A 72089-nucleotide genomic window follows, 5' to 3' on the forward strand; every position below is an offset into this window, starting at 1 on the left:
TATCCCCAGTCTCCAGCTCTGCCTGAGTTCTGTTGCTGACTTCGCCATCACCTACCCCTTCGTTAGCGACAGATTTTATGGCTCCAGTTCTCTTCTGAACTCTCTTCCAGTTACAAATAGATTGACCACAAACTTGTTCTTGTCTCTGCAGTTACTTCACAACAGGGACTCTTAAACAGAGTAATAATGTCACTGACTGTGTACTTCAGAGGCGCAAGTCATGACTTTAAAATCATTGTCTGAAATCCTACCACAGCCGATGACTAAAGTTAAATTCAAATATAAAAAATTGGAATGAAACCTAATTTCACTCATGGCAAGCATAAACCACTGGGATTTCTTTTCTTATTTTATTGATAACCTTTGGTAAAGAAGCCTAATATGTTTGCCCTGTCTGAACTAAGTGTCACCTCAGATCCACAACAATTTAGTTGCCTCCATATTGCCTTGACAAATGGCCGCGTGGTCAAGGGCAATTAGGATGGACAATAAATACTGCCCTTACCAGTGATGCTGGCATCCCGCGAAACAACAACATTAAAGGTGAAATAACCAAGGAAATGCGGATGCTGGCGATCTGAAATAAAATTGTCCACCGTCTGAAAGAATTTTGGAGAATCTCAGCAGGTATGGCAGTTGGTCGGAAAAAAAAAATCATGTTTCGAGTTCAGCGAACCTATCAAAACTGAATGCAGCTGAGAAATAATATTATTATATCAGGGATGGCAGGAAGGGTGAGCGGGAGGTTTGTGTTGAGTGAGTGATGTACTTCAAGAGAGAGAAAGTGAGAGAGAAAGAGAGAGAGATGGAGAGAGAGAGAGAGAGCGAGAGAAAGGAAAAGCAAGCAAAAGGATTGCTGATGAAGGACTGGAAGGAAAACAGAATGGGAAGTTACTCTACCATTTCCCCTTTTCACATATTCCTGAATATCATATTTATTATGGGATCTCCCTGCTTACCGTGAGTTATTTTCACTCTATCTCTCGTCTCTGAGTGTGGTGATCAACTCCATCAGCAATACTTATAGTCGCTGAGATATAGAGAAACGTAATGTTCCATGGTCAACTGTTTATTTGGAGACAGGAACTGTTACTGTGCGACTGTGTGGAGATGTAAGAGCTTTCTCAGCCAGGAAAAGAAACTGAGGAACTAAAAAATGTCTTGCTGGAAAAGCACAGCAGGTCAGGCAGCATCCAAAGATCAGGAGAATCGATGTTTCGGGCATGCCCTTCTTCAGGAATGAGGAAAGTGTGCCAAGCAGGCTAAGATAAAAGGTAGGGAGGAGGGACTTAGGGGAGGGGCGTTGGAAATGTGAGAGGTGGAAAGAGGTTAAAGTGAGGGTGATAGGCCGGAGTGGGAGTCAGGGCAGAGAGGTCAGGAAGAAAATTGCAGGTCAGGAAGATGGTGCTGGGTACGAGGATTGGCATTGAGACAAGGTGGGGGGAGTGGAAATGAGGAAGCTGGAGACATCTGAATTCATCCCTTGTGGTTGGAGGGTTCGTAGGCGGAAGATGAGGCGCTCTTCCTCCTCATTCCTGAAGAAGGGCTCATGCCCGAAACGTCGATTCTCCAGTTCTTTGGATGCTGCCTGACCTGCTGTGCTTTTCCAGCAATACATTTTTCAGCTCTGATCTCCAGTATCCTCGTTCCTCACTGTCTCCTAGAGAAAGTGAGGAGACCGAGGCATTTTCAGTAGTGAATGGATGCATTGTAGGTGTGGGGAATTCACTTGCTGCTGTCATCTGGAAAGTCAGTGGAGGGTCTGTGGATGGTGTTCTCAGGATAGTGATGTCAGCTACTGGGTTCATTCAGGGAGCCTCGGTGGTCTGGGAACCCCACTCTGGATACTGCATTTACAGTGTGTCTGGGTCCATAGTAAACAAATGAGGCTGAGACTACAAAGAAGGGAAGCTGTACAAACAGGGAGGAGTGAGGCATTATATTTTCCTCTCTGGGATTTCCAGGAAAATTTGTCTAAGCTGCAGCCATTCAGGTGTAAAGTGTAAAACCAGCTTGTCTCAAAATTGAGGTGATCACTGAGCTGTATCCCCTCCTTCAGTATAACCTGTGTTCTCACACCAGTAGCAGGACTGCGCTGACTCTCACGATGAATTAAACTGGATTGATTCTGGAACTTTTCAGGCAGCAGTGGGTAATATATCCACCATCTCTGAAGTGCACTCCGCCAGTGTATTCACGTGTTGACTGAAACCATCTGCCTGCTGAGAGGAATGCATTGGTTCCATCTCCACAGGGGACGGTACAGAAACTACTTTCCACGAATATTAGGGAACAGAGGGACTGGTAAAAATTGGAAACTGCAGGAAATCAGAATTAATGAAGTGTATGTTATTGAAAATCTAATTGAATTGAAGTTTCATAAGTTGCTGCATCTGATGAGTTACATCTCAGAGTGATTGAGGTGAGAACAAACTCGTGAAATAATTACTGATTATTCTTCAAAGCTATTTAGATTCTGGAAAGGATCCTGCAGACTGGACAGAAGCAATTGTCAACTTAAATATTTAAAACAGGATGGAGACAAGGTATAACAATTATTCAGATGTGAACAACAAATGTATATTTATATTTATTAAATAGTAGGGAGGTTGGCGAGTGCTTTTGTTGAAAAAGACCTGGATGTCCTTGGTCATAAGTCACTGACAGAATTCATACAGGGGCAGGAAGTAAATGATATGTGGTTCTTCATGCAAAATGATTGAAGTACCAAAGTTAGAATATCTTTCCCAATGATCGTGTTTTGTTGAGAAAGTATTTGGTGCTATGTGTAAAGGTTTGGTCTGCTTTATAATCAATGATCCCTTTGTCACTGAGAGAGTGCACGGGAGTTTGACCAGACGAAACACTGGCATGATGTTACCATGAGGAGAGAGTGCAGTAACGATGTGCTTAATCTGTAGCGCTGTGAGAGAATAAGAAGTTGAAGCTTGATGGGTATGGACAGCAACTCATTATGTCCCAAACAACTGAATGGGGTGACAATGTCATACTTTTCATTGAATGTTTAATTCACGACAGTTTACATGCATCTGCAGAACCCTCACGTCAATTGACAGCGAGGTACAGGCTCTGAATGAACTCTGAACACTTTAATGCACAGTTACTGTGTGACACTGCATTGAGTGTCATTTTGTACACAATCCTGTCAGCAGCCAAAGTACCATCATTCCCCCACCGGTTTCTGACTCCACGGAGACCATGGGACTGCCTTCTTGGAGATGGAAGATAACTTGGAGAATGGCTAAAAAATGTTGGCTTCATTCCGACTGCCAGAAACCCATGTTAAAGTAACACATATATACCATGAGTAATTAAGGCATGTGGATCAATTTGGAGCAGTCTGTCTGTGCAGCCCCTGCTCCATTTGTTTGTGATGTTGGAGCATCTCTGACACTTTCCTGTTCCTGCGTTAGTGTCTTGACAAGCTGAATACCTCTTCCTGATCCTTTGTAAGTGACTCCGGGTATGAAAGGGTTCTTTCTGATCCCATGTACGTGACATGTGGGAGAGAGCAGACTCGCACCTTGCTGTGCAACAGGCAGGTGGGACTGAAAGGGTTATCCTTCCTTTGCCCAGTAGTTTTGATGGGATGAATGGCCTCCCCACATTCTCGTGAAACCTGATTGAGCTGCTGAATGAACCTGTCCTTTTACTGTGGAAATGTACTGTGCTGTTACATAATGTTACCCAGACTTTAACAACACGCTCTTGAATGTTGTTCGAGTCTTGCTATAAATGGTCACAGATTGTTTCAAGAGCTGAAGAGGGACAACCTGTCCTGAAAACATTGTAGACTTCAGTGAATGCCCCCTCTTCTGCTGGCACGGTGACTCAGTAGCTAACACTGCTGCCTCACAGCACAGGGTCCCAGGTTCGATTCCAGCCTTGGGCAACTGTCTGTGTGGAGTTTGCACATTCCCCACTTGTCTGCATGAGTTTCCTTCGGGTGCTCCGGTTTCCTCTCACAGTCCGAATATGTGCACGCAGGGTGAATTGGCCATACTAAATTGTCCATCATGTTAGGTGCATTAGTCAGACGGAAATGTGTTTGGGTGGGTTACTCTTCGGAGGGTCGGTGTGGACTGGTTGGGCCAAAGTGCCTGTTTCCACACTGTAGGGAATCTAATCTGCTCCGTTTGGACTCAATGGGCTGAATAGACTCCTTCCACACTGTAGGGATTATATGATGACAAACTGGAGATGCCTGAGCTGAGGAAGCTACGTTGAGGATCTCCTGCAGATGTGCCCCACGGCTGAGATGATTGATGCCCACCAATGATAATCACGTTCCCTTGTGCCGTGAAAGACTTCAAGCAGTGTAGAGGTCATAATTAATTCTCAGTAAGTGTGATTTTGTTCAGGTTCCTTGATGTCATCCTCAGTCAAATACTGCCTTGAGTTCAGGGTCAGTCTCTCTTACCTGAGCCCCTGCGTTACCTCGTTTGTTCATATCAATAAGTCATGGTGCAGAAGCAGAGAAGGTTTTCTTCAAAAAGAGGGTAGTGAATGTCAGGAACTCTCTTACACAGAGAGTTGGGGCAGCTAGATCACTGAAAGGGACCAGTAGTGTCCCGCTCGGATCAGTTCAGTGACCTCTGCTCTCTGTTATTTTCAAAAATGACTTGGATGTGGGTGTTGAAGAGTTGGCTAGTAAGTTTGCCGATGACACAAAGGTGGTTGGAGTGGTACAGAATGTGTAGGGCTATTGTAGGTTGCAATGGGACATCGATAGGATGCAGAGCTGGGCTGAGAAGTGGCACATGGAGTTCAAACTGAAGTAATTCACTTTGCAATCTAGAATGTGAATGCAGAATACATGGTTAAAGGCAGGATTCTTGGCAGTGTGGAGAAACAGAGGGATCCTGGCGTCCGTGTCCACAGATCCCTCAAAGCTGCCACCCAAGTTGATCGGGTTGTTAAGAAGGCGTATGGTATGTTGGCTTTCAGTTGCAGGGGGTAGAGTTTAAGAGCCGCGAGGTTATGCTGCAGCTCGATAGAGCCCTGCTCAGACCGCACAGGGAATATTGTGTTCAGTTCTGGTCTCCTCATTATAGGAAGGATAGTGAAGCTTTTGAGAGTGTAAAGAGGAGATTTACCAGGATGCTGCCTGGACTAGAAGTCTTACGAAGAAAGCGCGAGGGAGCGAGGGCTTTTCTCATTGGAGGAAAAATAGATGAGAGGTGACTTGTTAGGGGTGTACAAGATGATGAGAGGCAGATAGAGAGTGAATAGCCAGAGACATTTTCCCATGGCAGAAATGTCTATCACTAGGTGGCATAATTTTAAGGTAATTGGAGGAAGTTTTAGGGGAGATATCAGAGGTAGATTCTTTACACAGAGAGTGGTGGGTGTATTGAATGCACTACCATCAGTGGTAGTAGAGTCAAATACGTGAGGGACACTGAAGAGACTCTTGGATAGGCACATGGAACAAAGTGAACAGAAGCATGTAGGTTAGAGTAGGACAAACAACACAACGTCGAGGACTGAATGTCCTAACTGCATGCATTCATGTAGAACCTTGAGCTGAAAATCTGCATGAATTCATGTAAAACTCCGTTATCTCACTTTTTAGCTTAGAATCAATCTAAACATCATGGCATAGTCAGAGAACACAGGGGGCCAACACCTTCAAAATTTTGTTTTGCTATCACCATTGTTCACAGCTCACCTGAGAATGCAACTTTTTTTAAAAAAAGGTTTTGTGATTTACACATGAAAGAAGTGAAACTATCATGGTATTCTAACAGATGAAAGGCTTAACAGAGAATCAATTTTTCCATGTATAATTTCAGTTACATCATACTGTAAATTTTTGCTATAAATTCTGTGTTATGATCGAGCCCTCCACTATCACCTGATGAAGGAGCGATGCTCCAAAAGCTAGTGTGCTTCCAATTAAACCTGTTGGACTATAACCTGGTGCTATGTGATTTCTAACTTTGTACACCCCAGTCGCACACCGACATCTCCAAATCATTACTATTCTTTGTTCTGTGTTCTATGGAAGTGCTCAATAATACTTGGACATTAAGTAGATTTGAGACTTGGAGCAGGTCAGCCTTGATCTTAGTGAAGGGCAAGGCAGGCTTGGGATGTGAATGACTTGCCCCTGTTCCTGATGCTCTCCCATTCTGTTATTGGAAAGTTAGTCGGTGTTATTTTCCTGGAAGGTCTTTTATGGAAAGTTGCAATCAGGGAGACCCGTGGACTTTGTGAGCCATCACTGGGTGAGATTTGGGGGCTGTATTCACAGTGAATCTGGGTCTACAACATGATCAACAAATGAAGCACAAGATACAGAGAGGGGAAGTTTTGTAAAGAGAAATGAGCAACCTCTTCCATATTCAGCCTGGGTCTTCCAAATACATTTTCCAAATCTCCCAAACCGAGTGCGACAGTCTCCAGGGACCGAACTGATTCCTCTATTTCTGTGCACCATGCTATAACAATAAGTGGACTCTAACTGCTCCTGTCTAGCAGGTTAGAGGGGTTGATTGGAACACAGAAACATGGGACTGAGGAGCAGGAGTGGGTCATTAGAGAATTTGAGTCTTCTCCACCAAACATTAAGATTGTGGCTGATCAGATTGTGGTCTCAACCTCATCGTCCTGTCTGTGTTCCATTATCTGTGACTTACTTCTCTGTCAAATCTTTAGCTAACTCAGCTGTGAATACTTGTAATCAGAGAGGCACCACAAACTTCCAGGGAAGAGAATTCCCATTCGAATGGCCCTTTTAGAATTCTTCCTCATCCCGCTGTGAGAATAAGAGAATCATACAGCGTGGAAAAAGATCCTTTTGTCCAATTTGTCCATGCCGATCAGGCATCTTCATCAGATCTCGTCCCACTTGCCAGCATTTGGCCCACATCACATGATCCATTCCCATTTATGTACCTCTCCAGTTACATTGTAAACATGTAATTGTACCCACTTTCACTACTTTCTCTGACAGTACACCCACCAGCCTCTGTATGAAAAGGTTTCCCGTCAGGTCCCTTCTAAGTCTTTGCCCTGTCACCTTCACACTATGCCGTCTAGTTCTGGACGCCCCTACACTGGGAAAAAGATCTTGTCCATTCAGACTATCCATCCCCCTCAGGACTTTATTAAACGTCTGTCATGTCACCATTCAGTCTCTGACAGTCCAGGGGAAAAAGCCTCATCCTGTTCATCAACTCCCTGTAGCTCAAACCCTCAGGTTCCAGAAAATCTTTGTAAATCTTTTCTGCACCCTTTCAAGCTTAACAACATCCATCCTTTAAAAGAGTCAACTGATATGTACGCAGTTTTCTTAAAGTGGCCTCACCTATGTCCTGGACAAGCCACTCACGCTACCCCTACTATTCTCAATGTTCTGACCGATTAAGGCAAGCATGTCAACCACGTTCCTCACTACTCTACCGACCGAAACTCCACTTTCAAGGAACTATGAATCTTCATCCGTAGTTCTCTTTGTTAAACAACATTTTCCAGGGCACTACTCCGCTTTAACTAACCAAAATGTAAAACCTCACAAATATCTAAACTAAACTCCATCTGCCAGTCCTTGGCTCATTGATGGTCAAGGATCCCGTTATATTCTGAGATAATCTTCTTCACTGTCCACTGAACCAATTTGGTGATGTTATCTGTAAACTTACTAACCATGCCTCCGATAATCACATCAAAGTTTTTTATATCCGTAATGAAAAGCAGTGAGCTTAGCACTGATCCTTTCAGAACACCGCTGGCCACAGGTCTTCAGTTTGGAAAACAATCCATTACCTTCAATCCAATTTTGTATCCAATTGGTTAGCTTTTCCTAGATTGCATATAACCTAATTGTAGTAATCTGTCTACGATGGGGAACCTTATTAAATGCCTTGCTGAAGTCTGTGTAAACAATTTATACAGCAGTGTCTTCTTCAATCTTCTTTGTCATCTCTTGATAATAATCAATCACATTAATTAGACAGGATTTCCATCACACAAATCCATATTGACTATCCCTAATCATTCCTTGTCTTTCTAAGTAAATGCAAATTTTATCCTTCAGAATCCCCTCCAAGGAACTCCTCGTCTCTGACGTTGGCTGATTGCGTCGATAATTCCCTGTGTTGTTTTGGCTCACTTCTCCCTTTCCTAGCCCCACTCCTCCACTGCCCACAAAAAATAATTGTAACTATGTTGGTGATATGGCCAATGATATAGTTCTCAGAGTGTGTCAGGGTCAGTGTTAGGAACAAGTCAGGCAGAATTCTTTAATCTATTAAAACAACATGTCTAAGACCAAAGCAAACTATGATGGAAAGAGGAATGCCGAGAGGATATTGCAAATATGTACAGTGATATTTCCCTTTGAAAAATACTGAGAAACACACACATAAATATACACACACACACACAGACACACAGACACACACGCACACACAGACAGACACACACACACACGCATGCGCACACACATACGTATTGTTGCTAACAAACTGAAAAGCAAAATTTCTGCAAAGTTAACTTGAAAGAACATTGTCCAAATATGATTCGAAATTATGACCTAAGGAAAAATGAGAGTTTGACCAAATGCTGTTCTATTTGTACAGTCATGAAGTCCTACAGCATGGAGAGAGGCAGAGAGGCCCTTTGGCCCACATTCGTCCATGCTGACCCAAATATCAAACCACACTAAACTCATTTCCCAGCACTTGGCCCATAGCATTCTTGACTTTCCTGTCCATGTAATTGCCCAAATGTCATTTAAATATCGTTAATATAAATGCTTCAACTCCTTCCGTTGGCAGCTCATTCCCTTTGTGTGCCACTCTCTGTGTAAAACAGTTTCCATCAGTTTCCCTTTTATTCTTTCCCCTCTCACCTTAAACTGATGCTCTCACCTCCTTGATTCCCCAACTCTAGGAAAAAGACGTTGGGTCCATTTACCCTATCCATGTAAACTTCTATAAGGCCCCTCTCCTGTGCTCTAAAGATAAAAGTCCTCGCTTGTCCAACCTCTCCCTATAATTCATACTGTCGGGTCCAGGCAACATTTTTGTAAATTCCGTCTGTCCACATACCAAATTAAAAACATCCTTCCGATCGCAACGTGACTAAAACTGAACACAGCACTACAAGTGCAGCCTCACCAACATCCTGTATAACTGCAACATAACTTCCGAACTGCTCTCCTCCATGTCCTGACCAATGCTTGCGAGTGTGGCAAAAGCCTTCTTCACTACCATGTCTAACTATGACCCCACTTTCAGAGAACGGTGGACCTAAACTCCATGGTCCCTCTGCTCAACTACACTCCTTAAGGTCCTACCAATCAACATGAAACTCTTACCTTGATCTAACGTTGCCAAAATATTCCTTGGTCCACTTCTCCAGTTTGAACAAGGTCCTGCTGCAATTTCCGATGTACTTCCTTACTGTCTGTGATACCACCTATTTTAGTGTCATCTTCAAGTTTCCTAACCATGCCTTGTACATTCTCAAGAATATCATTGATTTAGATAACAAACAGCAACGGGCCCAGCAGCGACCCCTGAGGCACTTCATGTGTCACAGGCCTCCAGTCCGAGAGCATCCTTCCAATATTACCGCCTGCTTACGACCAATTGTGTGTCCAATTGTGTGTCCAATTGGCAGCTCCCTCTGGATTCCATGCGATTCTAACCTTCCAGACAAGCCTATCAATGGCAACGTTGTCAAAGACCTTACTGATAACCACAAAGTCTGCCGCGCTACCCTCATCAACATTCCTGGTCAATTCATCAATGAACTCAAACAAATTTGAGAGGCATGATCTCCCACTCACAAAGCCATGCAATCTTTCCAGTCTAAAAACAACTATTAATGACAATTATTAAAATTAATAATATCAAACTAATAAAGTAATAATAAGATGACACTTTCAGTCGAGAATAAATCATCCATGGTATGTGATATTCGAATGTGTATCATAGGTGAAGGGCAGAATAGATTTTGTACCTGTGTCATTGAACTGTGTTGAAAAAAGCAAGGGTGGCATGGTGGTTCAGGGGCTAGTACTGCTGCCTCATAGTGCCCTGTATGCGGGTTTCGTTCAAGCTTCGGGTGACTCTCTGTGTGGAGTTTGCACATTCTCACTGTATTTGTCTGTGTTTCCTCTGTGTGCTCCATTTTTCTTCCACAATCCATAGATGTATTGGTCAGGTGAATTGGCCATGCTAAGTTACCCATAGTGTTATGTGCATTCGTCAGGGTTAAATATAGGGAAGGGGCATGGGACTGGGTGGGTTACTGTTTTAAGGGTCGGTGTGGTCTTGTTGTGCCAGACGGCCTGTTTCCATAATGTAGGGAATCTGTCAAAAAAACTATTTCTAAACAGACCTTATCTTTCCAAATGCATGCATATCTCATCCCTCAGATGTTCGGTTTCCTGGTCTATAGATCCCAGATTTTTCTTTGCTTCCCTTCTTGAATAATGGCACAACATTTGCTAATCTCCAATATTCTGGAACCTAACCTGTCGCTAACGATGGCGCAAAAATATCAACCAGCGTCCCCGTAGTTTCTTCCGTAGCCTCTTGCAGTGTTCTTGGAAGCATCTGTTTCGGACCAGGAGATTTATCCACCTTCATACATTCTAATGCATCCAACGCATCTTTCCTGTGATATTGACTCACCCCAAGATAACACTACGACTTTTGTTAATCTCCTAAATTTCATAAATTTCTCCACGGTAAAGGCAGAGGAGAGATATTCATTGAGAATCTCGCAAATCTCCTACGGTTCTAGTCACGCATGTCCATTTTGGACTTTGAGAGGTCATATTCTCATTTTGCTATTCTTTTTACTTTAATATACTTTATGAACCTCTTTGGATTCACCCGAATCTTCTCAGCCAAAGCTACCTTGAGCCCCCTTTTCACCCTCCTGATTTCCTTCAGTTAACTCCTGTATCCTCTGTATAACTCCAGGGATTCCCTCGATCCCAGCTGCCTGGACCTGAGCCACGCTTCCTTTTTTGCTGGTCAAAGCCTCAATATCTCCTGACATCCGAGGTTCCCTCTTCCTACCAACCTTGCTTTTAACCCTCACAGTAACATATAGATCTTGAACTGCAGACATTTCACTTTTAAAGTCCTCCCACTTGCAGGAGGTCCCTTCGCCTGCAAACAAACTCGTCCAACCAACCCCTTCAAGCTCCTTTCTCATTCCATCAAAATTCGCCTTGCCCCAAGTTAGAACTTGAACATGTGGACCAGTTTTGTCCTTCTCCATAACTATTTAAAAATTAATAGAACTATGTTCACTGGTCCCAGAGTGCTACCCCCCCCCCCCCCCCCCCGCGCCCCCACTTCACCTCAGTCACCTTCTCTGCCCTAGATCTTAGAGTAGGTCACGTTTTGTCCCTTCCAGAGTTGCACCCTCTACTTACCGCTTTAGAAAACTATTCTGAACACACTTAATAAATACACCTGATCTCAGTCCTTAATTCTCTGTCATTCCCAGCCTATGTTAGGAAAATTAAAATCTCCTACTAATGTAATCCTATTGGCCCTGCAAGTCTCCCCAGTCTGTCTACATATTTTTGTTCCCCTAATTCCTCGTTTATTATTTGGGGGCCTTTGTACAATCCAAATCCTATCACCATTCCCTTCTTATTTATTAGCTCCCCAGACAAATCCTCACTGGATGATCCGCCAGTTATTTTATCTCTGAGTACTGCTGTGTTACTCGCCTTAATCAAAAATGAAACTCCCCGTCCCCTCTTTCCACCATCTCTGTCCCGTATAAAACACCTGTACCCTGGTACATTAAGCTGCCGGTGCTGTCCCTCCCTTAGCCATGTTTCAGTAATGGCTATAATATCCCAGTCACATGCACCGATTCATGCCCTGAGTTCATCGGCCTTACCTGTCAGCCATCTTGTATTGAAACAGTTGCAATTTAATCCAACAGGCATTCCTTGCTCCCCGTCGTTGTCCAGCCTGACCTCTCTCTTCATTTTACTGTTTCTGATTACTGTATCTCCTTTCAGCCTCGCACTTGCCTCCCTGCTGTTGAGGATCCCACCACTCCCCAACCCCAGCCAATCTAGTTGAAACCCTCCCTTGCAGAAGTTGCAAATCTGCCTGCCAGGATCTTGGTCCCCTTCCAGCTCAGGTACAACGCGTCCTTCCTGAACACGTCATCTTGCCCCACAAAAGATCCCAGTGATCCAAAATTCTCTGCCCCCTGCACCAATTCTTTAGCCACCCCTTCATCTGCCATATACTCCGATTCTTACCCTCACTAGCACGGAGAACTGGAAGTAAAATGGATATTACCACTGTCTTTTATCCTTTTCCCTAGCTCTCTACAATCACTCTGCAAGATGTCGTCACTATTTCTATCTGTGTCACCCTGTCCTTTGTAGAAATGTGCACAATGACTTCTGGCTGCTTCCCGCCCACTCCCCCCCACCCCCACCCCCGTTGAGAACGTTCTGCAGCCGCTCTGAGACATCCTGGACCCTGGGCATGTGGGAGGCTACTCACCATTACGGATTCCCATTTGCAGCCACAAAATCTCCTGTCTGTCCCCCTCACTATCGAGTCGGATAATTACTTCTGTTGTTATTCTGCTTGCACAGCCTTCTGACAATCGGATTTCTTCATGAAACAGTTGAATTTGGCTGAATTGCTTTGCTTCAGGCAGTGGGGAGATTCCAATGAATCCTCATCAGGAATTCTGATGAGCGATAGGGAAACAGAAAGGGAGCAATAGAATGATTCTCCACAGATAGGCTTCATTTTCCAACTGTAAGTTAAATCAGTAACGTTATCAGTCCCACACTGGACCCTGTGAGCTCTTCTTGAACATTGTCCGAACTATATGACTCCATCACATTCTCGACTCCAGGTCAGTGCGTTATTGCAGAATCAATTCATTAACAATACATTTTCCTACTTGTTTTGAAGATGTGTTAATATGTGCTCGCATAATGTAAAAATAAGCGTTTCATGTCTTCACAATATCTGTGTTAAAATGAATATTCTTAAACATATTTCCCCAGTTTTATTCTCCCACACAAGAAGAAATATCCATCCGGTATTCACCAACTACACTCTTCTCAAGGTCTTATGTGGCCAATAAAACATCCCTCATTCTCAGGCCGAACTGTTAATTCTTCACAACGTAATGCCTTCATCCCAAGAATGCGTAAAGAGAAACATCTTTGAGACGTTTCGAAAGCAATTTTGTTTTTTTCTTCAGTTTAGGCAGTTAAAACTACACATAATACAACAGATGTAATCTCAGCAATGCCCTGCACTGATGCAAAAAACATCGCTAAGCTCATACCCAACACCCTTGCACGAAACAGGATCACGACATTTACCTTCCAAAAGACTTGCTACATCTTCTGGTTAATTTGATGTGATTCATGTACAAAGACACACAAATCCCTCTGAAACACTGAGATCTGCATTCTCCTTGCATTTAAATAAATATCTGCTGTTTCGCCTTTTCGCCAAAACAGAAAATTTCCATCACATATGTATTGTACTGTTTTTTTTCTGCTGAAGATTTGCTGACAGACATCCTCTGTCTCTATGCCATTGCTTGTTGCTGTGCCCTCCCCCAGTCTGTATCCCATTGCAAACGCTCTGCCCTCCTCCTGTTTGTATCCCATTGCAGACGATCTGACCTTCCCCGTCTGCATCCCATTACAGACGCACTGCCTTCAGCTGTCTTTATCGCATTGCAGAGGCTCTGCCCTTCCCCTGTCTGTATCCCATTGTCGATGCACTGCCATCGCTCTGCCCTCCGCTCTCTGTATCCCATTACAGACGCTTTGCCTTCCCCTGTCTGTGTCCCATTGCAGACGCTCTGCCCTCCCCTGTCTGTATCCCTTTGTAGATGCTTTGCCCTCCCCTGTCTGTATCCCATTGTAGACGCTCTGCCCTCCCCTGTCTGTATCCCACTGCAGACGCTCTGCCCTCACCCATCAGTATCCCATTGCAGACACTCTTCCCTCCCCCTGCCTGTATCCTGTTGCAGGCATGCATCCCTTCCCCAGTCTGTCTCCCTTTCAGACGCTCTGCTCTCCCCCTGTCTGTATCCCAGTGTAGACGCACTGCCTTCGCTCTGCCCTCCACTGTCTGTATCCCACTGCAGATGCTCTGCCCTCCCCCGTGCATATCCCATTGCAGACGTTCTGCATTCCTTCGTCTGTATCCCATTGCAGATGATCTGTCCTCTCCCTGTCTGCATCCCATTGCAGACCTTCTGCCTGCCCCCTGTCTGTCTCCTATTGCAGACGCTCTGCCCTCCCCCCGTCTGTATCACATTGCAGACGCTCTGTCTTCTCCCTGTCTGTATCCCATTGCAGATGCTCTGACCTCCTCCTGTCTGTATCACATTGTAGATGCTCCCCCCCCCATGTCTATCTCCCGTTGCAGACGCTCTGCCCTCCCCTTGTCTAAATCCCATTGCTGACGCTCTGCCCTCCTCCTGTCCCTATCCCATTGCAGACGCTATGTCCTCCCTCTGTCTGTATCCCATTGCAGACGCCCTGCCATCCCCATCTGTACCATTGCAGACGCTCTGCTCTCCCCTGCCTGATGAAGGGCTTTTGCCCGAAACGTCGATTTCGAAGCTACTTGGATGCAATCTGAACTGCTGTGCTCTTCCAGCACCACTAATCCAGAATCTGGTTTCCAGCATCCGCAGCCATTGTTTTTGCCTCCCCTGTCTGTATCCCACTGCAATCAGTCTTCCCTCCACTGTCTGTATCCCATTTCTGATGCTCTGCCCTCCCCCCTGTATGTATTCCATTCCAGACGTTCTACCCTTCCCCTGTCTGTATCCCATTGCAGATGCTCTTTCTCAATTTGACATCTTCTTGAATGACTATCCTGGTGTATGAGCAAACTGAGCTCCATCTCCTTCATCCGGTTCATTAAAATAGATTGTAATTTGTTGATGATCTCATACAGATCCCTGAAGATTTCCACTCGTTGCAACTTTCCAAACACAAAATGAGTAATGATCTCGACTCTGCATTTCCTGACAGCTACCAGGCTGTCCCTGCTTCAGCATAACAGCCTGGGATGGTTGTATGGCGTCCCCCTGTGCTGTGTAATTGACTGAATACTTCATTCTGTTTGGTGGGGTCTGATTGGTGCAGCCCATTTTGCCGTAGACCCATTTAGGCGCAGAACTATTTCAGCGCAGCTCATATTTATTCCTTTTCAGGCTTCGATAAAAGCATTAATCAAAGCAATAAAAATAAAAATAATGTTTATTCCCTTTAGTAAAAATATTAAAAGTACACTTGAGTAAGTGTAACATTGACTCAGAGTTTTGTTTCTGAGCTAAAATGATAATTGGCCTTGCATTTATTCAGATTGAAAACATTCATGAAGCGATTGAACATTTGACCGATGCGCTTCCAGATGAACTGCAACCGCTGCTGGACTGGTTCGAGGATAACTATGGAGGTAGAAGATTACGCAGAGGAAATGGTCGGCGTCCACCGCTTTTTCCAATTGGAATGTGGAATTTATATGAAAAGACTTTAAACAATGAGGACAAAACAAACAATAATGCAGAAGCTACCCACAGGAGATGACAATGCGAACATGATGTGGAATATCCAGTTATTTGGAAATTTATTGACAGTTTACGAAAAGTTCAGAGAGGAAGGGATATTTCCGATGAGCATCTGATAGCAGGGCACGATATTCCGTTGAAATTAAAGAAACAGACGCATGAATACAAACACTCGTAAGAAGTTTTGGTGAGAGAAATGATGTCGAGTATTTATGAGGGAATACCCACAATTTTGAATGAACGTCATGTTTTAGATTTTTCATAATGAACTTATTCCGTTTACTTTTTTTTATTTTTAACGTTTTTACTGAAGAGAATAAACATTATTTTTATTTTTAGTCTTTCATTAATGTTTTTAACTAAGCCTGAAAAGTGAAAGAGATGAGATTGGAACTGCCAGCTAGTTTAAATTGAGAATTGCTCTTTCCTGAACATTGCTGCTTACTTGGTTGGTGGGATGTTGATGTTTCACAATCTCCACACAAGGTGCCCTGGTCCTCTGTGGCTCTTTCCAGGATCCTCCCCACATGTCGAGAAGTGGGTGAGGGAACAGATATCCGTCATTCTAACACCCTTTATGTCCTATTCCAGGATGTTTCTCCTGGAATTGGTGAAGAGGAGGGATGGAGTGAGGGTGGGAGTGGGTACCCCTACTATTAGTGCTGGTGTAGTGGAAGGGGGAAGGGTGAGATGTCCGGAGGGAGTCTGACCACAGTGTTGTATCCATGAAGTGGTATTCGTGTGCGCGGCTATTGTGTCAGTGAGAGAAAACGTCGGGGAGGGAAGGTGCTGAATTCAACAGTGAGTGTGGTCGTGCTTGAGCCTTATTTGGAGATAGAGTGTGAGCCTTGTTCGGGGGCAGGTGTTATAACAGATATACAGTGAGTGTGAGGGAGCAGAAGAATATGGTGACACTTATCCTGGCAACGTTGGGGGAAAGAAAATTGATGCTTGTCCTGTATTGCTGACCAATTCTTCAGATCATCTCAGCATTGAGGTGAATCTCCCTGAACATCTTGTCCAAGTCTATCGCTAATAACGCCACAGACATTTTCCATCACATCCAAAAGAATCAGTTTGGGTAGATCTTACAAATAGCAAGGTGAAGCAAACATTGGTGCATTATATATCAAACCCAAATCTATCACGCAAATACTTTACATCATATGTTCTGGAAATTAGGTGTGTAAGTATATGCAAGGGAAAGCAATGACATAGTGATATTATCGCTGGGCTCTAAACCCAGAGACCAAGGTAATATTCTGGGGACATGAGTGCAAATCCTGCCATGGCAGATGGTGGAATTTGATTTCAATAAGTATCTGGAATCAAAAGTTTATGATGACCAGGAATCCATTGTCGATTGTTGTAAAATCTCATCTGGTTCACTGATGTTCTTGAGGGAAGGACACTGCTGTCCTTACTTGGTGTGGCCTGCATGTGACTCCAGACTCAAGACAACGCAGCTGACTCTGAACTGCCCTCTGCCATGGGCAATAAATGCTGGTTATCCAGCGATGCCCTCATCCTGTGAATGAGTAGCATATAATCATGGGTGCTGCAGTAATACTGGATTGTCTCAAGTTGCACCAAAACTGCATTAACCAAGTGACTACTAATACTGTGAAGAATAACTTCCGTAAGTGTGTATCAGGTCGGTTGAACAGTATGTTGTTAACCAAACTAGAGAGCAGGTTATTTCAGATTTGGTGTTGTGTGGTCAGGAGGACTAATTAATAACCTTTCTCTGAAGCAGCTTTGGAGGAATAGTGACATCAATATTTTGCATTTTTACACGGCGTCTGAATACAATATCGAATGTTCGAAAGTTCTGGTCACGCATCATGGAAGCCCGGCAGACGAGAGAGTTAATTACGCTCCAGTGAATTGGGGAAGTACAATACAACATTCAATGGGAGAAGCAATGATTGTGAGAGTCATACAGCCCGACAGCACGGAGACAGGCCCTTCAGACAAAACTGGTCCATTCCGAACGAAATGTTAACCCCATTTTCCTGCCCTTGCCCCATATCCTTCTTATTCTTTCCTATCCGTGTATTTGTCCAAATGCATTTTAAATTTTGTGAATGTACCCACCTCAACCACTTCTGCTGACAGCTCATTCCATCTGCATACCATTCTGTTTGTAAAAGAAATTGCCCCTCAGGTTTCCTTTTACTCTTTCCCCTCAGACCTTAAATTAATGCCCTCTGGTCCGTGGTTGCTCAACCCTGGGGAAAAAAGACAGAGTGCATTCACTCTATCCATGCTTCCCATGATCTTATCCACTTCTATTAGATCCCCCTCAGTCTCATACACTCTAAAGTAAAAACTCCCACCTTGCCCAACCTCTCACAATAACTCAGACCATTGAGTCCAGGCAACATCCTTGTAAGTTTCCTCTGCACTATTTCCAGTTTAATAACATCCTTCCAAAAGCAAAGTGAACAACACTGAACATAACACTACCAGTATTGCATCACCAGCAACCTCTATAACTGCAACATAACTCCCTAATTTCAATACTCATTGCTCTGACTGATGAAGGTCAGTCTGCCAAATGCCTTTTTCACTGCCCTATCTACCTATGACTCCACTTTCAGAGGACTTTGAACCTGAATTCCAAGGTCCCTTTGTTTCAATACACTCCTAAAGACCCTGCTCTTCACCATGAAACTCCTACCTTGCTCTGACTTTCTCAAATGCAAGAACTTACACTTATCTGTATTAAACTCCATTTGACATTTCTCGGCCCACTTCCTCAACTGATCAAGGCACTGCTGTAATTTCTGAAATTCCTGATTGTCTTCCTCACTGTCCACGACACCGTCTATTTTAGTGTCACCTTGAAACTTATAATTCATGCCTGTACATTCTCATCTAAATCATAGATGTGTAAATATATTAACAATAAACATGCATAAAACAAACAGTAATAGTCCCAGAATTGACCCCTGAGGCATTCCACTCATCACAGGCCTCGAGTCCGACAAGCTTACTTCCACTATTACACAATGTTTCCTACCATCAAGCAAATTTTGGATTTGATTTGCCAGCTCCCCCTCAATTCCATGTGATCTAAACTTCGAGAGCAGCGTACAATGTGGAACCTTACAGAAGGCCTTACTGAAATCTATATACACCAGGTATACCACCAAGTCACTTGTCATTTCACCAAAGCAATCTATCAAATTTTTAAGACATGATCCCCCATGCACAAAGCCATGCTGACTGCTCATAATCACACCCTGCCTTTCCAAATCCATGTATATCTTCTCTCTCAGATCCTTATCAAGAAACATACCTACTAGAGATGTCAGGTTTACTGGTCTATAGGTACCAGGTTTTTCTTTGTAGCTCTTCTTGAATAAGGGCACAACATTCGCTACACTCCAGTCATCCTGGACCTCACCCGTTGGCTACCGATGATGCAAAAGTACCAACCAAGGCCCCCGTTATTACTTCTTTGTCCTCCTGCAGTGTTCCTGAATATATCGGGTCAGGACCAGGAGGTTTATAGAAATACTGATATGTCTACTTATTTCAGGTGAAAACACCAAAGAATGAGAAAGTGACTTAATGATGATTAAATTAACAAATTAAAGAAGATATTAATCACAGGAAGTGACTTCAGAAGAATTCCAGACTTTGTGGAATCCTGAGAATTCTCAGAAAATTGCAATCCAGAAAAGGAGGGTCATGAAACTGATCAGGAAATCAAAAAACGAACATGCATGCAAACAAACAGGAACACAAAGACTGCAAAAATCTACGATCTATATTTCAAAGGAATGAAAAACATAGTCAAATGTGGACATTTCAATCGGGAGAGACGAGTTTATGGTTGATAACAGGGAAATTGCAAAGCAAATGACCAGTTACTTTCCATCTGTCTTAATGGAGTAAGATCCAGAAAATCACCCAGAAATACGGAGTGATCGTCTCGGACTTGTGGAAGTAAAGACATAAAGTCAATTCATATCAGTAACAAGGCAATATTAAACATGCAGCTGGATTGAGCATTGCTCAGCTTGACAAACCAGATGTACTTCATACCAAAATCTTCAGAAATAAATCACACATAGAAGTATCGATTGCATTGTCGATGACTGCGTTCTATTTTCCTGTACATTCTGCAGAGTCTGGAAGCTGGTGTAGATAAATGTACATTAGTAAACGTGATCCAAGCACGATAGATGAATGGTAGGGATCCAAGCATCTACAAAGGGAAGAAGAGATAGTGTGGAGAACTGCTGACAAATTAATTTTACATTTGTCGGGAAACTGTTGGAATCTATTATATAGGATTTGATATTGGATACTTAGACATTAACAGCAATATTGGAGAGACTCAGTATGCATTTCTGAAAGGGGCATTATCCTCGACAAACTTTGGAGTTGTTTGAAGTTGATTCTTACAGCATAGATAATGGGGATCCAGTAGAATTGGCATATTTTAGATTATCAGAAGGCTTTCTATAAGAACTCACACAGTGAGTTCGAAAATGCATTGATGTGAAGGGTATTTGGAGGAATATATGTAAATGGAAAATTAAAGTTTGGTTTGCCTTCCTTAAAGGGAGTCAGAATATAGATGTAAAGACATGTTGAAGCAGTTTCACAGAGTGTTGGTGAGACTGTACCTGGAATATTGAGAACAGTTTTGGTGACCAAATCTGAGAAAGAATATCCTGAGAACAGAGGAAGTGTAATGGACATTATCCAGATAAATCCCTCAGATAGGAGATTGCGTGATGAGGAAGCTCGGCCTATGTTCTCTTGAGTTTCAAAGAATGAGAGTTGGGTCACTGTCAACTTTATAAAACTCACAAAACATACGACAAGTTGGAAATTAACAGATGTTTATCAGGCTGTCTAATCCACATTCAAGGCAAATAATGGCAGGATAAGGACAGAACATTGAAGACTGAAATAAGGAGGAAATTCTACACGTGGACGGGACTGACTAACACAGGGGAAAGGCAGGGCAAGATTACGGAGAATCCCCAGACAATCTATAAGTGTGTCAAGTGTAACAGAATAACCAGTAAATAGGTAGGCCTCATTAGTGACTTGTCAAGTTGCATCTAAATCAACTTTAGTAGTAGGAGAAAGAGGGGAGTGTGGAAGGCTGTTTGTGTGACTGGGGGCCAGTGTACCACAGGCATCAGTGCTGGGTCCCTTATTATTTGTGATTCAGAGGTGTTAGTGTTGGGCTGGGGTGGACAAATGTAAAAATAGCATAACACCAGACTATAGTCTAACAGATCTATCCAGCAGCACAAGCTTTCGAAACACTGCTTCTTCATCAATGTGCACAACCACGTGATGTAACTGATGTTGAGAGATTTTTAACCTTATTAATTGTGGTATTCATAAATGATGTAGCTGTGAAAATGGATGAGGGGTGGGGTATGTAATAAATAAGTTTGTGTTTGATACAAAGATTGGCCGGGTGATTAGCAGTGAGGAGGATGGCCTTATGTTACAGGGTGATACAGATGGAATGGTCAGATGGGTGGATCAATGGCAGATGGAATGCAAATCTGATGACTATGAGATGATACACTTTGGGAGAAGGAACCAGACAGGGGAGTACTCAATGTATGGCAGTACACTAGGAAGCTCAGAAGGTGCTTCTCCACATATCGCTGAATGTGATTGAACAGGTTAATACACAGTTTGGGGAAGGATAGGGGAATATAAACATAGCCTTTATTCATCTAGGCATAGATGATAAGAACTATGCAGAACTTTGATGAGGGCAAGATGGAATTCTGTGTGTAGTTCTGGGAACAACATTACAGGAAGTATGTGCTTGTACTGGAGGGGGTACAGAGAATATTCACCAGGATGTTCCCTAGGATGGAGCATATCAGCTATGGAGAGAGGCTGGATAATCTCAGGTTGTTTAGTTTGGAGGAGAGAAGGCTGAGAGGTCTGTGATTCAGAAGAATAGGATTACAAGGTCCATGGACAGTGTGGATAGACACAGCTTTTAGTCTAGGGCCCCACTTTTAAAGTGAAGGGTTTGCGGTTCAGTGAAGATTTGAGAATTGTTTTTCAACCAGAGGGTGTTGGGGTCTGGAATGCACTTCTTGAGAGTACAGTTGTCATGGTAACCTCTACCCATTAGAAACGACACGGCTGTGCACTTCAAATACTTTAAGATTCACGGCTATGGTCATGTGTCGGAAAGTGGGCCGAATGTAGACTGTGCTGTATTTCTGGTCGTACAGAGACTTTGCTTCTGTGATTGTATGGCTGTGGAAGGTCAATCATTGAGTAGCTTAAGGTAGGAATTAATGGGTTTCTGAAGAATATCTTAACACAGTTGATAAGAGAGAACATGAAATATTTCCTGAAAATATGTCAAGGGCAAAATTAAGAGCAAAAAGGTGCAGATTTCTTACCGTCTGATACCAGATAATTGAGGACAGCGAAATAGCAGAACGATGGAGCAAATACTTCAGTTATGCCTTCACAGAAGAAAATAAAACAAAAAAGAAAACTTCCTAGTAATACGAGGAAACTTTATTCTGGTGAGAAAAAGGGATAGAATGAAATTAGCAGCTAAACAGTTTAGAGAAAGTATTCGACTGAAATTAATGGGCATAGACAAAGTCAACAGAGATTTATGAAATGGAAACCATATTTGAGAAAGTGGCTTTTAGTAGAATTATGTAGAAGGTATCAATGCCATACGAATGGAATCTCAAAAAGAGTTTTGATAAAGCCCAAGCCTATTCTGCAAATTCGAATCCTGTGGAACTCAGGCTAATATATGGTCATAGATTTAGAATGGGAGAGCTGACAGGAAACAGTGAGTAGGAATTAAACATTTTTTTTTAATGAAAGGCTGGGAGGATATAGAAAGGATCATGGATTGGGCTCCAGCTATTCCCAATACGCATCATATCTTGGGTGTGGAGCGCAACTGCAATATTCCCAAGTCTGCTGACAGCACTAAACGATGTCAGCCTTTGAGTGGATGAGGAGGATGTAAAAAAGTTCCAAGGTGATTGAGACAAGTGGAATAACTGGGCAAATACGTGGCAGATGGAGAGTAATGAAGGAGATGAAATGTTGTGTACTTTGATGGGAAAAATAGAATGGCAGCCTCTCATTTGAAAAAGGAGTGGTTGAGAAATGTTGCTCTATGAATGAACTTAAGCTGCATTTTTGTACATTTCTGTATAGCCCGCCGAGTCCATGTAGGGCAGTGAGTTCTGAAGCCAGAGGTCAATACTGGGAATGGCATTGGCACGCTGACCATTGTATGTAGGCCCAGCAAGTGGGGAACTGTAACTTTGAAAGGAATCTGGATCTCCCTGTAGACCAGTCACTGAAAGCAATATTGCAGGAGCAGAAAGTGGGTAGGAAGATAAATGCTGTATTCACTTTCATTTCAGGGGGATTTGAGTACAGGAGTAAGTGTATCTTATGCAGCTGCACAGGGCCTTGGTGAGACCCCATCTCGAACATTGTGCAGTATTGTGTGCAGTGTTGGTCTGTTTTCCTAACAGAGGACAAACCTGACATTGAGGGAGAGCAGCAAAGGATGACCAGACTGATCTCTGGGATGACAGACTTGTTGTGGGAGCAGAGTTTGCAGCGACTGGACCTGTATTCCATGGGGTTTAGGAAAATGAGTGGAAATCTCAGTGAAATATATAACACTCTGACAGGGCGAGACAGATTAAAAGCAGGGATGGTAATTCCCGTGGCTGGGACGTCTAAAACAAGGGGCCACAATATTAGGTACAGACAGGCCACTTTGCATTGAGATGAGAATAAATGCCTGCACTCAGAGACTGGCGAACCAGGGGTACTCTCTCCCAGATCAGGCTGTGGAAGTCAAGGGGCTGAATATAAATAAGGATTTCTGGAAACTAAAGGGATTGGGAGAGAGCAGGAGTATGGTGTGAAGATAGAAAATCAGCTATCATTCCAAGTTGTTCTCTAATAACGCAGTAAATGTGTTTCTTTGCAACACTGTGTTGTAGAAAATTGTGCAATATTGATAATGGGGTCTTTGGATAAAAGAGGATAAGTGCCGAATCAGTAAAAACCAAAAATTAAATTTGGTCTAACACACATTCGGACAGTCTAAATAAATCATTAAATTACATGTTGTAATGGAACAGTGCTGTAAATGTAACGCTTTCACACGACAGTCACTCACTGGTGCACTGTACCTTTCACCACAATCTTCACCAGAAAGCACGCGGAGGCTGAGTGACCATGTGATGCCGATGGGGAATTCCAGTTCTCCCCAAGATTCTCCCCACAGTTTGAAATAAAGTTGTTTCTAAATATAAACTACAATTCCCAGTTTCAGGCTCAGTTTCAAGGCCTGTAGAGCGGATTGCATTCCTGTTTTAGCTGAACACATTGATTGTACCTTTTGTAGACAGAGGGATCTTGAGGAAAGGTTTGCTGTTCAGCTGGTGTCTGGCAAGGAATCGCATCACAGTGAACACGAGTTCACTTTATAGAAAAAGGTTCATTAATTGCATTGCAGCCAAATTGTATTTAATCAACACGCGTTATCAGTGAACTGCCTGTACATAGAATGGAGGCACAAAACTGGTGGGCTGAATGGACTACAGCAGCTCTCATTTTATGGTTCACAACGTTTAAACATATTAAGGGATATATATATTGTATGGGGAAAACTGCATTGAGGAGATGTTCGGCCATTAACGAGAATAGTGAAAGCTCAATGAGTTGTATGACGTATTCCTTTCCTGATGCTTCTGTGCAGTGTGTGGGAAAGCTCTTTAAATATTGTCACAAGCTCTCAGCTGTTAGGAAGGAGGTCTCTGCAGGGTCAACAGGATTGTGTTTCCCGTTCCCTTTTCTGATAACGAGGCTGGTGCCGGGTGTTCTCTCTGAGTTTATCCTTTAAGACCTCGTAGCAGTTTGATACAATTGGGTGCCTTGCTTGGCCGTTTCAGAGACCATTGAAGAGTTTATAACATGTCTGTGTGTCTGGAGTCACTTTTAGGCCAGACCAGGAAAGCACGGGAGATTCACTTCCTGAACGTATACTGGGGAAGGAGATCATCGTCTATAATCGACATTGAACAAATGATCACTATTAATGACACGAGGTATTCGATCCAGATATTTTCTTAATTGTTTTTAACTAGCACCAGTTGTCAGAGAATTATCCTGGTCTGGATTAGCAATCCAATGACAATTCCACAGCAGCACCATCTCCACATGGGGGCCTAGCGGAAACCACACTGAACTAATTAACTGTTCAAAAAAGGGAATAGGGATAACCCCGGGAATTACAGGCCAGTTAGTCTTATTTCTGTGGTAGGCAAAGTAATGGAAAGGGTACTGAGGGATAGGATTTACGAGTATCTGGAAAGACACTGCTTGATTAGGGACAGCCAGCACGGATTTGTGAAGGGTAGGTCTTGCCTTACAAGTCTTATTGAATTCTTCGAGGAGGTGACCAAGCATGTGGATGAGGGTAGAGCAGTGGATGTAGTGTACATGGATTTTAGTAAGGCATTTGATAAGGTTCCCCATGGTAGGCGTATGTGGAAAGTCAGGAGGCATGGGATAGAGGGAAATTTGGCCAATTGGATAGAAAACTGGCTAAACGGTCGAAGGCAGAGAGTGGTGGTAGGTGTTAAATATTCAGCCTGGAGCCCAGTTACAAGTGGAGTTCCGCAGGGATCAGTTCTGGGTCCTCTGCTGTTTGTAATTTTTATTAATGACTTAGATGAGGGAGTCGAAGGGTGGGTCAGTAAATTTGCAGATGATACGAAGATAGGTGGAGTTGTGGACAGTGAGGAGGACTGTTGTCGGCTGCAGAGGGACTTAAATATGATGCAGAGCTGGGCTGAGGAGTGGCAGATGGAGTTCAACCCTGCCAAGTGTGAGGTTGTCCATTTTGGAAGAACAAATAAGAATGCGGAATACAGGGTTAATGGTAGGGTTCTTAGTCAGGTGGAGGAACAGAGGGATCTTGGGGTCTATGTACATAGATCTTTGAAGGTTGCCACTCAGGTGGATAGAGTTTGTAAGAAGGCCTATGGAGTATTATCGTTCATTAGCAGAGGGATTGAATTCAAGAGTCGTGAGGTGATGTTGCAGCTGTACAGGACTTTGGTTAGGCCACAGTTGGAGTACTGTGTGCAGTTCTGGTCGCCTCACTTTAGGAAAGATGTGGAAGCTTTGGAGAGGATGCACAGAAGATTTACCAGGATGTTGCCTGGAATGGAGAGGAGGTCGTACGAGGATAGACTGAGAGTTCTCGGCCTTTTCTCGTTGGAACGGCGAAGGATGAGGGGTGACTTGATCGAGGTTTATAAGATGATCAGAGGAATAGATAGAGTAGACAGTCAGAAACTTTTTCCCCGGGTACAACAGAGTGTTACAAGGGGACATAAATTTAAGGTGAAGGGTGGAAGGTATAGGGGAGATGTCTGGGGTGGGTTCTTTACCCAGAGAGTGGTGGGGGCATGGAATGCGCTGCCCGTGGGAGTGGTGGAGTCAGAATCATTGGCGACCTTTAAGCGGCATTTGGATAGGTACATGGATGGGTGCTTAATCTAGGTTAGAAGTTCGGCACAACATCGTGGGCCGAAGGGCCTGTTCTGTGCTGTATTGTTCTATGTTCTATGTTCTATGATTATTTTTTGGACTGTGTGACAGCTCTTTCAAAAATAACCCCAACCAATTTGACTATCGTGATGGGACTGAGGGCGTGGTAATTGATCTGATTGTAATTATTCCCTTCTTAGGGGATGGGGCATAGTTGACTAATTACCCACATTAGGAGAAAGTGAGGACTGCAGTTGCTAATTACCCACATTGCCATGGAGTTGTCAGAGTTGGAGCTGGAATGAAACAGCTTCCCCAGCGACACGGCTTGTTGTGTAGCAAAAGTCCTCAGTCCTATTGCAGGAATGGTGTCAGGGCCAAATGCCTTTGTCATATCTACAGTGTCCAGCTGTTGCTTCATGTCACGTGCAGTGAATTGAATTGATTAAGACGGGCATCTGTGATTCTGAGGGTATCATATTGAGGGTGAGGTGGGTAATCGACTCAACACTTCTGGCTGAGGATGGTGCAGATACTGCATCTTTTACATGGATGCACAGGGCTGTTCCATTATTTAGGATGGGGATATTTGTGGAGTCCTCTCCTCCAGTAAGTTGTTTAATGGTTCATCGACTTTTATCCATGGATTTGACAGGACGACAGAGCTTAGATCTGATTTGGTAGTCTTGGGCTCATCTCTCTGTCTGTATCAGATGTTAGTCCTGCTGTTTGTAGTGTAACCAGTCAAGTGCGGTAGCTTTAATGGATTGTCATCAGCTTTAGGTGCACGTGATTCCGACCCGACCATGTTCACCTGCACTCGTCACTGACCCATGAATCGGCTTGATGGAAATGGTAGACGGATGGACTATCCAGGGGAAAAAGTTACAGATTGTCATTGAAATCTACAGCATCAGATGATAACCCAGTTTTAGCTGCAATATCTACAATTCAATAATACTGACTGGCCCCAGTTCACACCGAGACCCATTCACCCATCAGCCCTGTATTCAGTGACCTACTCTGGTTTCTGATGCGGAAATACTTCCACTTTCATATTCTCATTCTGCTGGAAGTTTTTCCTTGTGTGATGCCTCCAATTTATTACATAAACTATATCCATTTAAGGTACTAATCTGAATCTTTTCCTTTCAGGAATGCAATCTTCTGTATTTAAAATGAATGTGTTTCCTTCTGTTTTTTTTCCCTTGACCATGAATCAGAGCTCTGCAGTATCAGTGATGCCAGCCTTATGCAGTTTCAGAGTCAAGGAACTTGTCACCATGTGTTGGTGTTCAGTTCCCAGTGAACGGCTCTCCATGATGGACAGGATGTTTGGGCATCTTTGACAATATGTCGTTGGAAATTGTTCAACAAACAAAAATTGCTGAAGAAATGGTTAAAAACGTTGCAGAATTTTCAGGAGTGAATGCAGAGCTAAACTTCCAGTTCCAGTGAACCTTCTATAAAGCTTTTTGTATTTTTATTTCCAGTATCCATAGTCATTTGTTTAATTGAAAAATTGTTCTGTGCCTATTCATTTCTGGAGAAACTCAGCAGGTCTGTCAACATCTGCAGAGAGAGAGTAACAGAGTTAGCGTTTCCAGTCCAGTGTGACAATTCTTCAAAACTGAATACAATTGCAAAATGGTATTTTAATCCCTTGTCAGAAGTGGAGCATGGGTGGCAGGAAAAAGAGGGTGTGGCAAAAGATAAATGGACTTTTAGCAGTGGGGAATGAGAAGATTCTGTATAACGGGTCGGAATTAAGGCTTACTGAGGGAAAGGGGTTCTCTTTATTGAATGCAAGATAAAGAAGACACAACCAGACAAAGTCTTACGGAGGCCAGGAGGGAGAATGTTGTCCAAATGGTAATATATAGATCTGGCCACAGATACGTTTTCACTGTCGTGATCATTACCCCCTTTAGACAAAGGAATTCAGGTGCTTGACTTCTTATTGGCACTAGCAAGCGTTTCATGCTGCCTTAGTATTGAAACATGGAGAAAAACAAATCACAGTATGACGTTTGGGCTGAGTGTTGGTTACCTGTCATTTTTAATATTGTTTAATTTTGCAGTGCTTCTCTTTAAACACTTGTTCTTGAAGTTAGTATCAGATGGAGTGGAGGATGTTGAGGGGTGACATTATAGAAACATATAAAACCATGAGAGGTATGGATAGGGTGAATAGCCAAGGTCTTTTCCAAAGGGTAGGGTATTCCAAACATAGAGGGAATAGGTTTAAGGTGAAAGAGGGTAGATTTAAAAGGGATGAAGGGTCAGCGTTTTTACACAGGGCGGTGTGGGTATGGAATACGCTTCCAGAGGAAGAGTGGGAGATGCAAGGACAGCTGCAACATTTAAAACGCATTTGGACAAACATATGAATGGGAAACATTAAGAGGCATATGGAGCAAATGAAAGCAGATGGGACTAGTATAGTTTGGAAGATCTGCCCATTTTGGACATTTAGAAAAGCTTCACGCAGAGTCAGGGTGGTTTTGTGAAAGGGAAATGATATTTTGCCTGTAAAATCATGCAAAGTATTTCTGGAGATGCCTGTAAATGTCACAAGCGGACTTGATAAAGGAGATCTGGTGGACACGAGGCCTTCCAGAGATTTTCCACAAGGTATTACAAAACAAAGGTTCTTACACTAAACAGAAGCTCTAGGACGTTGGATACTGTATTAACGTGGGATGATGATTGTTTAACACAGAAATCGGAGAGTCAGGATTAATGGATCTTTATGGTCAAGGTTTATCTGCTGGAGTACCACAAATATCAGTCTGATGGCATCAGTTATTTGCAATCTAAGCTGACAGCCTGAAGGAGGGAGCTGAGTACAATATACATCCGAGTTTGAGGATGACACTGAGAATCAAAAGGCAGGCTGTTACTTAATGGAGAGGACTTCCAGAAAAGGAACAGTAAAGGCATTGGAGTCTTCCTGTGTATGAAACATAAAGTCAGCTCGATGATGCAGCAAGGAACTCGGTTGGTACATTAGGGGGTTTCCTGGGAAGAAAGGGTTGTGTTATTGAGAATCTCTAAAATGGTGAGGCCATAATTCATTGGGGTTTAAATGAATGAGGAGTGATACTGCTGAAACATACAAGACACAGAATGGGTTGGAGAAGGTACTGTTGAGATGTTGTTTCCATTGTTGGGCAAAGTGTCGAACTCGAGGATATAGATAACGAATAAGGAACATCGATTTCAATCTGAGATGAAGAGTAATGTCTTCTCTCCGAAGGTAGTGATTGTCTGGAATTCCCTAACCCAGAGAGGTGTGGAGGGATACAAGGAGTCGCCAGGAGAATGGAGTTGAGCCCTGGAGTAGATCAGCCATGTTCTTATTCAATGACAGGGTTAGCTTGAGGGGCAGATTGACCGACTCCTGTTCCTATTTATTAATTTCACATGTTATGCTTTTGGAAAGGAACGGGTTATTTTGCTGGAAATTGTGTTGTACAATATTGCACTCAGGAAGAACAGAGGATTTGTTGTTTTAACACTAGGTGGGGTATGTAGCTGTATTCCCAGCGTATCTGGGTCTGCAACATGTCCAACATCTGGAGCAGAAGTTACAAAGTGGGGAAGCCTGGAAACAGGGATTGGGGGTGGGGGTGGTGGTCACTTCCTGATCCAGTCTGGATTTTCCAAGTACATTTCCAAAACTCCACCTAACCATCGGAGTGGCCTCGATAGGCCGCTGTTTAGCATGTCTGAGGGCTGAATGGAACATCAGAACATAGGGCTGAGGGACACAAGTGGGCCATTCGGCCCTTTGACACTACTCCACTAATAAATAAGGTCATGGCTCATCTCATTGTGATCCCAGCTGCACGTTTCTTTCCATGCACCATTATCCCTGATTCACCGGTCTATGGAAAATCAGACAAAGCCAGCTTAGATGTAACTTAAAGATCCAGCCATCCCAAACTTCTGGGTAAGAGAATTCCCACTTGACTGAAATCCTACTTTGTGTATTTCACCTAATTCCTGCTCTGACGAAGGTTGGAAGGTGTCACTGTTTCCTTTTCTCGTCCCATTCCTTCACTGCTGACACATAATTTGAAATGTAACCAGGTTGGTGATATGGCCGATGATAAAGTTCTCAGACTGAGTCGGTTTCAGTGACAGGAACAAGTCAGGAAGATTTCTTTAGTCAGCCACAAGGAACTAATATAACTAACGGATGTGCATGGTGGATCTGTGGTTAGCAGTGCCACCTCCCATCACCAAGTAGCTGCGTTCAATTCCAACCTCGGGCAACCCTCGATGTGGATTTTGAACATTCTCCCCATGTCTGTGTGGGTTTCCTCCCACTGTTCAAAGGTATCCAGCTTAGAGCGGATTGGCTATGCTAAATTGCCTATAGCGCCCAGCGATGTGTTGGTTAGATAGGTTAGTCATGGGAAATGCAGGGTTACATGGATAGAGTGGGGGGCAGGTCGGGGGGGGGTAATACTGTTACGAGGGTCAATGTGGACTTGATGGATGGAATGCCCTGCTTCCACAATGTCGAGATTCTATAAAAACAACAAGAAGTTTTACTATACAAACATCTAGTGGGTATCTATCTGATCGCTCTCCTCTAGGTTTTATATGTTTCAATAAGATCACCTCTCATTCCAAGACTAACCTGTGAAAGCCTTCATAATATAAGACCCTCATCCCTGGAATACATGAAGTGAAATATCTATGAACTGCTTCCAATTTGATTATATCCTTTCTCAGGTAAGGAGACAAAAATAATGTCAGACACAGATGAAGTTATTTTTTGTTTTCTCAGTGGTGAGAGTATTTGGAAATCTCTTCCCTGCAGAGCTTTGGAGGCAGAGATATTGAATATGTTTGAGGCACAGACAGAAGGTTCATCAATAATAACGGAGTCTAGGATTATCGGGGAATGGCAGGAATGTGCAGTGTTGGGGAAATGCTGACAGTGGTAAAAAAAATCACACTGCTCCAGCACATCCAGGAATAAAATGCAAAATGAAATGATAATATCGATAAAATGATAAGTGGAAGTTCAAGATGGTAGCGATCTGGAAGGTCTGCTTTGTTGGGCTCTGCATCACAGCACGGGCAAAGTGGTTCCCTCACCCACTCCATCCCAGCCATTTACTTAAAATGCTTAGTTTTGGAAAGATTTGAGATTTGGCAGTTGTAGTAGTTTTAGTTTGTGTAGTTTTTAAGCTCCATGTGACTTTGTTTATCAATGATCAGTAATTCGAGTTCTTCGTCTCTCGAGTTCAAATGTTGCTACAGTGTGTTCTGGGTAATGATGTGCTTAAATGGTGCACCTGGAGCATTTAGGGGAGCCATTAGCCAGAAAAGAGGAAAAATTTACTTTCTAGTCTTAAAAAGAGAGGATGGATGTTGTCCTGTTGCAGGAGATGCACCTTGATGACAAAGAACATTTGACTTTCCAGCAGGTCGGGTTTGATCGGGTTTATTTCTCCTCTTTTAATATTACGAGTTGGGGAGAAGCCATAATGGATTAAAAAGAATCTTCCATTTAACCTTCGAGATTGTATTTGATACTCACGGGAGGCTCATAATCCCCAAAGCCTTGAACTATGGTAAATAATACAGTATTTTGAATGTTTATTGCACCCCCTTCCCACCCACCCCCGGCGCACCCTCTTAAAATCCTGTTAGATGCATTTTCCAAATTCAGTTATCTTGCATCGTGGCACATTATTGTAGAAGATTTCAACTGTCTTATGGACCCCACGGTGAACAGAATGTCTTAAGGTGCCCCAATACCCTCGTTATAATGTAAGCAATTAGTGGATTTGTGCAGAAGGAGAGCTGGTGGATGTCTGGAGGCAGATCCACATCACAAGTAAGGATTTTATTTTCTTCTTTAACCGGCATAAATGCGACACGAGGGTTGATATCTTCCCCATTCCTCCAACAATCTTAGATTCGGTGGCATCCTGCACAATTAGGAATATTACCATTTCTGACCATGAAGCAGTTTACTTATTGATTAAGATTAAGGGCAATATAACAGCTTCGAGACACTAGCGAATCAATCTCTTTAGTATTAAGACTAGTTGGTTAATTGAGTATTTAGATTAGATTACTTACAGTGTAGAAACAGGCCCTTCGGCCCAACAAGTCCATACCGACCACACAGACCCATTCGCTGACATTTACCCCTTCACCTAACACTACAGGCAATTAAGCATGGCCAATTCACCTGACCTGCACATGTTTGGACTGTGGGAGGAAACCGGAGCACCCAGAGAAAGCCCACGCAGACACAGGGTTAATGTGTAAACTCCACACAAACTGTCACCTAAGGCAGGAATTGAACTGGGGTCTCTGGTGCTGTGAGGCAGCAGTGCTAACCACTGTGCCACCGTGCCACCCACTGCAATGAATTCAGATCTTTCTTAGCCATTAATTCAGATCTAACCAGTAAACCATCCATTCGATGAGAAATTGCTAAGGCTTCCGCCGAGGGATTAATTAATCCTTAGAATGCAGCAGAAAGGGGAGCACGAACGCTGGTTTGAGGCAGAGCTGAGGCCAGCCGAGAGTGCATACTATGATCGACCCTCAATGACTAAGCTGCAGAGGATCACAATGCTTCGGTCTACAGTGAATTCCACGCTCACACAGACAGCCAGGAAGGTACTTACTTTTGCAAAACAAAGGCTGTTTGAACATGGTGATAAGCCAGGCAGGTATTTATTCTATCTTGCCAGGAAAACGAACGCCCCTCTTAAGCCATTACCTCAATTAGGGAGGGTACTGGGATCCTTACCTTCAATTCCAAAAAGATTAATGCCTCCTGTCCGAGATTTTCACCGAATTATTTCAGCCTGAACATTTTGAAGATAGATGGATTAAGATGGAAGCACTTTTCAAGAACCTGGGTCTTCCAAGAGTAACCCCTGAATAAGTGTTGTGCCTTAATGCACCATTGTCAGCACAGCAGGGTGTGAAGCAGCTTCAGCATGTAAAGGTGCGCGTTCCTGACAGATTTCCTAGTGAGTTTTATAATTAATTTATACACCTATTGTCAGGGCTGATGTTTAACGTGTTCCGTCACTCATACAGTCACAAATCCCTCCCTCCATTCTTTAGAGAGGCTCATATCTCTCTGATGCTGAAGAAATGAAGACCCCGGAGGATTGTGCTTCTTACACGCCAATCTCACTTTTAAATTTTGGTCTCAAAATCCCGTCTGAAACCCATGAATTAAGGCTGGAAACTTTGCTGCCTTCCATTACCAAAGAGGACTAAACAGGCTTTATAAAGGGCGGCAGATCTTCCTACAATGTTAAGAATTTACTCAATATGATCCAAGAGTGTCAACAACAATCTGCCCAGGGATTATTGATCTCTTTAGATGAGAGAAGGCATTTGATTGGGTTCAGTGCCCAGATCTCTTCTGTACATTAGAACGGTTTGGTCTACGCAAAGATTTCATCAAGTGGGTGAGGGTCATTTACCGTGATCCTCTGGCTGCAGTTCTCACTAATGGTGTGCCAACCAGTAATAGTAATATTTCACCAGGCAGCCGACAAGGTTGACACCTTTCACCATTGTTGTTTACGTTGGGGATTGAGCCACTGGCGGAGGCCATCTGTAGGGATGTCAACATATCTACCCCAAAGGTGGGATATAAGTCACGAAAGATTACATTGTATGCAGATGAGGGTGTTATGTTTTTTTTATCAAATCCTGCAATTTCGGTAGGTCATGTGATGCAATGCATTCATTCGCTTGTTGCCTTTCTGGGCGATAAGATTAATTTTACAAAGTTGGAGGCCATGCCTATGGGAGGTCTTAGGGAAATACCTGATACTGAGGCTAAATCCTGGTTTCCTTTTAAATGGTCACGGGGGTGGTTTCCCTATTGCAGTATATTCATTACATCTGTCTTTGATCGTTTATGTAACGTGAACTATGTCCATTTGTTGGACAAAATTAAACAAGACCTTCAAAGATGGGAGGCATTTCCAAAGTCCTGGCTAGGTCGGATAGCTGTAATTAAAATGAATGTCCTTCCTCATTTCCTACACCCCGTGTGAATGTTTTTTTTATGTTTCCCAGACAGATGAGGCATGTGGGCTGCACTGTGGCACAGTGGTTAGCACTGCTGCCTCATACTGCCAGTGACCCGGTTCACTTCCCACCTCAGGCGACTGGCTGCGTGGAGTTTGCACATTCTCCCCGTGTCTGTGTGGGTTTTCTCTGGGTGTTCCGGTTTCCTCCCACAGTAGAAAAATGTGCAGGTTAGGTGAATTGGCCACGCTGAATTGCCCGTAGTGTTAGGTGTAGGGGTAAATGTAGGGTAATGGGTGTGGGTGGGTTGTGCTTCGGCGGGTCGGTGTGGACTTGTTGGGCAGAAGGGCCTGTTTCCACACTGTAAGTAATCTAATCAAAGTTTTTTTTGAAAAAAATGGCTGGTTTAGCTCTTTTATTTGGCACCATAAGCGATTGTTTATCAAGCTAACAAAATTGCAACTGACCCAAAGATTGTGGGGAGTTGATCACCCCAATTAATAGCAATCAATTAAGTTTTTCTTCAACGTATTTGAGTGCCTGGGCCGCTGTGGTCTTGGCGTCAATATGGCTAGACACTGAGCCCTCTCAGACAAAGTGAACCCTTTTAGTCTGTCGTTCTTAGATAAATTGACAACGTTTATGGAGTATTGTCAGAAACTAATGATGATCAATACTGTTAAAGCATGAAGGACAATCCGTCAGATTGAGACAATACAGCCCAAACCATGTTTCTTAACCTCAATTGGTGTACCAGGTTGTCAATCAGGGATAATCGATTCCAGGTATAAACTGTGGGCAGCGAGGGGGATACCTTGCTTGGGTGATTTAGAATTAGTAGAAGCCCTGCAGAGTGGAATCAGGTCCTTGGGCCCAGCAAGTCCACTTCGACCCTCTGAAGAGTGACCCACTCAGACCCATTCCCCTACCATGCTATATTTACCCTGGTTAATGCCCCAACTTACAGATCCTGGAACACTATGAGCGATTTAGCAATGACCAATTCATCTAACCTGCACATCTGCGTGACTGTGGGAGGAAACCTACGCATACATAGTTGAGAATATACTCACTCCGCACAACCAGTCACCCAAGGCTGGAACCAAACCCCTGACCCTGATGTTGTCAGTCAGCAGTGCAAACCACTGAGCCACCACGTGTTACTTGAGGGAGAAACAATTGTATCATTTGCTCAAATAATTCGTAAGTATGGGCTACCTAGTACAGACGCCTTCTGTTTTTTATCCCAAATTAGAGATTTGATTAAAAAATTACTTTGAACAGACACTTATAGATCCGACATAGAGAAGTGGGTTCTTACTGCTAAGAATACGCTCTGTCAGTACCCTTTATTATTAGTTGGATCGTGTCCGCTCAGACAAGACTGTGCAGCTTCGTGACGTCTGTGCGAGAGAGTTGGGGGTTTAGATGTCTTCGGAGACATGGGAGGATATTTGTGAAAAAGCTCTAAGGATTTTGATCTGAAATAGGACCATTCCATGCAGTTGAAAATTCTTCACAGGATCTATCTGACCCCAGATTTTCCCTCAAAATTCAAAGTGGGATTATCTTCAGCGTGTCCTAAATGCAGAATGACTACAGGCACTCTTACTCATTGCATGTGGTCCTGCTGCATGCTTCGTATATATTGGAGCACTGCGTTAGGTGTGGTAGAGTGGGTCATTGGGACCGAATTGGAGATGGACCTGCTTTCTCTTTTCCTGGGCCTGCCCAGAGTATCTTACACAGATGCACATGGGGAAAAAATATATCCTTACTTTCTGGGCTAGGGAAAATATTATGTTGTGTTGTATGTCTGAAAACTCCCCGGATCTGTTGGGACTTTGTAAACTCATCATGGAGAATATCCCTTTGGACTTTCACACCAGCATGGTGCAACAAAAAAAAACAGAGATTAATATAAGTCATAGAGTCATAGAGATGTACAGCATGGAAACAGACCCTTTGGTCCAACCCGTCTATGCCGGCCAGATATCCCAAACCAATCTAAACCCACCTGCCAGCACCCGGCCCATATCCCTCCAAACCCTTCTTATTCATTTACCCATTCAAATGCGTCTTAAATGTTACACTTGTATCAGCCTCCCCGACATCACCTGGCAGTTCATTCCATACATGTACCATTCTCTGTATGAAATAGTTGCCCTGTAGTTCTCTATTATATCTTTCCCCTCTCACCCTAAATTCATACCCTCTCGTTCTGATTCCCCGACCCCTGGGAAAAGACTTTACCTATTGACCCTATCCATGCCCCTCATAACTTTGTAAAACTCTATTATGTCAGCACTCAGCCTCCGACGCTCCAGGAAAAACAGCCCCAGTCTGTTCAGTCTCTCTCTATAGCTCAAATCCTCCAACGCTGGCAACATCCTTGAAATCTTTTCTGAACCCTTTCAAGTTTCACAACATCTTTCCGATAGGAAGGAGACCAGAATTGCACGCACTATTCCAACCCTGGCCGAACTAATGTTCTGTACAGCTGCAACATGATCTTACAACTCCTGTACTCTATACTCTGACCAATAAAGGAAACGCCTTCATCACTATCCTATCTACCTGCAACTCCCCTTTCAAGGAGCTTTGAACCTGCACTCCAAGGTCTCTGTTCAGCAACACTCCCTGCGACCTTACCATTAAGTGTAAATGTCCTTCTAAGATTTTCTTTCCCAAAATGCAGCACCTCGAATTTATCTGAATCAAACTTCATCTGTCACTTCTCAGCCCATTGGCCATTTGGTCAATCTGAGGTGACCCTCTCCGCTCTCCACTACACCTCCAATTTTGGTGTCATCTGCAAACTTACTAATTGTACCTCTTATGCTTGCATCCAAAACATTTATGTCAATGACGAAATGTAGTGAATTCTGCACCGATCCTTGTGTCACAGTCCTCCAGTCTGAAAAACAACCCTTCACCATCACCCTATGTTTTCTACCTTTGAGCCAGTCCTGTATCCAAATGGCTAGTTCTCCATGTATTCCATGAGATCTAACCATGCCATTCAGTCTCCCATGGGGAACCTCATCAAAACCCTTACTGAAGTCCATATAGATCACATCTACCCCTCTGCCCTCCTCAATCCTCTTTGTTACTTCCTCAAGAAACTAAATCAAGTTTGTGAGACATGATTTCTCACGCACAAAGCCATGTTGACTATCCCTAATCAGTCCTTGCCTTTCCAAATACAAGCACATTCTGGCCCTCACGATTCCCTCCAACAACTTGCCCATCACCAACGTCAGGCTCACTGGTCTATAGTTCCATGGCTTGTCCTTAACACCCTTCTTATACAATAGCACAGCGTTAGCGAACCTCCAGTCTTCCAGCACCTCACCTGTGACTATCCATATTACAAATATCTCAGCAAGACGCCCAGCAATCACTTCTCTAGCTTCCCACAGAGTTCTGGGGTCACCTGATCAGGTCCTGGGGATTTATCCACCTTTACCCGCTTCAAGACATCCAGTACTTCCTCGTCTGTAATATAGACATTTTGCAAGGTGTCACCATCTATTTCACTACAATTTATATCTTCCAAATCATTTTCCACAGTAAATACTGATGCACAATACTCGTTTAGTATCTCCCCCATACTTCATGTGCTAGGAAGAATATTCTGTTGTGTTGGATGTCTGAAAACCCTATTGGGTCTATTGGGTCTTTGTAAGCTCGTCATGGAGAATATCCCTTTGGACGTTCTCATTAGTATGGTGCACCGAAAAGCAGAGATTTATGTAAGATATGGCAATCCTTTCTGGATTACCGCGATGCAGGCTTATTTGCCACTCTAAAAAGGACTATTATATAGCCATGACGATATTGTCTAATGAATCACATATTAGGAACTATGAACGTATGAATGTGTATCAGTTGATGCTCTCGAAGAACGAGATTTATCACTTTGTTATTATTTATTTATTATTTATTGTTTATTTTTGTTTTCTTCTGTCCGTTTAGAGACTTTAACTTATTTTGTATATACATGCACATGGGTGTAATTTTGTTCAGTGATTTGAGTTGTTTTGTTATTGGTTTAATATAAAAATAAAAATATCTTTTTCAATAAAATAGTTTGCTAAAAATTAAAATGCTAATATGGATAGATTAGAGTCCCAAATAACTCTCATTAGAGAGACCACTCGTGGTGGTTTACGTTGAAGGTCACCACACAGGTGATAGGGTAAGGTTGAGAGAGGATCCCCTTCATGAAAACCTCTGGGGAATTGAACCTGCGCTGGTGGCCTCCCTCTGCATCACAAACCAACCATCCAAACAACTGAGTGGGAGATTGTATAACTGCTACACATAGAATCAGCCGCAGAAAAAGGGCAAGAGAAATTTTAGTGACAAGGAAAAAGGTGTATTTGAGACAAAAATGTTCTCTGCTAGAAATTGCATTTTATAATGAGACAAGTGTTTGGAAGATGTCTTTGGCTGAATACAATAAGGTGAGACAAGTGAAATAACCAGAATGACTAATTGTGATTGGATATCGATAACCATAAAATAAGTCCATGTTTTTGATTGGTCTGTGGAAAGCTTGCTGACTGTTGCATGAATTTATAAATCAGATGAAATATATTGAAAGGAGAGTCCGTCCCCATGTGAAATGCCTTCTGAACACATGCTAGAAGAAACCCGGGGTATGAAGTGTCTGAGAATCGTCTGCTCAGTAACAGGAACCTGGGGGTTGAATGACTGGAAGTTCCTGTAACATGGAGCTGAGAAAACCATCAGATCACCCCCAAACGTATTGAACGTTGGCGCATATTTGAAGTACTGAATGGCCTCATGATGGATTTTAATTGTGTGTGATTTGAAAAACGTACATCTCTACTCCATCCTCTTACATGTTACACACTGGGGCACAGCCGTTTTCCTGAAACTGGGAATAAGTTGGAACAATAACTGGAAAATTCCATAATTGGCATTCCCAGGACTGTTCTATAGCTATGTGGGTGGCATTAGAAAGGCAAGAGAGAAAGAGAGGGAAGGTGCTGTATGCAATAGTGAGATTGGTGGAGCATGAGCCTTGTTCGGGGGTCGGTGCTATAACAGACATACAGTGAGTGTGAGGGAGCAGAGAGAACACGGTGACCCTTAACCCTCCAGAGTGGGGAAGGTTATTGATGCTTTTCCTGTATTGCTGGACATTTCTTCAGACCGTAGATACTGCACTGAGGTAGGTGGAGAGAGCAGACCATGCTCGGTGGGTCTGGTAGTGTGGCCCCCTCTGGGAAGAGAATGGTCCCCTTTTGTACTTGCCCATCCACCAGGAACTCCATGTTGCTGTCGACAAACCGTGGTGTAATTTCCCCTTCGCTGCCATGTTTGGGGAAAATGTGCAGGGCAGCTCCAAAGTGAGAAAGCGCAACCGTGTGCCCATCGGCCTTTTCAAGATGGCACCAGTGTCAATGATCACAGAATATCCAGGGGCATCCAGACGATTGTGAGTACCTCCAGTCATGATGGGTGGCAGAATCGGGCTGGCATTGTATGAGAGGGACACTATGGAGTGGGATGGGTAGTTAATGAGATGAGTTTGGTAAGATAGCACCAGGAAACTAGCTCGGCCTCGTGCAGACAATCCCTCTGTCACACCTAATTTAAATGTCACTGCGACAGTTTTTTGTTAGATTCAGCCCAGTGAGGCGAAGACTCTGCTGTCCTCACTCCCAGTTACAAAGCTGCAGAACAAATGCTCATCCAAAACTCTCCATCGCCTGAACTCACAGCAATATCCCTTTCACTCATAATTCTTCGAAATACAGACCCGTGTTGCATTATACTATCGAAATGTCTTCATTCTGAAACCTGTGAACATATCCTTCCATGATATTTTATCTCAGTCTCCCCCCCTCCCCCCACATCCTATCTCCACTCCAACACACACTCATTTACAGTCATATTGCACGAGACTGCCAGTATGACTAGTCATTTGGCCTAGCTGGTCCATGGCAACCAAAATGTACATCCAGACTCACCCCATTTCCCTGCCCTTGTTCTGTATCCCTCTAATCCTTTCCTATCTGTGTATTTGTCCAATTGCCTTTTCAATGTTGTTATTGTACCCACCTCAATCACTTCCACTGACAGCTCAGTCCATATGTGTACCACACTCTATGAAAAAAAGTTGCCCCTCAGTTTCCTTTTTATATTTTTTATCATTTCCAAACATTAATGGATGTCCTCTAGTCATCGATTCACCAAACTTGAGAAAGAAGTTTGAAGTATTCACTCCATGCACGCCTCTCATGATTTTATAAGGGCTACACTTCTATAAGAACCCCCTCAGTTTCCTAAGCTGTAAAGAAATAAGTTCTAACCTCTCCAATCTCTGCCTATAACTTAGAGCTTATAGCCCAGGAAACATCACTGGAAATTTGTTCTGCATACTTTCTAGTTCAATAATATCCATTCTAGAGCAAGGTGAACAAAACTGAACACAATACTCCAACTGCAGCCTTACCAACATCCTGTACAATTGCAGCATAACGTCCCAACTTCTATACTCAATGCGTTGATGAAGGCCAATGTGCCAACAGCCTTCTTCACTGTCCTGTGTATCTGTGACTCAAATTTCAGACAACCGTGCACCTGATCTCCAACGACCTTTTGTTCCACTACACGTCTTAAGGCACTATCATTCATCATTAAACTCCTCCCTGGATTTGACTTTCCAAAATGCAAGACGCCACACTTATCTAATTTAAACTCCATTTGCTATTTCTCAGCCCACTTCCTCAGCTGATCAAGGTACTGCTGCAATTTCTGATAACGTTCCTCACTGTAAGTGATGTCTCCTAATTTAGTGTCATCTGCAAACCTACTAACGTTGCGTTGTGCACTCTGGTCCAAATCATTGATATAGATAACAAACAGCAATGGGCCCAGGACCGACCACTAAGGCACTCCACTAGTTACAGGCCTCGAGTCTGACAAGCATACCTCCACCAAAGCCATTTGTTTCAGAACATTAAGCCAATTGTGTCGCCAATTTGCCAGTTTACATTGGAGTCCATGCGATCTAACCTTCTAGAGCGGCCTACCATGTGGAACCTTATCAAAGACCTTACTGAAATCCATATAGACGATGTCCACCATCTTTCCTCATCAACCTTCCAGGTCACTTCCTCAAAAATCTCTATCAAACTTTGTCAGGCATGATCTGCCATGCACAAAGCTATGCTGACTGCTCCAAGTCAAACTCTGTCTTCCCAAATGCATCCATATCTTATATCTCCGAACCTTCTCAAGCGGTTTACCGAATACAGATGTGAGGCTTACTGGTCTATATTTCCCAGGCCTTTCTTTGCAGCCCTTCTGAATAAGGGCACTACATTTGCTACTGCCCAGTCTTCCGGGACCTTGCCCCTGAACTACCTTTTCTCGCCTTGTGCAGTGCTCTTAGATATATCTGGTCAGGACCAAGAGATTTATCTGACTTTATGCATTCTAATATTTCCAACAACACCTCTACTGTGATATTGACTGTGCCAAGATATCGCAACTAACCTCCCAAAGGTCACAGGTCTTCATGTCTTTCTTCATGATAAACACAGAGGGGAAATTGAGGACCTCACCCATCTCTTGAGGTTTTACACATGCATGCCCATTTTGGATTTTAAGGTGTCCTATCTCTCTCTAGTTGTTCTTTTTATTTACTATACTGAATCTGGATTCATCTTCATCTGCTCAGCCAAGGCTATCTCATACCCCATTTTAGCCCTGCTGATTTCCTTCTTCAGTAAACTCCTTTAACCCATGTGTACCTCCAGGGATTCCCTTGGAACCAGCTGCCTGTACCTGAGCGATGCCTCCTTTCTTTCTGCTCAGAGCCGCAATATCTCTTGTTATCCAGGGTTCTCTCTTCCAGCCTCACTTTCCCTTCACCCTCACAGGAACATGCAGACCTTGAACTCGAGCTACCTCACTTTTGAAGCCCTCCCACTTTCCCGGGATCCTTTTGTCTGGAAACACACTACTCCAATCAAGCCATGAAATCCCCTGTCTAATGTCAACAAAATTCGCCTTGCCCCAATTTAGAACTTGAATCTGTGGGCCATTTTTTTTTCCCGACCATACCTATTTTAACATTAATACATCTCTGGTCACTTTTCCCAAAATGCTCCCCCACTTTACCTCCGTCACCTATCCTGCCCTGTTTCCCAACAGTAGGTCGAGTTTGTCCCTTCCCGAGGTGGACCCTGTACATGCTGCTTGTGGAAGCTTTCCTGAACACACTTAACAAATTACGTTCCACCGAAGTTCTTAACCCTCTGGAAGTCCCAGTCTATGTTAGGATAATTAAAATCAACTATTATGACAACCCTATTGCTCCTGCAAGTCACGCCAGTCTTCCTGCATATTTGTTCCTCTAATTCCCATTGATTATTTGAAGGCTTATAGTGCAACCACTATAACGTTACCAACCCCTCTTATTGTTTGCATCATTTACAAAATCTCATTGGATATTATCTCAGTTATTTCATCTTTAAATACTAGAGTGATACACGCCTTAATCAGAACTATTGGTGATTAAATTGTTTCCATTTACATCTCTTCCTCGTAGTGACTTTCACATTCGCAGCATCCCTTGTCAAGGCACAGTGGAGATATGGAGCTGTAAATGGATGGGAGCTGCACATCCTGTCAGTTCCAACATTGGTTGCCAGTTTCCCCACACTGAGCTGCGATCTAACACAGTGTTACTGAACAATGCAACAGTCTGGGTTTATATATATGAATGAACCAGTGCGGACTGCACAGCCCCCCACGCTCGACATTAAGCCCAGGATTATAGATCCAGCATTGGTGTGGGCTGCACAGAGTTTCACTCTGCACATAGCTGGGTTGCATTCAGCAGTACACTAGCCGGATCTACCCAGTGCTCCATCCTGAATATGTAATGGTTATGTCAGAGAACTAAACACCCGGCTATGCGTTTATTTTTGTTTTAATTCTTGTGATTGGACCCTTCAAATCCTGACTCATCCAGTTAGACCCGACCCTCTGGATGAGTGATGGTGACTGTTGTTACAGCATCTGGGTCTACAACATGACCAACAAATGGAGCAGAGGCTGCAGTGAGGGGCAAATCTGTAAAATGGAATGAGGGAATCACCATCAGATCAGCCGTGGTCTTAGTGAATGGTGGGGCAGGATTGAATGGACCACTGATGCAACTTATCATATATTTCTCTTTGTTCCAAGCAAACTCCCCTTCTCTCCCAGTGTCCCATACTGGTGGGGAGTGAGTCACTTCCTCCTGTCCCTGCGTAACAGGATCCTCACTAGCCTGCAGATATCCCTGTGCCCCAGTTTTGAGCAGTTGAATAACTGGCTCCTGTTCCTGTGCCCCAGTCTCGAACAGTTGAGTGACTGCCTCCTGTCCCTGTGTCCCAGTTTCAAGCAATTGAATGATTCACGCATGATCCCAAGTTTGTGAAAATAGATGTCCTCCTCCTGCCCCTGAGTAACAGGCTCCAATAGCTCTGTGTTCACCTGCTGCTCCTGTGGAATGGAGGTGAGGGACTGAATGGCCTCTTCACATTCTGTACAGCTTTTTCTTGACTAAAAGCCTTTCTCTGAATGATGTATTTTTGTATTTGACTCTCTGTAATTGAGCAAACCAGCGGACTGACAGAATTCAGAAGCTAAATAACCTCCTCCTGTTCCCGTGTTATACACTGAAGAGTCAATAGACTCTCAGAGATGTACAGTACGGAAAAAGATCCTTCCGTCTGGTCATCCATACCGCCAAATATCCTAAATTAATCTCGTCCCCCTTGCCAGCAATTGGCCCATCTCCCTCTAAACCCTTCCCATGCATGTATCCATCCAAATGCCTTTTAAATGGTGTAACTGTACCTGCCTCCACCACCTCTTTTGTCTGTTCAATCCATACACACAGCAGTCTCTGTGTGAAAATGTTATCCCTCATGTCCCTGCTTAAATCATTCTCCTCTCACCTTAAACTTTTGTCTTCTAAGTTTGGACTTGTCTATCCTGGGAAGACATTGACTGTTTACCTTATCTATGCCCCTCATGATTTTTTAACCCCGTTAAGGATCCCCCACCCCCACCCCCAGCCTCAACACTTGAAAATAGCCCCAGCCTATTAAAACTCTCCATGAAACTCTAACCCTCCAACACCTGCAACATTCATTTAAATCTCTTCTGCACCCTTTCAAGTTTGACAACATCTTTCCGACAGTAGAGAGAACAGAATTAAAGGCAATATTACAAAAGTGGCCAAACCAATGTCCTGGACAGATTTAACATGTCATGCAAATGCTTCGACTCAAAGCACGCACCAATAAAGGAAATATCACCAAATGCCTTCATCACTGCGCTGTCTACCTGTGACGGCACTTTCAAGGAACGGAGAACCTGCACCACGAGGCTAGCTTTGCTGCCTCACAGGGCAGTGACCTGGGTTTAATTCCATCATTGAATGACTCGCTGTGTGGGGTTTGTACATTCTCCCCATGTCTGAGTGAGTTTCCTGCGGGTGCTATGTTTTACTCCAACTGTATAAAGATATACAGGTAAGTGTAGATTGGCCATGCTAAATTGCGCACCATACCCAGGGTTGTGTAGGGTAGGTGGATTAGCCATGGAAAATGCAGGCTCAGAGGGATAGGGCAGGTGTTTGTCCAGTGGGATACTGTTTAGAGGTTCGGTGTGGTCTCGATGGTCCGAAAAGCCTGTTTCCTCACTGTAGGGATTCGATCATTTCAATGGAGTTCTCCTTCACTAGCAGCTTTCGACAGGGCACTACCTGTAAGTCTTACCTTGATTTGTCTTGCCAAAATGCACCACCTCATATGTAACTAAAATATACTCTATCTGCCACTCCTCGGTTCACCTAAAAAAGGTCCCATTATCGTCTGAGAGATCATTCTTCACTGTCGACTACACCACCAAGTTTGGAATTATCTACAACCTTACTGACCATACTTCATATACTCAAATGTAAATGATTTGTATCAGTGACAAAAGGCAGTGGACCCACTATTGATCTTTGCGGAAAGCCACTGGTCACAGGTCTCCAAGTTTAATGAACAAATATCCACTGTCACGCCCTGTCTCCAATATTCAAGAAAATTTCGGATCTAAATGGCGAGGTCTCCCTGGATCCGAGGAAGTCTAACCTTGCTAACCAGTCTACCATGTAGAACATTTTGGGAATCTTACTGAGTTCCATAAAGACAACATCCACTGGCCTGTCTTCATCAATCATCTTCATCACTTCCTCAAAAGATTACACCGAGTCAGTGAGACGTGATCTCCAATGTACAAAGCCCTCTTCAGTCCTTGTCTTTCCAAATGCATTTACATCCTTTCCCACAAAATCCCCTCCAACAATTTAGTCACCATTGACGTCAGGCTCAGCGATCTATGGTTACCTGTTTTTTTTCCTTACTTTTAAAATAATGACACAATGTTAGCTGCCCTCCAGTCTTTTGACACCTCACCTGTGGAAATCAATGATACAAATATATCAGCAAAATGCTGACCAATTTCTTTCCTAGCTTCTCACAAACATTTGGGATACAAATGATCAGGTCCCAGGGATTAGTTCACCTTTATGTGTTTTAAAATGTCAAACACCTCCTTGTAATATAGACACCTTTCAATGTATCACTATATATTTATTCATTCTCTCGCTCTTGTAACCTCCTCATCATTAAATACTGAGGAGAAATTTTTGTTTCATATCCCTCCAATCTCGGGTGGTTCAACACATAGGTAGCCTTACTGATCTTTAAGGGGCCCAGTTCTCACCCTACTTAATCTTTTACCATTACAGGATTTGTAGAATTTCTTCAATGCCTCGTTAACCCTATTTCTAAAGCCATATCATGTCCACATTTTTCTGGCCCGAATTCCCCATTGACTATACCCTTATTGCCCTTATACTCCTCTCGGGATTCACTTGATCTCAGCTCTGTTTACCTGACATATGCCTCCTTCCTTACCTTGACCATAACATCAATATATCTGGCCATCCAGCACTCCCTGCACCCACCAGCCTTGCCCCTCTCACTAATAGGAACACGTTGGCTCTGGACTCTCTGAAATCACGTTTTGATGGACTTGCATTTACCAACCACCCCTTTAGCTGTGAATAGGGTACCCCAATCAGTCTTTCAGAGGGCTCACCTAACACTTTCAAAATTGGCCTTGTTCAAAGTTTGAACTTAAATGTTGACATCAGGTATTTCCTATTCCACAACTAATTTAAAACTAATATTTATGTATAACAGACTTGAAAGTTAAATCAACACTTCCTGCCCCTCTATAACGGGCTCGAAAGTCTGACCAGGCTCCTCCTGTCCCTCTGTAATAGACTCAAGAGGCTTAATGGACTCCTCCAGTTCTTCTAAACACACTCGAGAGGCTGCACGGCCTCCTCCTGTCCCTGTGTAACAGATCCAAGACACAACAACCCGTGGATTACGAGCAGCCGTTAAACTGTATCTGGTGGAGGTCCATCCTTTCTCAGATACAGAAACACAGACAACACAATGTACTGCAGGTGCCCTCTCAGTTACACTTTATGCAGCTGCAGCAACACATCTCTTTGTTCTGAATGATTCTGTTGACAAAATGTGCCAATATTCCAGCTTTCCACCTTTTCAAGTAGCAACAGGCTAATATGGGCTGAATGGTCTTCTCTTCTCCTCTGTAATAGGCCCATTGGAAGAGAATTTCTTCGGCCTGTTCCTGAGCAGCAGTCCCAATGCTCTATCTCAAGGTTATGAAAGGATTTGATAACAGGGCATTAAAACCAGGAGTAGCCTCACACTGGTCAATAAGCACCATACTTTGTGTTCCGGTATCTAGAATCTTGCCCACCAAACCCCCCCCCCCCTTTATTATGCAGCCGATATGTTATTTTATAACTGCCTCCTTTCATAAACAGAATGGAATATACAGTGTTCTGTTAATACGCTCAGATACAAGGAAAAAAAGATATAAAATATTGAAAGATTTATGGTCCATCCCTCAGCAACCCTCATCCATTGCATCCAGTATATGCAAAGTGATGTATTGAACTGGTTAACTGAGTCTATTTGTTCAGTGACTGCGATTAATGCCAATCTCCATGGATTGTAATTATCCCAGTGGAGGGTTTCCATCTTTTAATGATAAATGGGCTCCGTTCAATGTGTCATCTCATAACATGAGCGGAGCATCAACGACAGCACTGACAGGGATCAGCAGATCCAGAGAGAGGGGAGGGGAAATCAGAATCTGAGAACATTAGACTGGAATGTTCCAACAATGGATCAGAATTTAAGGACATTAGACTGAAATATTCCAACAATGGATCAGAATCTGAGAACATTAGTCAGGAATATTCCAATAATAGACAGGAGCTTATCCGATTATATTTGGTATCTTTCTGCATTTGATTGGATGTCATTATCATTGCGGATCTATTTCGCTCTTCTCATTATTCAATACTTTTATTATCCCTTCCTGGCTATCGTTGGTGTTCCTGGTGAGTGTCACTATCCAGATTTGTTTTTTTATAAACCAGTTATGACTGTATTATAGTTATTTCATATCGTCTACACTTCCTGCCACTATTATTGTTCCAATCCAATCCAATCTCTCAATCTAGATATTCACTCTACAGACCACTGCTAACTGCATCAATGAAGGTGTTCAATTACTGTCTCGCTCTCTGCTCTGGCAGTGTTACTCACGGATCTCTATGTTGAACTATTCAGTTTCAGGGGAGAATCATAATGCATCGTATCATTGCCTTTGCTGTTAAGAGCATGGAGGTCACTGTCTACTGTTCTGGTTACAAACTCCACTTCCTTCCACTGTTTCCATCCCATCCCTGGCCAATATCTGCAGTTGAAGCAGACAAGTCACAACTGTGGGAGATCCCTTTGACTATGAGCTGATTCTTGACACCATTCCCTGACATTTCTAACTTGAAATACTCACTACTCCAGAATATATCTAACTGGTTTATTGCATCTGCTGTTTGAACCTTGAGCTATGAAGTACAGGCTTAATGAAGCCAATAATCTGCTGCTGACGCTCCCGGCTTCAAACCTGCCGAAGCAAATCTGATTCGAACTCACACCAAACTCCCATCCATCTGTCATTCATGTGCACATGGATGTATATTGCTGTTGTGTCTGGCAATGCCTTTATTTTAACATTCTCAAACACTTTATCTCATCTGTCCATGAAACTTCCCTCGTTCTCTCTATTGATAAACAAAAAGCCTGCCAGCTGTTCTTATTTAAAATTGTTTTCTCCATGTGCGTTCCTTCTCAAACAATGAGTTTCGCATTCAACCACGCCTATCGCGCACACTCTCTCAGTCTCTGATGAACACAGAGAGAGAGCAAACCTTCCAATTATAGGCAGTAATCTGATGCGAGTATAGTTAGCATATGTTAGTAAAGTTTTCAATACTCTCCAGATAGTGCAGTTCACTGAGCAACACACTAGCATGGTGTGCACAGCTCTCCATGCTGGGCTGTCATCTTGTTCCAGTTTATGTTTGTTTGTGGTGTTCTGTGAAGCAGATTCAGAATTTGATGTAACAAGCCATTCCAGCTGATCTGACAATGCCTGTATTTAATGTTCTCATTCTTGTAATTTTCCGCACGAAGATCTCACGTCTGCAGTTAGTCCCACTGCCCTGTCTTTTTCCCCATATTTACACAACATCTTTTCAGTTAATTAACTGCCTGTTTCTGTCTTTAATGTGAATCTCTCTGTCCCTTTCTTTCTTTCCCTGGCCTTCGGTTTTGTCTCCCTAGTGTATCGAGTGCTGGCATTGTGTAGCTCAGAAATAATGAAATGGCGTGTGTCAGACTGTTGTTCACTTCCCGGTGTGTCCCATGTGATGGTTCATGGGCAGGTGTGTTTCAGAAGTTATGAGACACATCCTTGTACCTTGGTGTGTACCTGTGGCTGTCCCTTTCAGGTGACCTTGTGATCAGTAACACGAGAAAGACCACTGAGTAAAGGACCAGGCATCTAAATTGCCTGACAATGCTGTCACTTTTTTAATAAAAGGTTATTTTCTCGTCATTTTTAGTAAGAGGTCTTAAAGGCCAAACTTCCTACTGAAAACGGCTCAAGTAAATAACTTACGGGGATTTTAGGGTTTTTAATAAATAGTAGTAACAATGGCCAGCTCGCATAGACTAGGCTTTCTAGGTTTCTTTTCATTGTAGCAATAACAATCACCAGGTGCTTGGGGTCCCAGAACGGGTGTAAGTTTTAGTAAATTATCCCGAGCTGCTATTCTCTCTGGAAGCTCACTTGATGCTCTTTCCTCCTGGATTGGAGAACTGTATGCAAGAATGAATGTTTGAATGTTCCTTTTTGCCAAGGGGTGTGTTTAGGTTATTGTAGTATATTGGAACAGTTCATTTGTAGAAGGTACTGTATCCATTATTCTGTTAATGTTTCCAATAGTTAATTTAGTCTAAATTCCTCTTCATAGTGTATGGACTTTGATTAGAGTGTTTAAATACGTTGTGTTTTGCTTTATGGTGAGTGGTTTGACGAGTACCATCACATCTGGAACACCCACTTCACATCTACCGTTAAAATAAGAAAAGGTTCGCATCCAAATTACCTCCTTAAACTAGTTTGAGTCAGTCTGGTTGGTCTATTGCAAACTGGGGACTCTTGTCTGGTTCTAAATCGATAATACTAAATTGGGTTTAGAATTCCAATCCCTACAGTGTGTAAACAGGCCATTCGACCCAACAAGTCCACACCGACCCTCCGAGGAGTAACCTACCCAGACCCATTCCTTTACCCTATTATTACACATTTACCCCGACTAAGGCACCTAACCCACACATCCCTGAAAACTACAAACAATTTAGCATGGCCAATTCACCTGACATGCACACTTTTGAATTGTGGGAGGAAACTAGAGAATCCAGAATAAGCTCATGCAGACACTGGAGAGTATGCACTGGGAGGCTATTGGGTTCAAAGGTCCAGTATGGTACTTGTTAGTGTCTTTGGTTCTGGATGTAGAATTTGGTTGGTTTAAACAGTGTGTTGAGTTTAAAGACAATTTCAGTCACTAAGAGGTCTCTGGGTGTGGAAGAAGTAAAGTTTTACAAAAGGTAATGAAGGGAAGCTGTAGGAATTGACATACAAGCTGGAGTTAGAACATAGAACATAGAACATAGAACAATACAGCACAGAACAGGCCCTTCGGCCCACGATGTTGTGCTGAACTTCTAACCTAGATTAAGCACCCATCAATGTACCCATACAAATGCCGCTTAAAGGTCGCCAATGATTCTGACTCTACCACTCACACGGGCAGCGCATTCCATGCGCCCACCACTCACTGGGTAAAGACCCCACCCCTGACATCTCCCCTATACCTTCCACCCTTCACCTTAAATTTATGTCCCCTTGTAACACTCTGTTGTACCCGGGGAAAAAGTTTCTGACTGTCTATATCTATTCCTCTGATCATCTTATAAACCTCTATCAAGTCACCCCTCATCCTTCGCCGTTCCAACGAGAAAAGGCCGAGAACTCTCAACCTATTCTCATGCGACCTATTCTCCATTCCAGGCAACATCCTGGTAAATCTCCTCTGCACCCTCTCCAAATCTTCCACATCTTTCCTAAAGTGAGGCGACCAGAACTGCACACAGTACTCCAACTGTGGCCTAACCAAAGTCCTGTACAGCTGCAACATCACTTCACGACTCTTGAATTCAATCCCTCTGCTAATAAACGATAATACTCCATAGGCCTTCTTACAAACTCTATCCACCTGAGTGGCAACTTTCAAAGATCTATGAACATAGACCCCAAGATCCCTCTGTTCCTCCACCTGACCAAGAACCCTACCATTAACCCTGTATTTCGCATTCTTATTTGTTCTTCCAAAATGGACAACCTCACACTTGGCAGGGTTGAACTCCATCTGCCACTCCTCAGCCCAGCTCTGCAACATATCTAAGTCCCTTTGCAAACGACAAATGCCCTCCTCACTGTCCACAACTCCACTTATCTTCGTATCATCTGCAAATTTACTGACCCACCCTTCGTCTCCCTCATCTAAGTCATTAATAAAAATTACAAACAGCAGAGGACCCAGAACTGATCCCTGCGGAACTCCACTTGTAACCGGGCTCCAGGCAGAATATTTACCATCTACCACCACTCTCTGACTTCGACCGGTTAGCCAGTTTTCTATCCAATTGGCCAAATTTCCCTCTATCCCATGCCTCCTGACTTTCCTCATAAGCCTACCATGGGGAACCTTATCAAATGCCTTACTAAAATTCATGTACACTACATCCACTGCTCTACCCTCATCCACATGCTTGGTCACCTCCTCGAAGAATTCAATAAGACTTGTAAGGCAAGACCGACCCTTCACAAATCCGTGCTGGCTGCCCCTAATCAAGCAGTGTCTTTCCAGATACTCATAAATCCTATCCCTCAGTACCCTTTCCATTACTTTGCCTTCCACAGAAGTAAGACTAACTGGCCTGTAATTCCCGGGGTTATCCCTATTCCCTTTTTTGAACAGGGGCACAACATTCGCTACTCTCCAGTCCCCTGGTACCAACCCCGTTGCCAGTGAAGACGAGAAGATCATTGCCAACGGTACTGCAATTTCCTCTCTTGCTTCCCACATAATCCTAGGATATATCCCGTCAGGCCCGGAGGACTTGTCTATCCTCAAGTTGTTCAAAATGTCCAACACATCTTCCTTCCTAACAAGTATCTCTTCTAGCTTACCAGTCCGTTTCACACTCTCCTCTTCAACAATACGGTCCCTCTCGTTCGTAAATACTGAAGAGAAGTACTTGTTCAAGACCTCTCCTATCTCTTCCGACTCAATACACAGTCTCCCACTACTGTCCTTGATCGGACCTACCCTCGTTCTCGTCATTCTCAGGTTTCTCACATATGCATAGAATGCCTTGGGGTTATCCTTGAACCTATCCGCCTAGGATTTTTCATGCCTTCTCTTAGCTCTCCTAATCCCTTTCTTCAGGTCCCTTCTGGCTATCCTGTATCCCTCCACTGCTCTGTCTGAACCCTGTTTCCTCAACCTTATGTAAGCCTCCTTCTTCCTCTTTACTAGACATTCAACCTCCCTCGTCAACCAAGGCTCCCTCACACGACCATTTCTTTCCTGCCTGATAGGTACATACATATCAAGGACACGTCGTATCTGCTCCTTGAAAAAGTTCCACATTTCCACCACATCCTTCCCTGACAGCCTATGCTCCCAACGTGTGCTCCTCAAATCCTGTCTTACAGCATCGTAATTTCCCTTCCCCCAATTGTAAAATCTACCTTGTTGTGTGCACCTATCTCTCTCCATAACCAAGGTGAAAGTCACAGAATTGTGGTCACCATCACCAAAATGTTCACCCACTAACAAGCCCACCACTTGTCCCGGTTCATTACCGAGTACCAAATCCAATATGGCCTCCCCTCTGGTTGGACAATCTACATACTGCGTTAGAAAAGCTTCCTGGACACACTGCACAAACACCGCCCCATCCAATCTATTTGATCTAAAGAGCTTCCAATCAATATTTGGGAAGTTGAAGTCTCCCATGACTACGTCCCTGTGACTTCTGCACCTTTCCAAAATCTGTTTCCCAATCTGTTTCTCCACATCTCTGCTGCTATTGGGGGGCCTATAGTAAACCCCTATAGAGTTGGGGTTGTGTTTGTCTGTGCGAAAATGAGAGGTAATTACAGCTATAGCTCGGCAATTACATTTGGTGGAACCGCCATCGGAATCTTTGGAAATGGCGAGAATTCAATTTCAAATGAGGCACCTTGAACATGAAAAGGAATTGAAACAGTTTGAATTGTGATGAAAAGTAGAAATAAAACAAAAGGAAATGAAGACGGAAGAGAGAAAAAGAGAGAAGAAAAGCAGAGAGTTTCAACTTCAAAATTTAGTAATTGGAGAGGAAAGTTGACATAGAAGGTGAAGATGAAGGCAGACAGTCGGCTGGATAAGGAGGATAGTGAGGATGAGCAACCCTATATAGCCAAAGGTCTGATGGGGATCTGTTTAAATACATCCAGGTATTATCTAAATTTGATGAGAATGATGGAGGGTGCCTTTTTAATATCATTTCAGAAAGTGGCTAAACAAATGCAGTTTCCAGAGAACATGTGGATTTAGTTGATTCAAACAAAGCGGATAGGCATTTGCATCCCTATCAGAGGAGGTATCTGCTGAGTATGAGGAGGAAAAGAAAGCCATTTGAAGTGCATATGAGCTTGTGCAAGAAACTGACAGACAGTGTTTCAGGAATCTAAAATAGCATGCCTGGTTAAACGCACTTTGTGTTTGAAAGGATCAAACAAATTTTGAAAGGTGGGGAAGGGTATTAAAACATAGCAAACCTATGACCCTTAGAGAGATTCTTATTTTCGAGAAGTTCAACAATTTACTTCCTGCAGTCATGAGAACTCGTGTGGAAGAGCAGAGAGTAACAATGGGAAAGTTAGAAGCTGAAATGGCTGATGATGATGATTGAGTTCAGAAAGCAAAGTTTGGTTTCTGTGAGAGATTGAGAAGATTGTGTGAGATCTTCTTAAAACATATCCCTGTGAGAGTAAGGTTTATTGGCATAGGCCAGGAGTAGCAGGTAAAGGGGTTAGAGCATTAAGAGGTACAGAAGCATGTAATTCTTTTCTGCTGAGACATGAGGAGCTACTTCATTCAGAAGGACTATTGGAGAGATGAGAAGTGCTCCATTATGTAACGTGTGGTTGGAGTGTCCAGTGGAAACATCAACAGATTTATTCCACAATGGGGAAAGTGGCCTTGAGCTTGGTGTTGGCGTCACAACATTTCAGCATTTAAATTACAAATAACGTATCTGAGACAAATCGTTTTCACTGATCGTGACCCCATAAAGATTTTGGAGAAGTTTTGGGAGAAAAATACCAGTCTGTGTCTACTGAGCTTATTATTTCCGCCATTAAATATGAAATTATACATGTGACAGGGTTAGAAAACCTAAGTTTTGACACGTTGTGGAAACTTGAGTGAAGAAAAACAGAGGCATTCTGTGGCAGGAGTAAAATGACTGAAATCGAATGTCGTTGTGAACATTTGTATGCTCAGAGTCAATGTAACATATGTGTATGGCAGTCAATAGACAATAGTCAATAGGTGCAGGAGAAGGCCATTCTGCCCTTCGAGCCTGCACCACCATTCAATATGATCATGGCTGATCATTCCTAATCAGTATCCTCTTCCTGCCTTATCTACATAACCCTTGATTCCACTATCTTTGAGAGCTCTATCCAACTCTTTCTTAAATTAATCCAGAGACTAGGCCTCCACTGCCCTCTGGGACAGAGCATTCCACACAGCCACCACTCTCTGGGTGAAGAGGTTTCTCCTCATCTCTGTCCAAAATGGTCTACCCCGTATTTTTAAGCTGTGTCCTCTGATTCGGCACTCACCCATCAGCGGAAACATGTTTCCTGCTGCCAGAGTGTCCAATCCGTTCATAATCTTATATGTCTCAATCATATCCCCTCTTAGTCTTCTAAACTCAAGGGTATAAGCCCATTAACTTCAGTCTTTCGGTGTAAGGTAATCCCGCCATTCCCGCCAGTCTACTCATAGAGGAAGGTTAGGAGGTCTAAAATGAATCCCTTTTTGTATATTGATGGATCATTTTATTAAAGGTGGAGTTGTGAGTATACAATCACTATAAAAAGGTTATTTTCTATTGGGATTTTTTTTGAAGAGAGGTTATAAAGGCAGAGGTGCAGAACTGCTGTCTGAAAACAGTTTAAGTAAATAATTGAGAAAGCCTTAAGGTTTTATTAAAACATTGGTAACAATGGAAGGGCAGTGGCCAGCTCTCCCAGACCAGGTTTACTCGGTTTGCTTTTAGCTGCAGCATTCAGAAGCTGTTGGGGATCCCGGAAAGGTTTGGAAGTTTCAATACATGATCCCCAGCTGCTTTTCTCTCTGAGATCTCTGTTGATGTTGATATCTCTTCGATCGGAAAACTGCATGTAAGGATCTATATTTGAATATATCTTTGTGCCAAGCAGTGTATACCAAGAAGGTACGGTATCTATTGTTTGTGTAAGTGTTCAAACATATAAGCTATTTCAAAATGTTGTTTTCTTTAATTGTATTTTAACTAAAGCATTTGAATAGACTATATTTTGCTTAAAGTCGAGTGGTTTGACCAGTCACAACATATCTGGAACGCAAACTTCACATCTATTTTTAAAATAAGGAAAGGTTTGGGTCTAAGCGACCTTCTTAAAATATTTTGCAGGGATCTGGTCTGGTCCACAACACTTATAGATGAGGAGTTTCTGACTGACTCCTGTTATTGAAAATTTAGTGGAGGGGTTGGGGATGGTTTGCTGGAGGTTGTGCTGTGAGCTGCCTGAGACATTCAGGGAGACATGAGGATTTGATGACCCATCTTTGGGTGGAGCCTGGGGACTGTAGTTACAGCATCTGGGTCTGTAACGTGAGCAACAAATGGAGCAAAGGTTACAGAGTGGGGAAACTCTGAAAACACAGAGTTAGTGTATGTGTGGAAAGGGATCTGTTGGACCCACCCGAGTTTTCCATTAACAGCCTCGCAAGCTACACTTAATCCAGGAGCAGAGTGTGAGGGGACATTGATTGAACAAGGAGCTGGTCACAGAGCAGTGTCACCTCCTTTAACGCGTCCTGCAGCTTCCCCCCCGGGGAAAGGACGGTGCTGCCAGTGGCTGTTCGGGTCACAGTTTCATTCAGCTTCTATGTTCTGGAACTTTCCAAGCAGGACTGGGTGACATAGCCATCATCTCCCAGTATGTTGCCATCAATGTAACCATTCGGTGATGGAGGATATCTATGGTGGATGAGGTAAATACATCGTTTCCCCCACAGCAGGGAGCTGCCGCGTGTATCCAGTATAATGGGATTCCCGATGGTGTACATGGCATCTGCAGAGTACCCATGTCAATGGGGAGAGGTAGAGGAACTGAAGGAGCTCTCTCTCTGTTAATGTTACCGTGTGTCCATGCACAGTACACTATGTTGGTGAATACCTCTGTCCTGACAGCAGCCACAGTTCCTTCATTCACAAGCAGACAGCATTCCCATCGTCTTCGGGTCTCCATGTAGAAAGGAATGAATGTATCTTGGATAAAGGCCGACCCCTTAATACATGTTTGAAAACAGCATCTCCATCACCAACCAAACACTTCAAAACATTCCATGTGTACGGAGAGCAATGGGGTCAGTTGGAGTGTCTGGGAGCAGACGATCAGGGATGGAGCAAAACCTCCCATGTCTGAACGGGTCTGAGAGAACCCCCCCCAGTACACAGTATCATTAATCCCTGTAATCCCTCTCCATTTCAGTAACATACTGCCTTCCATTATTACTGTAAATGAAATTAGAGGTTATATCATGTTATATTGCACCTGCTAAATTATTATCCATTGCCTTTACCTCTCTTGATAATTTAATCTCTTGCTTATCACAGCAACATGACCAAAGTCAATATCTCTATATCTGTTCCATCCTCCTGATCATTGATATAGATTGTAAATAGTGGAGGAACCAGCACTGGTCACTGTGTGACTCCACTGGTGATGTTCTGTCAAACTGATTAAGACTGATTTATCTGAAGCGCCTGCTTCTTGTTTGATACACAGTACTCTCCCATTACTGTGTAACACAGTGGAAAAGCTGAATATGAACGAGGAGAATCAGTCAGGAACCCAACCCCTCGAATCTGCTCCGCCATGGAATACAATCATGGCTGATGTCATCGCGGCCTCTGTTCCACATCCCTGCTATCTCTCGATCGTCAAACTCTAGTCTCTTGTTGGAGATTGCGGCTGATGAAAAAAAATCCACTCCACATCAACACTTTCAATTATATTTCGCATCTTACAGACCTCAATGTGCTCTCCTATTGTTCTTATAAAATCGAGGGTATAGGCCTGAACTGCTCAATTTCTCTTCATAAGACAAACACTTCAAATATGGAATCATTCTAATGAAGCTCTTCTGAATTGCCTCCAATGGAAATACCACATTCTGCAGGACACCCAAACTGTACTCCAGTTACAGCCTCACTAATGCCTTGCATAGCTACAGCAACACTCCCTACCTTTCTACTCTATCCTTTTACAAATAAACAATGAAGTTATACTTGCATTTCTCAGTATTTGAAGTACCCGCAAGCAGGTTTTCTTTGATATGCAAGCTGGCACCCAGATCCCTATGCACTTAAGCACTTTGAACATTCTCTCCATTTAGATAATAATTTGCCTTTTTATTAGGCTGGCCAACTTGAATAACCCCATATTTATCCACTTTAATTTTCATTGCCAAATGTTTGCCCATTCACCCAACCCAGTCATATAGTTTTTAAATCTCTTGCATCATCATTACAAAGTAATTTCCCACCAATGTTAGTGTCATCTGAAAATGTAGCTATAGTATTTTCTATCCCGTCAACCGAGTAATAATATCGATCCCAAATGGTTGAGGCATGAGAACTGAAATCTATGGCACCCAACAAATTGCATTTTTCAATAGAAAATGATACATTTAATTCATCTGATTGCATTTTGTTAGTTAACCAAGCCTCCATCTAAACCAATAAATTAGTCCTAAACTGATGCTGTCTGATCTTACCACTCACTCTTTGGAGAAGGGACATATCCGATGCCTTCACGAAGACCAGATATATTCCATCTCCAGGATTCCCACTATCCACCTTGTTTGTCACATCTTTAATAAATCAAGAAAACACTTCAATCATTGTTTATCTTTTGTAAAACCATGTTGAGTCCGATGGATTGTGGTTTACGTTTGCAAATGTCCTCAACAATGGATTCTAATAATTTGCCTTAAATTACAAGACTTTATTGCTACATTTTACTCCCTAATATATTTAGTTATTATAAGTTCTTCCCTTTTGAAAACCTTTACGTTTTCTTTGAATTCCTGTTTGATGGACAAAAGGGTTTTAAGAGATGTGCTCCAATTGCTGCATAAGCGGTATGTGTGGCTGACTGGACTCATCATCCTGCTTGTGTACAAAATCGATGGGATGAAGTCTTTCTGGTGTTCCCATGTTGTCATCTCCAAGGCCAGAATGACCACCTCCTGTTGATGCGTTAGAGGGGTGGGGGATTATGGAATCTTCCCGTTACTGTGTAACGTTCTGTGGGTCTGATGGGTGTTCTCATATTTCTCCATAATCGGTGGAGATACTGAACGGTCTCCTCATGTATCCCAGAGATGGGACGAAGGGAGCGATTGGTCTTCTCTTGTTCCCATACAACAGACACGTGTCTGAATTACCTCCTCCTTTCTCATGAAAAAAGTCTCAGATAGTTTTTATCCTAACACGTTTCCCTTGCAACCGACTCGGTGGGTCTGAATGGCCTCCTGTTATCCCAGTGTAACAATCTCCAGTCATTGTGTGACCTCTTCCAGTTCCTATGTTACGGACTTGAGGAGGCTGAATGGACTGATCCTGTTGCTGTGTAACAATATACTGGTGCAGCATGGCCTACTCTGGGTCCGGTGTTATAGATTCGAGGGGCTGATTGGCCTCCTCCTATAAATATACATCGGGCTCGAGGGGCTGAACAGTGTCGTCCTATTCTGATGTAACAGGCTCAAAGGCCTGAATATCCTCCTGTTGTTCCTGTGTTACAGTCTGGAGAACGGAATGGATTCCCCCACTATCTGTGTAATTCTCTTCAGTTGTTGACTCCTTCCTGTCATCTATGTTGAAATAAGATCATCCTTTATTTTTGTAAACTCCAATGGCTATTGGATCAACCTGATCATCCTTTCGTTATAAGCTAGCATCTTCTTTGCAGGAATCAGCTGAGGGAACCATCTCTGAGCTCCTTCCAATATAACAACATTCTTTCTTCATTGAAGAGACTAAATCTGTACACACTACTCCAGATGTGATCTCACTAAGACCCTGTACAGCAGCAGTAATGCTTTACCATCCTGTTGTAAGGTTCCCACCCAGGTTCGAGCTGTCTCAGCTCTCTGGGGCAAATACAGAGCATTGTTGGAAGATCATTGTCCTTCTCTACTCAATCAGCATAACGGGAGATCTGGAGAAAATATCACAATGATGCTTAAGAAGATCATAAATGATGTGGCGAGATGATCTCTACCATTAATCTCCCCAAATCCCACATCGCTCAGATTCTCCAGAATCTAGAAAGGTGGAGTGCAAAAACAGCAAGGAGAAGGAAACATTGATGGGAGTTATATATCAAAGAGAAAGCTGCAATACAAATGCTGGACATGTTATAAAACGGGAAATGAGATATACACATTTGTGGGTACTGCAGTAATAATGTCCTGTTTACACTATATCTAAACTGTGTTAACCCAACTGAATGCTAATGCTGGTAAAATGGATTTCATGAGCATGTGTTAGATAGCTGGCATTAACATTTTGTCGAGCACGGAGCTAGAGATCAGGTTATTTAGAAATTGGTGTTGGATGATCAAAAGATCTAATTGAAGACTTTGCTGTAAAGGACCTTTTGGGAACAGTGACCACAATGCATTGTTTTTTTTTATGCTGTTTGAGTACACGGTAGTTTTGTTTTATTTGAAGTAACTGTTATAAATCTGAATCGTCCAAGCCCTGAAGGTGTGAGGAGATAATGGGGACTGCAGATGCTGGAGATCAGAGTCGAGGAATGTGGTGCTAGAAGATCAGAGTTGAAGAGTGTGGTGTTGGAAAAGCACAGTCAGGCAGCGTACTAGGAGCAGGAGAATTGACGTTTTGGGCATAAGCCCTTCATCAGGAATAAGGCTTATGATGAAGGGGGCTGAGAGATAAATGAGAAGGCGGTGTGGCAGGAGGGAGGTTGCTAGGAATACGATAGGTAGATGAAGGTGGGGTTGAAAGTGATCGGTGTTGAAGGGAGACAGAACGCCTCATCTATTACATACATTAAAGCCAGTGTGGTCTTCTCTACATTGGTAAGGCAGGTGGATCATTTGAGAGAACATATCGGGGATAGCCACATTGACCAACTCCACTGACTTGTGTCTGAACACTTTAATTCTCCTTTCCACTCTGCCAAGGACGTGAGAGTCCTGGGATTCCTCCATCACCAAACCCTAACCAGCCGAAGCATGGATGAAGAAAGATTCCCCTTCTACCATGGGACCCTCCAACCACAGGGGATTAATGTAGGTTTCACCAGTTTCCCCATTTACCCTAACTCCACCTTATCCCAGTCCAATCTTCCAACTCAGCATCCTCCCTCCTTTTGAACGTTCCTATGTGTTCATCTTCCTTCCGATCAATCTGGTCCACCTGCCTCTCTGACCTAACCCTTTCAGCCTCACCTTCAACTATCTATTAGATCACAGGAATCAGCTTAGAAAAATGTCAAGTACCGTAGTAAGCCAGTGGATTCGGAGAAATATAGGACCCAGCAACGGATGACCACGAAAAGAAAATCAAAAAGCGAAAAAGCATACAAACAAAAGAAAAACATAAAGATTGCTAAACAAAAAGTACATTAGTGTATGAAACAAAAGTAAAAACAAGGTCAAATATGGAACAGTGGGTGTGCAGACAGGGTAATCTATTGAAGACAACAGAGAAATCGCAGGGTAACGAAACAGTTTCTTTGTGTCTATCTTCAAGGCAGAATATCCAGAAATTCTCCCAGAAATACCAAGTTACCATGGGGCTTGTGTAAGTAAAGCCTAAGACCATTCTTATCAGTGTTGAGGTCATGTTTTAAAAGGAAGCTGAATTGAGTATTTATAAATCTGACAGATCAGATGTACTTCATACAAGAGTTTCAGAGGAAGCAGCAATAGACATATTGATTGCATCGCAGATTATCACGTTGTTTTCCAATACATTCCCGAAAGATATTTAGCCAATCTGGATAAGGCAAAGGTTACAAATATTATCCAACAGTTTAAGAAAGGATGAAGATGGAGAGTGGTGAACTACAGATCAGTAACTTGTCATCCGCGGTCGGGTGTCTGTTGGGCTCGATTATAAAGAACGTGTTACTGGATATATAGAAGGTAATGGGAAAACTAGGGAGGATGATAATGCATCGATGAAACGAAAACCATAAGTGGCAAACATTTTTTGGAATGGTTTGAAGATGATTCTTGTGGACGTAGGCAATGAGGAGCTAATGGATAAGGTATAGTTGGATATTCAAGATGATCTTTTTTAAGAACTCTCCTACTAACATCATAAGAAAAGTTAAAGTGATAGGAATTGGGCAGCACAGTGGCACAGTGGTTAGCACTGCTACCTCACAGCGCCAGAGACACGGGTTCAACTCCCGCCTCAGGTGACTGACTGTGTGGAGTTTACACATTCTCCCCGTGTCTGTGTGGGTTTCCTCCGGGTGTTCCGGTTTCCTCCCACAGTTCAAAGATATGCAGGTCAGGGTGCATTGGCCATGCTAAATTGTCCGGAGTGTTAGGTAAGGGGTAAATGTAGGGGTATGGGTGGGTTACGCTTTGGTGGGTCGGTGTGGACTTGTTGGGCCAAAGGGCCTGTTTCCTCTCTGTAATGCAATGTAATCTAAACACAAGCATATAGGAAACGAAAAATTAGGTTTACATTCATGTGAATGTAATTGAAATATAGAAGATGCCATGCGCCAGCTGCACAGAGTGTTGCTGAGACTAAACTGAGAGTATTGTGTACCATTTGGAGTCCCAATCTAAGATGAGATTACTTACAGTGTGGAAACAGGCCCTTCGGCCCAACAAGTCCACACCGCCCCGCCGAAGCGTAACCCACCCATACCCCTACATCTACATCTACCCCTTACCTAACACTACGGGCAATTTAGCATGGCCAATTCACCTGACCTGCACATCTTTGGACTGTGGGAGGAAACCGGAGCACCCGGAGGAAACCCACGCAGACACGGAGAGAATGTGCAAACTCCACACAGTCAGTCGCCAGAGGCGGGAATTGAACCCGGGTCCCTGGCGCTGTGAGGCAGCAGTGCTAACCACTCTGCCACCGTTCCGCCCAAAATGAGCTCCACACAGGCAGTTGCCCGTGGCTGGAATTGAACCCAGGACCCTGGTGCTATGAGGCAGCAATGCCAACCACTGAGCCACTGTGCCACTCTTATAGAATATACTACAGACGAACTGCAAAAGGTATTCTCCAGATTAATCCCTAAAATGGCAAGATTGTCTGATGGGGAAACTCAGCCTGTGATCTCGAGTTTCAAAAGATGAGAGGGGATTTTACTGAAACTTAGAAACATAGAGGGGAGAGAACAACCGAGGGACATGGAGAAGTGCAAGCAGGAGAGACGAGGGAGAATCCCAGGATATTCTACATGGACAAGTAGAACAGAATAATCAGCAACAGTTCGTGTCCATTAGAAACCAAAGGGGCAATCTGTGTGTCAACCCGGAGAATATTGATAGATTGTTACATGTAAACATCACAGCTGTTTTACTTGGGAGAAGGAGGATGCAGGTACAGAATTCAGGAAGATGGACTGGAAAGCTCTTGAAAAGAGATTGATGTAAAATACGAGCAGCGGTTTGAGCCTTTGTCTGGTATAAAATTGGACCAATCTGCAGGTCTGGATAATGTTGGAGTCAAGGGAGGAAAGACGCTGACTGGAAATTTTAATTAGAATCTGACAATAGGGGAGGTGCCAGAGGACTGGAGAACAGCTATTATGATTGCACTTCACAGTAAGGGTGGTAGAGATAGACCAGGAAACTATAGACGAGCGAGTATTAAATCACTGTTCGGGAAACTACTGGAGAAAATAGAGAAGGAGAAAATTGAACTCCAATCAGAATGGCATGGCTTGATCAGGGATAATCATCATGACTTTATCAGAGGGAAGTCACACTAATGGAGTTGATTCAATTAGTTTGAGGAGGTCGCTTATTTAGTTTTGATGCAATGCCTTTGACAAAGTTCCGCATGGGAAACTGAAAAAAATAAAGTAAAATCTCAGAGTATCAAGGATAACTTGAAAAGTTACAGCGAAAATTGTCTTAGTGTCAGGAGGCAGAGGGTGGTGGGAGAAGGCTGTTTGTGTGACTGGAGACCAGTGTCCCCTGGTGGACCACAGGGATCAGTGCTGTGTCCCTTATTGTTTGTAGCATTCATAAATGGTATAGATGTGAATCTAGAGGGGGAGTGGGTGGAGGGGTGGGAGATGTGATAAGCAAGTTTGTGTTTGAGACAAAGATTGGCCGGGTGGTTGGCAGTGAGCAGGAAGTTCTGATTTTAAAGGTAAATACAAGTGGAATGATCAGATGGGCAGATCGATGGCAGATGGAATGTGATCCTGATAAATATGAGATGATGTACTTTGGAAGGAGGAACCAGACATGGGGTGTACACAACGATTGGCAGTACACTAGGGAGCTTAGAGGGTGTTTCTCCACACATCCCTGAATGTGACTGAACAGGGTAATGGACTAGTTAAGAATTGAACCTTGGGTGTCGCGTTTATTAATCAGGGAGTAGATTATAAGTGCTATACAGGGCTTGGTTTAGTCCATGATAGAGTACTGTATGTCGTTCTGGGAGCCTCATTATAAGGAAGGATGTGATTGTACTGGAGGGGGTTGCAGAGGAGATTCACCAGGATGTTCCCTGGAATGGAGCATATCAGCTATGGAGAGAGGCTGGATAAGCTCGGGTTGTTTACTTTGGACAGAGAGGCTGAGGGGGATGTGATTCAGAAGGATAAGGTAACGAGGAGCATGGACAGGGTGGACAGACAGCAACTGTTCCTTTTAGACAGAGGGTCAAGTACAAGGGAGCACACTTTTAAAGTGAAGGGTTTGAGGTTCAGAGAAGATTTAAAGATGTCTTTTCCTTCACCCAGAGGGTATTGGGGTCTGGAAAGTACTTTCTGAGAGGGGAGTTATCAAGGTTAACCTCTCAACTGTTAAAAGTACTTGGACAAGCACTTGGAAGTGCCATAACATTTCGGGCTATGAGCCTTTTGTCGGAAAGTGGGACTAATATAGATCGTGCTGTATTTCTGTTGGCACAGAGACTATGCTCCTGTGAGTGTATGATGTGGACGGTCAATGATTGAGCAGCTTAACACAAGAATTGATGGGTTTATGAAGATAATGTTCACAAAGGTTATAAGAGTGAACTGTTATAGCTTGTCAAATTATGTCAATGTGAGAAGTATGAAAATAAAGTGCAGGTTTTTTCCAGTTTGAAACCAGAGAATGGAGAATGGGAAACAGGGAAATGGCAAAACTATGAATCCACTACTTCAGTTCTGTCTTCACAGAACTTTCTGACAATACCAGGAAAACCAAGTCTCGCGTGGAAAACGAAATAGTACATGGAACATAGAATATAGTAAGTAAATCGTTTGGGAGAAATTATTGGGACTGAAAATAATGGTCATAGACAACACTAACACGGGTTTATGAAATGGGAATTATGTTTGAGAAACAGACTGGGAGACAAATGAAAGAGAAGCAATGGATGTAAAACATGTGGATTTTCAGAAAGATTTCGTTAAAGCTCCAAGCCTAGTTTGCAAAATCAAATCTTCGTGGATTGGGGTGAATATATGGACAGCTGGCAGGAGGCAGTGAATAGAAATAAACAGACTTGTGAAGCAACAGCCTGACATTGTATTTAAGGTCTGATTCTGTGAGTATGACTATATCCCTGACACCCCATCACCTTCCCCGGATATCTCCTCTCTCACCAGCAGGACAGACAAAGCAGAAGTGGTGGCACCGTGGGATACAGTTTGAAGGGAATTGTTCTGGGAGTCCTCAACAGTGACTCTGTATCCCATGAACTCTCATGGCGTTAGGTACACATGGGAAAGGAAACCTCCTGCTGATTACCACGTACCAGCCTCTTCCAACTGATGAGTTAGTACTCCTCCAAGCTGACCAACACTTGGAGGAAGCGCTGAGGGTGGCAAAGGCACAAAATGTACTCTGGGTTAGGGACGTCAATGTCCACTAAAAGAGTGGTTCAGCAGCAGCATTACTGATTGAGCTGGTTGGGTCCGAAAGGATATAACTTCTCGACTCGGTCTGCAGCAGGTGGTGAAGGAACCCACAAGAGGGAAAAGCCATATTTGACCACAGCTTTACTAATCTGCCAGTTGCAGAAGTATCTGTCCACGACAGTGTCGGGTAAGAGTAACCACCGCATAGTCATTGTGGAGATAAAGTCACACTTGCATATTGAGAATAACCTCCACCATTTTAGGTGGTACTATCACTGTGCTAAATAGGACAGACTTTGAACAGATCTAGCAGTTAAAGTCTGGGTTTCGATAATATGTTGTGGGTCATCAATAGCAGCAGAATTGTACTCCAGCACAACCTCATGTCCTGGCATATCCCCCTCACAACAATTACCATCAAGACAGAGGATCAACCTTGATTCAATGGAGTGTGCAGGAGGGCAGGAGCAGCACCTGGCGTACCTGAAAATGAGGTGCCAGCCTGATGAAGCCACCAACCAGGACTACCTGTGTGCCAAACAGCATAAGCTGTTCGTCATAGACAGAGCAAAGGGATCCCACAAGCAACGGTGCAGATCTCAGCTCTGCAGTCCTTCTACTTCTAGTAGAGAATAGTTATGGACAATTAAACAAGTCATCGGAGTAGGAGATTCCACAAGTATCCCCATCCTTAATGATGGAAGAGCCTAGCAAATCAGTGCAAAAGATAACGTTCATGCATTCGCAACAATCTTCAGTCAGAAGTGCTGAGTGGTTGATCCATCTCGGCCTCCTCCAGTGGCCCTCAACAATTCAGTTACCAGTCATCAGCCAATTTGATTCACTCCACACGATATCCAGATTCAGTTGGAGACACTGGATACCTCAGAGGGTACATACTCTGACAACATTCTGGCAATAGTAATGAAAGGTTGTTCTCCAGATCTTGTCACTGCCCTCACCAAGCTGTTCCAATACCGTTACAACAACATTTCCCTGATTACATGGAAAATTACCCCAAGTATCTCCTGTATATAAAATGCAGACCAAATCCAATCCGGCCAATTACCACTCCATCAGTCTACTCTCGATCATCAGTAAAGTGGTGGAAGGTCTCAGTGTTTTTAAGTAGCACCTGCTCAGCAATACCCTGGTCAATGACGCCCAGTTTTGGCTCCACCAGGGCCTCTCAGCTCCTGACCTCATTACCGTGGTTCAAACATTGGCAAAAGAGCTGAATTCCAGAGGTGGGGTGAGAGTGACAGCCCTTTAAATCAAGGCTGTCTTCGCCCAAGTGTGTTATCAAGGGGCCTTAGCAAAACTGGAATCAATGGGTATCAGGGGCAAACTCCCCGCTGGTTAGAATCATACCTGACACGTAGGAAGATGGTCATGGTTGATAAAGGTCAGTCAACCCAGCGCCAGGACGTTTCTGTAGGAGTCCCTCGGGCAGTGGCCTAGGCCCAAACATCTTCTGGGCTGCTTGATCAATGACCTTGCCTCCATTTTAAGGTCAGAAGTGGAGATGTTTGCCAATGATTGCACACTCTTCTGCAACATTTGTGTCTCCTCAGATACTGAAGCAGTCCATGTTCAAATACAACAAGATCTGGACAGTATCCAGGCTGACAAGTAGCAAGTAATAGTCACGTCACACAAATGCCAGACCGTGAACATCACCACTAAAATACAATCTAACCTACCCCTTGGCATTCAGTGGTGTGACCAACACTGAATCCACAGTGGACTGCAGCGGTTCAACAAGGCAGCTCACCACCACCTTCTCAAGGGGCAACCAGGAACAGGCAACAAATGCTGGCCCAGCCAGTCACACCCAGATTCAGGAAATAAATATCATTTTAAAAACATAATAGAGGAAGGTTTCTGGGATATCACAGAGATCGGTGCTCAGGTCCCAGCTATTCACAATACCCATTAAACATTTGGTTGCAGGAATCAAATACAATATATCCCAACCTGCTGATAGAACTAAAGGCATGTTGGATTGCGAGTGGGTGAGAAGGTTGTAAAAAAGCTTCAAGGTGACTAAGACAAGTGGAGTGAATGGGCAAATACGTGGCAGATGGAGAGCAAGGTGGGTTGAGGTGACAGTATGTCCTTTGGTTGGAACAAGAGATTGGCAGCTTTTCGTTTGAAAAAGGATTGTTTGAAACATGTTGATCTGAAAAGCGACGTATGGGCCTTTTTGTTTTTCCTTCTGCGCGGTCCTTCGAGGTCCCTGCAGCACAGTGAGGTCTGAACCCACAAGGCAATACTGGGAATGGCATTCACACGCTGCCCAGTGTACATAGACCTACCAAGTGGGGAGCTGTAACATTGCAAAGGATCTGGATCTCCCTGCATACCAGTCACTGAAAGCAATATTGCAGGAGCAAGAACCAGATAGGAAGATCAATGATGTGCTGACCTTCATTTCAGGGGGATTTGAGTCCAGGAGTAAGCGTGTCTTACTGCAGCTGTAGAGAGCTTTGGTGAGACCCTATCTCAAACACTGTGCAGTATTCTGCAGCTTTGGTCTTAGTACATTATAAAGGACAAACCTGACATTGAGGGAGAGCAGTGAAGGATTTCCAGACCGATCTCTAGGATGACAGGCTTGTTGTGGGAGCAGAGTTTGGGGCGACTGGGCCTGTATTCCATGTGGTTTAGGAAAATGGGTGGAGATCTCAGTGAGATATATAAAGATCTGACAGGGTGAGACAGATTGGAAGCAGGGATAATAATTCCCCTGGCTGTGGTGTCTAAAACAAGGGTCCACAGTATTAGGTACAGACAGACCATTCTGCAATGAGATGACAATAAATGTCTGCAATCAGTGACTGGTGAACCTGGGGAATGCGCTCGAACCTGGAAGCCAAGACACTGAATATAAATAATGATTTAGAGACAGTAAAGGAATGGTGGGAGAGAAGGAGAACGATATGGAAATAAAGGGCAAGATATCATTATATTGAAATGGGTAGCAAACTCGACAGACCAAATGGACTACTGCACTTCCTACTTTATAGCTTCCCACAGTTAATCGCATTAAGGGATGTGTACAGTGTGTGGAAAAAGTGCATTGTGTACATATTTGAACATGAACTGGAATGGGGGAAGGCTCAATGTGTTGTATGGCCGACTCCATTCCCGATGTTTCTCTGTAGTCTGTAAATGTTGTCACAAGCTCTCAGATGTTAGGAAGCAGGGTCAACAGGACTGTGTTTCTCATTCCCTTTTTCCGATACTGAGGCTGGGGCCGGGTGTTCTGTCCGGTTTTATCCTTTAGACCTCGGTACAGTTTGATACAATAGAATGTCTTGTTTGGCGGATTCAGAGACCATTGCAAAGTTTATCACATGTCTCTGTGTCTGCAGTCACGTTTAGGCCAGACCAGGAAAGCACGAGTGATTCACTTTCTGAAAGTACATTTGTGAAGCAAATTGGTGTTTACAATCGACATTGGCTTGAAGGTCACTATTTACGGACACCAGATTTTGCATCTTAATATTTTGTCAATTGTGTTTAACTTACACCAGCTGCCAGAGCATTAGCCTGGTCTGGATTAGTAATCCAGTGACCTTTCCACAGCAGCACCATCTCGACATGGGGACCTCTCTGAAATCATACTGAGCAGGTTATTTCTGTGCTGCTTGGTAACTCTGTCAAAAAGAACTCCCACCAATTTGACTGTCGAGGTGGGTCTGAGACGGAGGTAACTGGCCAGATTGTAATTATAATCCTCTTAGGAACTGGACATAGTTGAGTAATTTTCCACATTACCAGGGAGATGTCAGAGTTAGAGCTGGAATGAAAGAGCTTCCCCAGGGACACGGCTTGTTGTGCAGCACAAGTCTTCAGTCCTATTGCAGGAATGGTGACAGGGACCATTGCCTTTTTCGTATGTACTGTGTTCAGCTGTTTCTTCATGTCACGAACAGCAAATTGAATTGGTTGAAGACGGGCATCTGTGATTCTGTGGGTATCATGGTGAGGGTGAGGTGGATCATCAACTCCACACTTCTCGCTGAGGGTGGTGCAGCTACCACATCCTGGTCTTTTACACTGATGGACAGAGCTGTTCGATTACTGAGGGTGGGGATATTTGTGGAGTCCTTTGCTCCAGTCATTTGTTTAATCATCCATCACCATTTATGTCAGAGTGTGACAGGATTGCGGAGCTTTGATCAGATCTGTTGGTCAAATGTGGTAGCTTTAATGGGTTCACGTCAGGTTTAGGTTCACGTGGTTCTGACCCTGTCATGTTCACCCACAGTCATTACTGAAACATAGATCATATTGATGGTAATGGCAGACTGAGGAAATTATTCGAGGCTAAAAGTTACAGGTTGTGGTTGAATGCTGTTTTTCTTCTCCTACTGCTGTAGTCTACAGCACTACATAAAAACGAAGTTTTGAGCTGCAATATCTGCAATACAATTCTGCTGTCTGTCCCTTAGTTCACATCGAGACCCATTCACCCATCAGTCATGTACTCAGTGACCTACTCTGGTTTCTGGTGTGGTAACACTTCCATTTTCATACTTTCATTCTCCTGAGGGTCTCTCCCCGGATCAGGCTTTCAAACTGACACATTCTGCAAAGCCAAGTAACTGATTTTAATTCAATTGTTTAATTCACCTCAATTTTTTTCCTTGAGTAATATCATCTTCTGTGTTTAAAGTGAATGTTTTTCCTCTGTTTCTCTCCCTGACCATGATTAAGAGCTCTGTAGTGTCAGTGATGCCAGCCTTATGTAGTTTCCGAGCCAATGAATTCTCTGGATTCCCAATCATCTTCACCATATTGTATGTTTCCTATTTTGGTTTCATGCCTTATTACTCAAGGCTGCCTTGTTCTCCCATGAGTATGTTTCATCTCCTTTGGGAGAATTTCTGGTATCCTCCGAAATATCCCCAGAAATTCCTGCTTTTGCTGCTCCATGGTCTGCCCTGCTCAGCTCCCTTTCCAATTAACTCTGGCCAGCTCCTCCTGAATGTCTTTGCAGTTACATTGCTCAATTATAATCACATTACATCTAGAAGAGAGCAATAGACATAAACCGAAAGAAGGGGCTTTGAGAGAAGGGACGCAAAGAAAAATTGCTAAATTTCTTAACTAGATACAAAGAGAGAAAGAGCGCGACAACATAGATGAGGAAATGTGAAAAATGAGAAAACTAGATCATTGAAAGAATTAGATGTACATCCCTCAATGTTTTGGCAATTCCTGTGTGCTGTGGTCCTTCGTATAGTGCATGGACAACAGTGTAATGTGTTCAAATGCTGGCTCTGATGCCAGACTTTTTATCTCCAAAAATATGACAGGCACTAGCTTTGAAAAGAACAGGCCAATATATTGAATTCTGATAGAAAGGGGATTAACTGAAATAAGTTGCGACACCAGAAGTAAGAATTAATAACACACATCCTGATAAGAAGGAGAGATTGGAGTAGAGAATTCTAGAAAAGAAGGGAACGTTGAGAGGAGGGGAAACATATCACTTTAGATGAGGATCCAATGATGTTTTAATGTTTTATCAATTTTGTACATCATATGCATCACTTTTCGTGTGCCTCCGTTGTTCATTTAGAATGGGTTGTGCACATGTGAAAAATGTTACATATCTGCACATGCACATTCATTAAACAGTGTATTTAAAATTATTTTCCGCCATTGAAATGGTCCTGTTGTCATGTTACCAGGATACACGAACACCAACTGGCCACCAAAAGACATGACCCATTATCACTATGTTCCATACATACAGGCAAAGAAGGGCACCACTTTGATTGGGACAATGCACACACATACTAAGACACGCAAGGATGTTCTTAGAGGAATGGCATTCTGACCAGAAGTCCATCAATAAACGCATCAATTTAGATCCTATCTACCTTCTCTTGTAAAACAAAAGAACTGGAAATGACATCACCCATCTTAAGAACCCAAGACCTATAAATAGAGAGGCGCGACATACCACCAGCACTTCAGCAGAGACTCTCACTGATGATGTTACCGAGTCATAGTGTCGAATCGTCAGAAAACAAACCTTCAAGCACAGTGAGCTAACTTGCATATATAAAAACTGCTATTTTTCTTTTATTAGTGGAATTTGGGAGTTCTTTGTCACTCATGTATTAACAGATTACGAGGTGAGGTGAGCTTTTTTGGGTTTGTGGTTTTAATTAACATAAGTCCTCGACATAGATGTCTTCACAGTTTGGGGCCCTGCCGTATGGGACTTGTACAGATTTGAACAGATTTCGGGTACAAAATGTCCCAGCAAATTCCAACACGTTGCAATTAGTGACCACGATCTTCAAATAAAACCGGTCGGAAAATCTGTTTAATTTTGTTTACTTGTGGTTGTTTAAATTAAAAGTGAGGCTTTTAACATTACTAAAGAGGTTCCCAAATTTGCCAAGAAAGTTTAGAAAGACAGAAGCAGGACATTTTTTAGAATTAGCATATAGATTGGAATTGGGTTTATCCAGGGACAAAAGGAAACCAGAAATTATCATGCAGTTGGTCAAGCACTTTGATGTATCAAAGAAACAGACAAGTGCAGTCGAGTTAGAAAAAACTTTAATTGCAGATATGGCAACTGAAGTTAGAATATAAAGAAAGAGACGGAAACAGAGAGAGAAAAAAGAGAAGGAGAGGAAAAAGAAAGAGAGAGAGAATTTGAGATTCAGAAGTTGGGAATTAGACAAGAAAGTTAAATTAACAGGATGGAGATGAAGGGAGAACGTCGGGATGTATACAACTATGTTAGCGCCTCGTCATTTTTCGGTGAGAAAAATGTCAAAACCTTTTTTATTTCATTTGAAAAAAATGACTCGGCAGATTACGGGTCC

This window comes from Chiloscyllium punctatum, chromosome 12 (genome assembly GCF_047496795.1).
Source record: "Chiloscyllium punctatum isolate Juve2018m chromosome 12, sChiPun1.3, whole genome shotgun sequence".
NCBI lineage: Eukaryota > Metazoa > Chordata > Chondrichthyes > Orectolobiformes > Hemiscylliidae > Chiloscyllium > Chiloscyllium punctatum.